At 33.2% G+C, this 72089-nt stretch overlaps 1 protein-coding gene, 2 long non-coding RNA genes and 1 pseudogene across 7 annotated transcripts; all 4 read right to left on the reverse strand.

Annotated features, from left to right (window-relative positions):
- Positions 1 to 18335: 18335 nt before the first annotated feature.
- Positions 18336 to 20473, reverse strand: LOC149987931 (uncharacterized). The gene is made up of 2 exons (XR_016506044.1): positions 20033 to 20473; positions 18336 to 19856 (listed from the first exon to the last, which is right to left on the reverse strand). It is a non-coding gene; the product is annotated as an uncharacterized LOC149987931 (long non-coding RNA).
- A 19972-nt stretch (positions 20474 to 40445) lies between these two features.
- LOC141046105 (uncharacterized) lies at positions 40446 to 40962 on the reverse strand. The gene is made up of 2 exons (XR_012218803.2): positions 40824 to 40962; positions 40446 to 40656 (listed from the first exon to the last, which is right to left on the reverse strand). It is a non-coding gene; the product is annotated as an uncharacterized LOC141046105 (long non-coding RNA).
- A 616-nt stretch (positions 40963 to 41578) lies between these two features.
- Positions 41579 to 44421, reverse strand: LOC112290500 (thylakoid lumenal 15.0 kDa protein 2, chloroplastic). 4 transcript variants are annotated; one of them, XM_024536798.3, is made up of 7 exons: positions 44390 to 44421; positions 43880 to 44224; positions 43140 to 43249; positions 42784 to 42874; positions 42320 to 42388; positions 42051 to 42160; positions 41579 to 41832 (listed from the first exon to the last, which is right to left on the reverse strand). In XM_024536798.3, the coding sequence occupies exons 2-7, from the start codon at positions 44184 to 44186 to the stop codon at positions 41740 to 41742; spliced, it is 780 nt and encodes a 259-aa protein (XP_024392566.1). In that variant the 5' UTR covers positions 44187 to 44224; positions 44390 to 44421; the 3' UTR covers positions 41579 to 41739. The 4 variants fall into 4 exon arrangements, with proteins under 4 accessions (XP_024392566.1, XP_024392565.1, XP_073394336.1 ...); XM_024536797.3 differs by having other exon boundaries at positions 43880 to 44240; XM_073538235.2 differs by having other exon boundaries at positions 43880 to 44268.
- Positions 44422 to 45274: 853 nt separating this feature from the next.
- LOC112290501 (putative serine/threonine-protein kinase PBL7) lies at positions 45275 to 47237 on the reverse strand (annotated as a pseudogene). The gene is made up of 3 exons (XR_016505917.1): positions 47078 to 47237; positions 46861 to 46955; positions 45275 to 46683 (listed from the first exon to the last, which is right to left on the reverse strand). The product of XR_016505917.1 is annotated as a putative serine/threonine-protein kinase PBL7 (transcript).
- Positions 47238 to 72089: the final 24852 nt, after the last annotated feature.

Below are 72089 nucleotides of genomic sequence, written 5' to 3' on the forward strand. Positions count from 1 at the left end.
TCTGTATTATCCTCCAATAATAATTCCAACTCTCTTTGTAAATCATTGCCAGCTGATTGAAGAAATAACTCCACCTTATCATTTTCAAGTGTAAGCTTTTCCATTCGAGACAATTGAAGAAACTGTCTTTCAATTTCTCGAAATAACTCTGTTGCAACCAACTCCTTGTTGGATTTATTGACCCATTCCATGAATGATTTTCTTGTCATCCTTTCTGTATCTTCCAAAAAATACTCTTCTTTTAATTGAAGGATAAAATCCTCCCATTTCTCTCCATGAGTTTTAATAATCATCTTTATATGCTCACAAAGCTCTGGTACAATTGCAAGCTCAAATGTGAGGATCATATCTTTCTCTGGCACTTTATTGAGCTCCATCTCTCGAGAATAATACTTAAGATACTTGGAAATATTTCTTCGATCAAATTGATCCAATAAACCAACAACAGATTGTAAGGCTTTAGTAGCCATTGCCTCCTTGCATTCCACAGCTTGCTGTTGTTGCATAAAAAGTACAAATGCTTGAAACATTTGAATTGTAGCAGGATTAGGTTGCAATGGAGATCTCCAATGCAATTCCTACTACCACTTCTTTGCCCCTCTTCCATAATAAAAGCCAAAATATTTCTTCAAAACTCTCTATCCCAGAATTTTTCATGTCGGGTTCACCAGGTCTGTCGTATGGCGTGATTTGCTATCTGGGAATACACTGGGTATCTAGCTATAGAGAGTGTACCTTAAACCCTTATATGATTCTTTTCTTAGCTTCCAAAACTCCTGAATTTTGTATAAAACTCCAAATATAACAAAATCCCTTCAAAACATATTTTTCCCGTAAAGGATTTTCTCGCCTCCAAATTTTAGAAAATCATAACTATTGATCTAACCATTCAGTTTGTTTCAAATTTACAAGATAGGTAGAATTTACCCTTAACTTTTACCACAAAAAAAACCAACCACAAATTCACTCTCGATCTTCTGGCATCTAAGAAACCCTAGTAGACTTTCCAAACCCTAATTTACAAGCATCCGAAAAACTATTTTCCTTATATCTCAAAAACCCAAATTCCAAATGTCATAAAACTTATGCACAAAGTTTACTAACATGAAATTACACATCCCTTGAAATTTTGAGCCAAAACCTTGTCAAATTGCTCAAGATATAGCTCAAGAGACAAATACTAGTAATTCGGTTTACTTACTACCCTTAGATTGCATGTGCTGACTTCAAAATCCAATAACTCCTTCATCTAAACTTAGAATCCAATAAGCAATACGTGAAAATTATAGCCGCAAAAGTGTTCTCTCCAGTCGCAGTCGCCGATCGTCAATTTCCATCTGTACGCGTGCGTTATGCCCAAAAGAGTGACAGTAGGTCCAAAACTAATACCTTAACTTTGAGCGCCTATAACTTCTTCATAAAAACCCCAAATGATACAAAACTTACACCAAAACCTTAACCAAAAACCTAAACTTTCTGATCCTAGCCTTCAAAGTTCGAATGCTTTCGAGAAACTAACCCTAATCCCTAATATGGCCTCGGGCAGCCTCCTCAAAGCCCATTGGTCATGATTTTTGACCAATAGGAATGGAGATTTTTATTTTTCATCTCCATCCATCTATATTGGTGCCCTAATTCCTCCCTTTGCTACCAAAATCCTTCTTCAATCCTTTTTCTTATAAGATTTACATAATGTATGCTCTAAACACCAAATAAAAGAACCAAAATAAGTTTTCAAATGTCACCAATGTCTAACAAAGGTGACTCTAAATGTTTAGAAGTTACTATCAACCAAAACCAATCTTAAAAGCCACTAACAAAAAGAAATTAAAGTTATAAAAATTCTATAGTAATCTTTTTAAACAACCTCTTCTCAAAGTAATACTCAAATTATATTCTACAACCAACTAAAATCTACTAACATGGCTCTCACCATGTTACTTAATAAATTATATATTAAGTACATAATTACATTATTTTCATATAGTAGCCGAACCACAACATGACAATGTGTACCATCGAACTTGTTCGGAAGGCTAACTCGAGGCTCCTTATGTTGTAGAATCAGCGGTGCTTGTCGAACTTGAGGCAAAATTGCTTCTCCAAGTGCAGAAGTTTGAGGCTGGTGTAACCTAGATTGTGCCATCCCAGATGCTCCATCATTATGAAGCCTTGCCACGACTCTTTCAATCTCTGCAGTTCTTTGTGATAACGTAGCAAGGGCATTCATGATAGCATCCAACTTGAACTCCAAACTTTCCATCATATTAATGTCTTGGCCTCCGGCCATTCTAAGAGAAGGACAGAAATGACTCTACAAGAAGACAATATTGGTTTAGAGGAGGATACTCCGCAACCTCTAAAATGCCTTAAGAGCTTCAAGAAAAGGGATAATCCACTCTGTCCAAGAAGAATAAAACTCCAATATTGTAACAAAAGAAGTATCAGTTTAGAGGAGGGTAATCCGCAACCTCTAAAATGCTAGTACACTTCTAAGCAGAGGGGTAATCCACACTCTAATGAAGAAGAAACTAGCTCTGATATGTGAATGAAGTCTCAACAAACTGTCACGGACAATGAAATACAGACTCGAGATCTAATAAGAAGTTTAAGAAGAACTCATAAGAACTAGATTAATCAGATGAATACAAGAACAATACCAGAGAGATGAGCTAGAGCTCCAAGAGATGTGTTGTCGAGACTAAAGAACTCTTCAGCCTCGATTCCAATATATACTCTTATTTAGAAAGCTTCTCCAGCAACTTCTACCAACTGAAAAGCTTCTAGAAGGTTCCAAAGACTTGCTTTTAGAAGGTTCTAAAAACTTGTCTCTAAAAGGTTCTAAGGACTACGTCCCTAACACATGCTATCTTCTTTGATCGCCATACTCCTCATTTTATTGTTGCGTCACTTTGTTTAGGCAATGTTGAGTAATGTGCTTAGATTCTCCACAATATAAGCACAATTCTTCTTGATGACGATGAGTCTTTTCTTGCTTAATAAGGAATTTAAAACATATTGCATTAATTTTCATATCTTCTACTTTCGAATGTATGTGTTGAAGAGATGTTAGTGTTGCCATTGAATTATAGTAACGTTGAGGTCTACTTCTATGGTTCTCAGATCGAAATTTGAAAAGATGATTATCGCACTTCACAACAAAGTTAATTGCTTGACTCAATGTTTAAGGATCAGGTAAGTTGAACATTAATTTTTTTACCTCATATTGTAATCTGTAGAAAAATTGGCTAATAAGTATAGCATCATCCTACTTGATATCAATTATGAGTTGCTAAAATTATAAAGCATACAATATTATTGATCAATTGTCTTATCATAAAATATGGATCTTATTGGTTGTAACACGAATTGCATCATGTTCTCCATACATGGATCAAAACTTCGCTAAAAAATCCTCTAGATTATCTAATTTTACATCTTGTCGTTCAAGAAAAGATGAAAACCATGATATTATTGAACCTGAAAGAAGCGTACTAATTAATCTAACTTGCGATCTTGGAGTTGGATAGCTCTGGAGTTGAAGTTCAATCACAAGTTGCACTTGATTGATAAATCCTCTACACTTTGATCTGGTACCATCAAACTTCTTGGGTAGGATAATTCTTGGTTCTCTAACACTAGAAGGGCGTTCCACCATAGGAGAAGGGACATGATTTGGTGCAGATATTGAAGCAACTCCAATCATTTCTATATCTTGACTTCCTGCCAATCTTGTTGCTCCTTGTAGTGGTAAATTGAGTTGATGCATTGTAAGCATTAACTTTTTCAATTGCTCTTGTATTTGTGCCATTGCACTCTTCATTTTAGTAAGTTTTGCTATGATAACACTTAGAAAAGAAAAGATGTCTAATATTGCTCAAGACAAATAGAAGAGAGGACTTGAGAACAAAGAAAATACTAAGGACAATATTAATTTAGAAGAGGATAATTTGTAACTTCTAATATGCTTATGTCTTATCAACAGAAAGAGGTAATCCACTCTTAATCAAGATTAGACAAAGCTATGATATTGTAAGTGTATTCTTTTCAATCTGTCAAAGAGAAGTTCATAATAAAAACAAATAAACAAGTGAGACCTCTCTCAAAGAAAGATGACAAAATAGAAATAACTTGATATGTATATTAAGAAAGAAACTTGAATAGCTATTGCCAAAAGCCAAGAAAACTAAAGACCCTTGAAACTAGACTGGAAGCAAGAAAGGAGTTGACAAGAGTGAAGAAGGTTTCACTCTTGTCTCTATATATACTATCTAACTAGGGGCTACGCGGTAATATTCTATAGGACCTCCAATATGTGTTGACTTTATAGGACACATGCTTTGACTTATAAGGCAAGTTTTTCTATGTATAGGCCACATAGTTAACTTGGTCTTTAAGCTAATAACATGTGTGGCACATGGCCAACTTGTTGATGACGTTTCTAATCCAAAAAGTCAATTAAAGACATGTATAAAGTCAAAGGAGCATCTATAAAGCTTCTAGAAAGCTTGTATAGCAAATATTATAGAATTAAATTATTTTTACCTACTTTTACTTACTTCTACCTATTTATACATGTAATTATTGGCTTACATGTATATATCCATGATAAAGGCCTTACATAATTTAATACCATGATATTGTCCTAGTGTCACGGACACAAAATACAGACTTGAAATCTAACAAGAAGTTCAAGAAGAAATAGCAGAACTAGATTAAACAGATGAGTACAAGAACAACACCAGAAAGGTGCGCTAGAACTCTAAGAGATGTGTTGTCGAGACTGAAGAACTCTTCAGCCTCGATCCCTATATATACTCCTACTTAGGAAGCTTCTCGAGCTACTTCTATTAACTAAGAAGCTTCTAAAAGGTTCCAGAGGCTTCCTTTTTAGAAGGTTCTAGAAACTTCTCGAGCTACTTCTATTAACTAGAAAGCTTCTAGAAAGTTCCAGGGGATTCTTTTCTAGAAGCTTCTAGAAACTTCTCTCTAAAAGGTTCCAGAGGCTTTTCTTCTAGAAGGTTCCAGAGGCTTGTTTTCTAGAAGGTTCTAGAATCTTCTCTCTAGAAAGTTCTAAGGAATATGTCGCTAACATCACCCCCTCCTTTAGCTTCGAGGTCTCTGAGAAGCAATGTTGTTGATCAGTACCAACGCAAGAAAATGAAGATCTGTCGCATAACTTCTGTTATGAACTCGAACTGTTGTTCACGAGGCAAGTGATTCATCGACCCTTGAAGCCAACGGTGGTGGCCCACGCCTTCGATTTCTGATCAAGCATGAACTTCTGTATCCTCATTGTGAAATTGTCCTGTAAACACGCCTTCTGGTTGACCATCGTAAGCAGGCTCGATCTCAAATACGATCACCAGTGATCAGTTACTCGGTATCCTCCGTCATCATCATGGTACATGTAGTTCTTCATCTCGGGGTTGCCTTCGTGAGCTACTCGGTTGCGATACTCTGACTGGTATAGTATCTATCTCTTGGCTATCCATATCAAAAGACCAAACTACGATCTATCTTGGAGAAAATAACTACATCAACTATGAAGTTTTGCTGGTGCTCTCCCCTTTTCTTATATTGTTGGGAGAACAAGCTTCAGAAAGAAGCTATCATCGAATTGATTTAGGTTTATCGGGATGTCGTTGATGAAACTCCTGTACCTTTTGTGGTACATTCGCAAGATTTTTAGCTGGCTCCCACGTTCGCTCATTAATGTCATAGCCGCACCAATGAACAAGATATTCTAACTTTTCCCACCTTCGTCGTGAATCCAATACCTTTTCAACCTCGTATTCTTCATGGTTCTCGATTTCAATACTAGGTGGAGGACATTGCACTCTTCCAGGAAAAGATGACTCTCGATAAGGTTCCAACAGAGAAACATGAAAGACTGGATGTACCTTCATAGAAGCCGGTAACTCCAGCCGGTATGCCACTGGATTAATTTACTTCTGGATGATAAATGGTCCCAATCTTCGATAGTCCAACTTATCACATGGTCGCTTAGTCTTGATATTTCATCGAAGAAGCCAGGCTTTGTCTCCAACTTTGAAAATAGGTGCTGGATTCCGAAATCTATTTGCAGACATCTTATAGGATTCTTAAGCGGATTGTAATTGAAGCTTCAACATAGTTTGAAGCTATGATAGTTGCTTCACAAATCCTTCAGCTGCTGGATTGTTATTTGTTGACGGACTCAATAAATCAAGCTTCGGATGATATCCATAGTTGGAAAAGAATGGTGTTTGTTGAGTCGACGCATGGAGGGTGTTGTTATATGCAAACTCGGCTAGCGGTAGATATGCAGTCCAATCGTCTTGCTGATAGTTGATGCTGCATCGTAAGTACTGCTCCAAGACTTGATTCACCCATTCTGTTTGGCCATCAGTTTGAGGATGAAAAGGTGAAGAAAGCTTGATATCCACCTTCAATATCCCAAAGAGAGATCTCCAAAACTTTGACACGAACTAGGTACCTCGATCTGATATGATATCATCTGGTAGTCCATGATATCGATACACATTATCAAGAAAGAGTCTTGCTATGACTTCACTGGACGATGTCTTCTTACAAGGAACAAAGTGTGCCATCTTCGTAAGCCGATCTACCATGACAAAGATGCTGTCAAATGAGTTTGATGATGGCAAGTCTGTGATGAAGTCCATAGAAATTGAAGACCATGGTCGACGTGGAATTGGCAATGGCTGTAGAAGTCCATAAGGGCGATGTCGAGGATTCTTAGATCTTGAACAGATGTCACAAGAGAGGACAAAATCTTTCACATCCTTCCACATTTGGGGCCACCAAAAATCTCGGAAAATAAGCTCCAAGGTCTTGTTGAATCCAAAATGTCCCGCAGCTGGAAAATCATGGCGAGATTGAAGAACTCGGAGTCGTGCTAGTCCTTTTGGAATGTACAATCGCTCTTCAAAGTATAAAAGATCTCCCTCCACCTTGAACTTGTCGTCATTGGTATGTTGCTTGATATCAATGGCTACTGAATCTTTAATGGTCATAGCATGTACCTGGTTTAGGAAGTCAGCATCAAATGATACAATAGTAGCACAAAGTTGAAATCTCTCTGGCTTCAATAACGTTGTACATTGTTGATCAAACGCTGCTTCTCCAGTCTTTGGTGTAAGATACGATCTCCTTGATAAAGCATCGGATAGTCCTTGCTGCCTTCCAGGTCGATAAGTGATAACAAAATCAAATCTAGATAGCGACATATTCCACCGAGCTTGACGTCAATTTAAAACTCGAGCCGTCATGAAATACTCCAAATTCTTGTGATCCGTATATACGGTTACTGGATGTGTAGCTCCTTCAAGAAAGTGACGCCATTCTTCGAAAGAATCCACTATAGCAAGAAGTTCCTTATCGTGGATCTCATAATTGATTTCAGCAGCAGAGAACTTCCGAGAATAGAATGCAACTGGATGGAGCTTCTTATCTTCACTCATTTGTGAAAGCACAGCTCCCAAAGCAAAATCTGAAGCATCAGTTTCTAAATAGAAGGCCTTTGTAAAGTCTGGATGTACCAAAATTGGAGCTGTAGTAAATGCTGTCTTCAAATCTTGAAACGCCTTCTCCGCCAAAGGTCCCCATTCCAACTTATCCTTACATGTTAATCGAGTGAGAGGAGCAGCAACTTGAGAATAATTCTTGATGAGGATCCGATAGAAGTTAGCAAAACCAAGAAAGCATTGTATGTCTCTAACCGTCTTCGGAACCTCCCAAGACGTGATTGCTTCTACTTTCTTGGGGTCCATCTTCAAACCTTCTGTAGTCGCAATGAATCCCAAAAATTCCATCTCCGTCTGGTGAAATAAACACTTTTCTAATTTGGCATATAATCCTCGCTTGTTTAGTTTCTCCAAGACCAAACGAACATGCTCCTCATGCTCTTCTTCCTTTTTAGAGAATATTAGAATATCGTCCAAGTAGATGACAACAAAATCGTCGAGGTGTTCTTGAAAGATGTCATTCATCATATGTTGGAAAATCGCTGGAGCATTGGTAAGACCAAAAGGCATGACATTATATTCGAAATGACCATACCTTGTACGGAATGCTGTCTTCCACTCATCTCTTTCCTTGATTCGTACGAGATTATAAGCTCCCCTTAGATCAATTTTTGTAAAGATCTTCGCACGTCTAAGTTGTTGTAAGAGACTAGAAATCAAGGGTAATGGGTAACGATTTTTCTTTGTTACCTTGTTGAGGCCTCGATAGTCCACACACATCCATAATGATCCATCTTTCTTCTTCACAAATAAGATGGGTGCTCCAGCTGATGATTTTGAATGACGAATGAAGTTCTTGGCTAGATTCTCGTCGATGTACTTTCGTAACTCTACCAACTCCGTTTGCGATAGATTGTAGATTGGGCCAAAAGGTGGTTGTGCTCCTTCTTGCAAGTCTATGGCACAATCATATGGTCGGTGTTCCGATAGTATGTCGGCGTTCTTCTTTTGAAACACGTCTTCAAAATCTTTATATTGCTCCGGTATACTTGCTGTTGAGATCTTCTCCTCGGTAGTTGGAGCCGCATAAATGACAAATGGAGTGCCTTCCTTAGATGATCTTATAAACGCTCTTGCTTCAATGAATAAGGATTTCTTTTTTTGAGGTTTTTTACTAGGTTTTTTCTTGGGTGGTTTTGTGAGAAAAGTCATCTTCCACAACCTCCAATCTATCGATGGATTATGTTTTTCCAACCAAGAAAGACCAAGAATAATAGGATTTGATGGGGTTCTAATAATATTAAAAATAATATGACTACTATGGTCTTTAAACGTTACTTCTATAGGTTTTGATTCATGGGTGATGCTACCAGACAATAAAGGTCGCCCATCTATGACCTCAACATGAACAGGTTTTGATTTTTGTACTAAAGGGATCTTATGACGCTTTATAAATTCTTCGTCTAAAAAATAAGCAGATGCTCCTCAGTCTAGTAGTGCTATGGTTCTCAGTTTTTGAGGGCCGATAAACAGAGGGATTGTAAAACAAAGTGCAGGTTGGGCAGAAAGAAAGGAACCTGATTGTTGTTGGGATATTTCATTGTCCAGCCGCACGGTTCCTACTGTGGCTGGGCATCCTCGTTTTCCTGAACAAATATTCCCCTAGTCTTGACTATGCCTCGATTTTGCTTTTTGAGGTAGTTTTCGACTTTGTGGCCTTCTCCACCGCAATACAAGCATAAATTTTCCTCCATACGTCGCTTTTTTTCTTCTATAGTAAGAGATTTGATACGTACCGCATCAATTTGCATGTCTTCCACCTCTGAATGCGAATTCACACCGCTTGCCGACATAGTTGGAGCATGGCGAATTGTATGTTGTCTTGAGCGTTGGTCTTGGCGACGTTGGAATAGGCGATTATCGCACTTCACAGCTTGACTAATGGCTTCATTGAGCGTTCGTGGATCAGGAAGCGTTAACAGCAAATCCTTCACATCATCTCTTAAACCCCAATAGAATTGACTCATCAACGCTTCTTCATCCCAATTGATGTCGCATATTAATTACCTGAAATTCGAAGCATAGACTGATGTAGAACGCATCCCTTGTCGTAGCGACCGGATCTTTGTTGTAGCCCATCGAACCTTATCGTGTTCACCAAATGCTTCCGCAAATGCTTCCAAAAAGGTTTCGAAGTTGTTTAATATGGATGATCGTTTCTCAAACAAAGGAGCAAACCATGATAGAGCTTGTCCCGTAAGTAAGGTTCCAACAAGCCCAACACGTGACTCCTCCATTGGATATCGTTTGGGCTGTAAAACTATTATCAACCTGATTTGATTGACGAATCTTCGAAACTTGGAACGTGTTCCATCAAACTTATCTGGAAGGCTAACTCGAGGCTCCTTATGTTGTAGAACTAGTGGTTCTTGTCGAACCTGAGGTAAAGTTGTTTCTCCAAGTGCCGAAATTTGAGGCTGGTGTAGTTTAGATTGTGCTATCCCAGATACTCCATCATTATGAAGCCTTGCCACCACTCCTTCAATCTCTGCAGTTCTTTGTGATAACGTAGCGAGGGCATTCATAATAGCATCTAACTTAGTCTCCGAACTTTCTGTCATACTAATGTCTTGACCTCCGGCCATTCTAAGGGAAGGACAAAAATGACCCTATAAGAGGCAATATTGGTTTATAGGAGGGTAATCCACAACCTATAAAATGCCTTAAGAATTTCAAGAAGAGGGGTAATCCACTCTCTCCAAGAAGAATAAGACTCCAATATTGTAACAGAAGAAGTATCAGTTTAGAGGAGAGTAATCCGCAACCTCTAAAAAATGCTAGTATACCTTTAAGTAGAGGGGTAATCCACACTCTACTAAGAAAGAACTAGCTCTAATATCTCAAGTTAGTGTAGTCTCGACAAACTGTCACGGACACAAAATACAGACTTGAAATCTAACAAGAAGTTCAAGAAGAAATGGCAGAACTAGATTAAACAGATGAGTACAAGAACAACACTAGAAAGGTGAGCTAGAACTCCAAGAGATGTGTTGTCGAGACTGAAGAACTCTTCAGCCTCAATCCCTATATATACTCCTACTTAGGAAGCTTCTCGAGCTACTTCTATTAACTAAGAAGCTTCTAAAAGGTTCCAGAGGCTTCTTTTTTAGAAGGTTCTAGAAACTTCTCGAGCTACTTCTATTAACTAGGAAGCTTCTAGAAAGTTCCAGGGAATTCCTTTCTAGAAGCTTCTAGAAACTTCTCTTCTAGAAGGTTCCAGAGACTTCCTTTCTAGAAGCTTCTAGAAACTTCTCTCTAAAAGGTTCTAGAGGCTTCTCTTCTAGAAGGTTCCAGAGGCTTGTTTTCTAGAAGGTTCTAGAAACTTCTCTCTAGAAAGTTCTAAAGAATATGTCCCTAACAACTAGAGCATGTCCATTTAGAGTTATTATTTCTAAACTATTTGGAACTTTCATATAAATATTTTCATCAAGAAAACTATATAGATATGCAGTTACCACATCCATCAGATGCATCTCAAGGGTGGCATGAACTGCCATTCCTATAATATATCAAAATGTAATTGAATCTATGATTAGAGAATAGGTGGATTCATAATAAATAGCAAATCATTGAATAAATCTTTTAGCAACAAGATAAGCTTTATAGCAGGTAGTTTGATCCTAAACATCTCACTTGTATATTAATACCATCTTTTATCCCACTGGACAAGATATAAGAGTGTCTACAATTGGACCAAAGACTTTTTTCTTACGCAAAGAGGCATACTCCTCCTCTATAGCAGTTTTCTATTTTGACCAATCAGAGCGACGTATCGCTTCCTTCATGGTTTGAGGTTCAAGATCATCTTTCTTGTAAGAAAGGGCTTCTATAATCATACATGCAAATGATTCATCTACCGTAATAGATGGTGTGTCCTAAATATCATCTGTAGTACAATACAGAATAGATAATTCTTCACTAAACTTATTCTTATTCCTTCCAATTCAAAGATTACTTTTCACAGGAATTGAAGGTATATTATGCATGGATATATCATCATGAATTGATGGTCCTATAGGATAAGTGGCAATTTCTTGAGAAATAATACCAAGATTAGTCAATATTATAGTTTTTTTCTTATGTGGTTGCTTATCAGGTCCACAAGTTCTTTTAGTGTTATGTGGTTGCTTATCAGGTCCACAAGTTGTTATAACTTGAGGTATTGTAATCAATGGCACTGCAATCTGAGCAGGTGCATTTTGAGCCTCATTAATAGGAATTCTTGTAATTTTAGGTACATCATTGAAGCCATCAAGTATTTCATCTACAATCCATTTTAAATGTAAAATCTTAGCAACTTCAATTTCTGCCAAAGATGTCCTAGGATTGAGATTTATTATAAACGTTTCGAGTGCTTCAAATACAAGTAGTTTATTTCTTTGTTGATTGGATATTCTTCCTTGAAGAGATGAAAATATATTTTCTTCAAAACGATAATTTTATAAATGTATACGTAATAATGTGCCAGTTGATCAATCAACAATACAAATAATGCTTGGTGAATAAAAACCAACATATATGCCTTCTTGTTGATGAGCTCCAATGGTATGTCATTGAGGTTTTGATATTAGAATCCAAGCATGGCAATCAAATACTTGTAACTGAGATATATTTGAAATACAACTTGAAATAAGTTCATGTGGTGAAACAATTTCAAGAGAAGAAGGATGGAGGCATATTAATGCTGTAGCATGTAAGACTGCATGACTCTACAAAGATGCAGGTAAATTTGTGTGAAGGAGGAGTGGCCAGGTAATAAGTTGTATACGCTTTATAAATGACTCTGTAAGTCCATTTTGAGCATATTCATATGGAACACAATATGTCAACTCAATTCCTATTGTAGTACAATAGTCTTCAAAAGATTTTGATGTAAATTCTTTTACATTATCCATACGTAATGTTTTTATAGGATAATCAGGAAAATGTGCCCAAAAACAAATAATCATAGATATAAGATTCGCAAACACTATCTTTTGAGTTGATAATAATGAAACATGTGATTGTTTACTTGATGCATCAACAAGGACCAAAAAATAACAAAATAGTCATGATATTGGATTAATAGGACTACAAATATTACCATGCAATCTTTCAAGGCTTGGTGGTAATTCTTGTGGGAGTTTCCAAATTGAAGGCTAAGTAATCATCTTACCTTGCATGCATGCATGACATAATTCCATAAAATCTACATCTGTAGGATTTAAATTGTGTCCAGTTATACATGGAATGATCTTTCTAAATAATGTAGATCATGAATGTTCCAATCGTCCATACCAGAGAGAAGCACAATTCTCTATGATAGATGATGAAAAATTAAATATAATAGGAGGCAGAATTACAATTCACTATAAACCATTTTTTGTAGCAAAAGCTTTTTCAATAACTTTATGATTCTTCGCAAGAACCAAAATCTCTTTTCTATTTAAAATAGTGGTCAAGAGGTGATAACCATTGATACACATATCTCGACAGCTGATTAGACTCTAAGGTGCTAAGGGTGCAAACATCACATGTTTATATTTTATGATGGAACTTGTAAGTAATTTTACCATCGTCGTGCCCTCTTGGAAATAAAATCCATTTATTCCAACTATGGCGATTATATTTTAAATTTGCTAAGTTGAAGATTTTTTAATAAAAAATTATCTATTGTGTAGGATAGTATGTGTTGTTGTAGAATCAATGAGCGCATCATTTAATTTATCATTAGAGGTTTTGTCATTCATATAAGCCTCTAAGTCATTAATACCAATTGAATCCATGGATGCATCCATGATAGGAACTTCACGAGCCTCAGCTTATAGTTTCTTATTTTTTTGGAATATTTTAATAAAATATTGTGAAGTACAACACATATATATTAAATGTCTAATCATTCCACACTTATGGCAAGAATTCATCTCTGATTTTTATTTTCTACTATAATTAATAGTAGAACTTTTATTCTTTTTAGATGGATAGAAATGGTCATGATTATGACTCCCTTAAAACTTATGAGCACTTTTTCCATATTTATATAATTTTTTCTTAGAATTTGAAATATTAAGTACATGAAATTCTGGAACTATGGTTTCGATAGGACAAGCTTCCGCATTGCGCAAGAGTAGCTCATTTTGCTTCTCCGCAAGAAGTAGATAAGACATGAGATCAGAATGACTCTGAAATTTCATATTCCTGTATTGTTGTGCAAGTACAACAAATACAGGAAGAAATGTAGAGAGAGTTTTTTCAATCATTTCTTCTTCAGAGATACTTTGTCAACATAATCGTAATTGTGAGATAATACTATATATTTTATTATTAAAAGCATTTAAATTTAGAAAATCTATGAAACGTAAATGTGTCCAATTATGACATGCTTGTGGAAGGAAAATGGTCTTTTGATGATCAAACCTAGATTTAAGATTCTTCCAAAGTTCTGCAGGATCTTCCATTTTCAAATATTGATGTTGTAATGCATATACAAGATGACAACCAAGGAGAAGAAGTGCTTTCCAATCAATAGCATGAGAAATAGAAATACTTATTGTAGGAGATTCTTCAAACATAATGACATGTGAGAGTTGTTCTACAAATAAATTTGCTTTTGTCTTGTTTGACCATAATAGATAATTGTTTCGATCCATAGTCAATGGTGGAAATAAAAGAGCTTTAAAATGTTGGGATGCACTGGTAACAGTTAAAACCATAGTAGAAATAGTTGGAGATGTTGAAGCACTCATTATAAATATATCTGTGAAAAAAATTCAAGATCAAGTAGAAAAGTTGAATAAAATATACCTTAAAATATAAAGTCAAATAAAATGGTAAACTTGAACTTAAAAATCAAAAATATTAATTAATTAATTAATTATTTTATTTTATTTTATTTTATTTTTTAACAAGGTTGTGGATTGTGGTAGCAAAGCAGCAATAGGATGTTGGCGGCAAGTAGCGACAGTTGTAGAGTGACAACGGTAGGGCGGCAGTATGGTAGCAATGACAGGGCGACAAAAAGCAATGGTAGTGGTAGGACGGTAGGGTGGTAGCGATGATAGGGCGACAAAAAGCAGTGGTAGCGGTACGACGGTAGGGTGGTAGCGATGACAGGGCGACAAAAAGCAGTGGTAGCGGTACGACGATAGGGTGGTAGCGATGACAGGGCGACAAGCAGCTGCAGAAGTAACAGCAGCAGTGACGGGATTGGTGATTGTTTGGCAACAGTCGATGGTGAGTGACAGTAATTGTTTGGTGGTAGTCAGCGGTCAATAATGATGACTATTTGGCAATAATTGGTGGTCAATTTTGTAGCAATTTGGCGACTGTTTGGCAACAGACGCATGGCATAGTAGAGAAGCTAGGCTGGAGCAAGTATTCTAAGTAAGCAAGGCAAAGAGTGGAGTAAGTGCTCTAAGTAAGCAGCTAATGTGTGAGGGGCCAGCAAGAAGTGCAGTAAGATTATGAGTCAGATAGGGAGCAAGAGTAGCAATAGGTTTGAAGAGTCAAGACTAGAGCAAAAAAAATTGTGATAGTGTAAAGAAGAGAGTCGTACTAATAACGTGTTGAGAATATTTAGAAAGACATAAGAGTAGTAGTAAGTAATACATACACACACAAGAATAATAGTAAGTAATACACACAAGAGGATTTCTAAGGAGAGAGAGCTTCACACATAAAAATCTATTGATCTAGTTGTGTCTTGTATACAAGAGGAGAAGGAGAGAGGATAAACAATTTTTCTCCAGTACATTCCAAATATTGTAGCTGTAGTATTTACTGTAGACTACAATAAATATTATGGAGAGTGTCGGCTACATTTAATGCTATCAACATAAGGCATGCCTTTTCTCTCTTGTTATTATTATTAGATCTTTAGTATTACATTGCAAACATCCACATCACACAAATAGGTGATATTAAATGAAATTCTAAAAATAGATATTTTAACATCATGGATATGAAAGGCATTAAAATAAAAGATAAAAATATATAAAAAGTCTTATTTTTTATAAAATTTATTCACTAATTTTTTTTAAATTATAAAAAACAGTACAAGTTATTTATAGTCTTTTTAATTATTAAATAATATCTTTAATTCTATGTAATTAAGTAGCTTTTATAATGGCTAAATAGAAGTCATTTTTAAATCTTGTAATAATATTATTTGATTTTGATTTAAGATTTATTTTTATCTACAAAAAATATGTTAAATATTTACATATTACAAGTATTACATTATTAAATATTCTATATTTTATATCATTAAAAATTTTGAGTTTGACAAATAATCAAAAAATAAAATAAAATAAAGTTATTTTTTAAGAAAATTAATCATTATTTTTAGGAAAATAGTTAATTAAAAATGTGAAATAAATAATCTTTAAAATTAAATTTTAATAAGATGATTTTTTAAAAAGAATTTTTATATTGAATCCTTGTAAAAAAAAAAAAAAAAAAAAAAAAAAAAAAAAATTATTACTTTTAAGAAGTTGTTATAATCTATAGGACAAACAAAGAGACATTTAGAAAATACTCCCATAATTGAAGTTGTATAAATAAAGATTGTTATATACAATAACTTGAGTGCCAAAAACCATCATTGAGTATGCAAACAAAAATCAATTAAGAAAGTATATCAAACACACTTTTAAATATTCCTTTTAATTGATTAGGAGCCTTGTTAATTAGCTAGGATGACAACAAATGTGCAATGAAAAATGAATGTCATAGTGATGACATTGCAAAAATAATATACATCTAAGTTGATGTTGTAGCAACTAGACTACCAAAATACTTGGCAAAACTAGGAGTTATCAACTCTTGTTAACAAATGAGATATAGATAGAAGACATCCTACAATAAGGACAAATCCAATATTCTAAAAAAAGAGTTGAAAGAGGTGGTATTAAGCATGCTATATGCCATCTATGTTAGTACTAGTTATATAATAATATAGTAGCAATTCCTATCTTCTCACCATATACAAAACAAAGAAGGTTGTCTAACACAAATATCATTTTATGATATATAGAAGCATTAATAAGAAGATGACAAGGAATACAATTCTTTGACTAAATTCAACAATTATGTCCATCTTTGCTTTAAAGCAATAAAATATTATTAGGCAAGGCATCATTGAGACAAAGAATTGTGCACCTTGCTTTGATATTAAGTATTATTAACACTTCACATTGAAAATATACATAATCTCTCTTGTAGAATCTCTACATTTGAGATCAATAAGATCTACTAAAAATAGATTATAAAATATCACAATATTAAGTGATGGACAAATTTTTCATGGCTATAGATATGGCCTTCTTAAAGAACTCTACTTGATCATGTAGATATTGAATCTAAATATTAAAGTTATTCAAGTTAATAATTAGAGTTAGCTTTTTATATACAAAGTTTGGTAGAATTGAATCCCTTCTATACATCAACTAGTGATAACCATAAGATGCCAAAGATATATGCATACTAAAGCAATAATCCATTGCAATCTATAATAATATTAAGTCTCAATTATAGTGGTTGCTATGAAGCAATCTATACTTTTATAAATCACTTTTAACAATTTGAATAATGTGTTCAACAAAGCTATCTACCTGAAGATGATTTTTGGAGGTGGTGTAATGATCTATCAAAATATTAGTCTCTAAGGCTTCAAAAGTTTGAAGGAATTCCTTCTTTTGATTTATTAATACTTTAATAAGTGCTCCAAAGTATACCAACACATGATCAAGAAAAGCCATAGTATTGTTAAGGACATGAATCTCAAAGAACCAAAAAGTTCAATACACTCTTGTATCACTTAAAAAGACTAGATAATCATTCAAAGATGGTATAATATTAAATTAAAATAGTTATTTCAAAGAATAAAAATAGAATTGTCAAGAATGAAAAAGACTTTATTATTGCCTCCATATATTCTATCTAATTAAGATCTATATAGCAGCATTCTATTGGACCTTTGATACATGTCTAATTTGCAAGATACTTTTTAAATTTATAAAATCATTTTTTTTATATTTATATCATATGATTAGCTTGTATCACAAGCTATTAATATATGCAACACATGGTTAATTTATTGGCCAAGTTTCTAACTTACGAATTAATTATAAATATGTATAAAGTCAACTATATATCTATGAAGCTTCTAAAAAACTCTGCCATAAGGTAATAATAAGTCTATTTATATTCAATTTTTACAAAAAACTTCTTATTTAAATAATCATGTATGTCCATGATATTATTTTTTTTTTAAAGATGAGTTCCATGAGGTGCGGCAATCATATGTTGACATAAGTCGTCTTAGCCATCGATAGTGTCCTATACTAGAGTAGAAGACCACCTTGATATTTGATTATTATTGAAGTCTTTATAATTCCCTTCAAATAAAACATTTAAAACACTGTTAGGAGTGGTTCCTACCTCCAATAATATCACCAAACATTGAGAGTCTCTTCTAAGGTTGTGATATCAAATACATTGTATTCACCATCTATTCAAGGAAGAACATGTCATTTTCAAAAGTATTCATGTCTACTACATTGTCTTAAGAGTTGTAACAACCACAACATCTCATTTGATAAGTCAACAAAAAATAGCTTTTTGTGAGATAAAATAATCCCACTTATTAAAAGGTTATTGTAATTTACAATGATTAAATTATTTATGTAATTTATAAATTATATCTAATAATTAAATATTAATTGAATTACTCTCTAATTCCAAATTAACCTATTTATTCCATAAAAAACATCACTACAAATTATATTCGTAATATAAATCATTTTAAAAATTCATGCATAAATAATATTTTTATTTTATTTTATTTTATTTATTTAACATACTTCATCCATGAACAATTTATCATTTACAAATAGATTTTTATCCATGAATGATTTTTCATCCAAGAATGAGATTTCATCCAAAAATATTATTCATCTAAATCCTAAATATTCATCCAACTTAACATAATTCATTCCAAATCCTAAATTCATTTGAGTTCTAACCTAGCTTCATCCAACTATAACTGTTCCTCCAATCTACCTTCATCCCCGCAAAAGTCTTCCAAATTGGGAATTCTCACCACTGTATGGAAGATGTTGAAAGAAATTCTGAACACAAGAAAACCACGGTCGAGCAGCAGCAGCCGAGTTACGAAGCCAACCTCCTGTAGTGTAATACGCCGATTCACTCCCGAAAACTTGTATGTAGGGTGTAATGTCGATGATCCAAGCACTGTATCAACACTTCCTAGTTACAAAACTCAGCAAGCTTGCAGTTGCCCTCTACCGAGCATGTAGCACCAACACTAACAAGGATTACACTCCTTGGCTGGAAATTCTATCCTCCTAATTGTTTAACTTGGATCAACAGCACGCCAGCCCTATAGTATAATGTTGCAGGGTGATGCGCCTCTAACGGAACATAATCGACCCACTGTGATACTACTGAAGTATACCACGTTAGTTCGTTGATATGTCGCCCAGCTCTTGGGTTTACCGCCAGCGCAATGAAAGTATGATAATAATTATGAATGTCGAGAGTGGAACCCTCCCTAGATCAGTCTGGAGCTACTCCAGCCACAATTCACAGTAGTCGAATGAGGTCGATGCCTCCAGCTGTAGGCCACAGCAGTAGGTCCTTAGCAATCCAAAGCACCCACAATGCCGCACAACCTCAGAGCGTCTAGATCGTCCAGACCTTGAGGCTAACGATGGACCATCTGACACATGAACCGCCTCACAGCAAGACCGCAAGGAACAAAATTAAAAAAATTAAAACACACGCTCGTACTTGCCACCAATGTGATATGAATAACTAATTATCGACGCTTCCACTTTTGAGTGCACTAGCTCTTCCGCCGCTCCGTGTTTGCAAGGTCAACAGTGCACCTTCGACGACAGCTTGGGCGAACGTCGACTACATGATACAATGCCTCGTTGATGTCAACCGCAACACCACATGGAGAAACAAAAACCCATCACAGTCTCGGAAGAGAATAACCGCCGACTGAGATTCTACTCCAATCAGTACCACAAAGTCCAGCAGCCGTTGGTCGACTCCACTTGAGCCACTTGATAAGAATAGCACCCCACAACTAGCGATGGCACTACAGCAAAACGGCGCACTCCACCCGAACACACCTGAACCGTCGAGGATTAGGGAATAGTTCCTTGACTGCTGCACGCAATCGAAGTAGAGCCGCAACACCAGTATCAGCAGAACCCTTACGCCAAGCACCCTGGAATCGTTGAAAACCAACCGTCACCGAACCACAAGCAGCCGCAAGAAGAACCGCATGTAGAGAACCGAACTTCCACGCCCAGGACACTAAAAACAGTGCAGCCAACAAGAAAATTGGCGTCTCCTCAAAACAAGCGATGCTGAACACCCTCCAGCCGAGAACCACTTCCGCTGTTCGCTACAAAAAACAAAAAAAAAACAAAGAGCAGCAATAAAAACGGTCAGCAGCGCTGGACGGCAATCAACAAAGGAGAGGAAGAGACCTTCTACCAAGACCGTCTAGACGCTTCGCACCGCCGTGCTCTAGCAGACCGTCGACAACAGCAACCTTCTAGATCTGCACAAAACAAGCCATCGACGATAGCTTGATGTCCACCAACGATCAAGAAATAAAAAACACCAGCCGTCTTCATTGTCCACCGCACGTAGAAAGACGTCTACGATAGGAGCTCCAGCAATCACTGCCAAGGTCCACCGTCGGAGAGGCGCCAACCAGGAGGGGGAACAATTGCACCACTACCGCTACCTTGTACAATTAGCAGCAATCTAAACAGAAAAAAACCAATGCCCACCTTCCCGATTTTCTAGAGTTCTAGGCCGCACGTTGTTACTGTTACTGCATTCCTATAATCATACAAGAAGTTGACAGCAGCCCTGCCAACGACTACTCAAGCAATATCAAGAAAAAAACACACAAAAAGACAAAAAACAGTGTTGGGTGACTTTCTGTACACAATGCAATAGCACCTTTCCTACAGTCACAACGGCTACACAATTTGGACCAACTGCAGTGCTCCTTTCCAGCATGCACAATGCTCAAATCTTAACCTAGCATTATTGTGTGGTAATATCATGTGGTAATACAACTATATGGTGAAAATATTTATATATATATATATATATATATAAATGGATGTTATTATAAAAGAGCTTAGTAGAAAGATGTGGTAGAAAAACAAAGATAAATGCTAGAAAGGTAGTGAAAAGTTTAGTCTTAATGTTGTTTTTTGTAGAAGGAACTTCTATTTACTTTGTAGAAGCATAAATGCCTTAAATCAAAGTAAATAAAATAAGCAAATAATATAAGTATCTTTAGTAGAGAATTAATAATAAGTTTAAGCAAAAATTACCTCAAATTATTAAAAATTGATATCCAAAAAGGACTAGTTGTAAACTTGGGTTGAAATTAGATTCCAAGACACAAAATTAAGCATTTATGGTAACTTCGGGGTTCTTTTGCAAGTCAAAGAGTGGATTTTTGAAAGCAAATAGATGAAGGGATTTTTGGAGAGTTGGTTCTATGTCATTAGGATTAATATTGAGGTTTTGAGGAATTTTTAAAGTGAGTGATGTGCTTAGTGGATTTAAATTTTGAAAAAAAAAAAAAAAAAAAAAAAAAAATGTAAATTTTCACAAAATCTTGAAATTTTTAAAGTAAAAATATATAAGCGAAAATTTGGCAATTTATCATTGTGCTTGTTGTAAATGTTTGTGAAAAAGTTGAGGTCAATTGAGTAGTTAGATTGAAAAATATGAGAGTTTTTATAGATTATGATCTCAAAAAATTGGGATTTAGAAGACTAGTGAGGATTTCTTAAATATTTTTCAATCTGCCAATTGAATTAATATATAATTTTATTTAATAATAGATTGTTGGACTTTCAAAAATTATTTAAAGTTTGGAATGAATTGAATGGTGAAATTAAGAGATTATGACTTTAGAATATTAACATCAAAGATTAAAAAAAGAGATTGACATGTGCAATCTTCTTCAAAATTTTCGTACTTATTATTAAATTAATTTTTATAAAATCTATAAATTTTGAATCAAAGTCAATAGTTCAATTGTTAGTTATTGAAATTTCAATTTTCTATAGGATTGTTAAAGATTTGTTTAAGATTTAGGATTCAATTAGATTTTGCTTAGGATTGGTATAAAATTTGATTAGGATTTAAATTTTTTTTAAGATTTTATTAATATTAATCTAAGATTTAAGATTTGATTAAGATTTTATTAGGATTTAAGATCTTATTAGGATTTTATTAGAATTTGACCTAGAATTTGATTAAGCTTCAATAAGATTTTAATTAGAATTTTTATTAGGATTTAATTAGTATTTGATTTAAAATTTGATTAAGATTCATTAGGATTTTAATTAAGATTAAATTAGATTTGAATTAAGGTTTATATAGGATATAATTAATATTTTTATTTTTAATATTTCTTTAAGATTATTATTATTTCTTTGAAGTTTATTTTTATATTTTTTAAAGATTTTTTTATTATTTTTCTTTGAGATTAATTTATGATTTTTTTATTAATTTTCTAATTCCTTTTAAATTTACTTTGGATTGGTTTAAATTTGATTAATATCATTAAAGATTATTTAAATTTTATTTAAGACTTTATTAGATTTTATAGGATTATTGTTGTATTTTTACTTACCTTCCATAGCTAGGTATTTGGTGCATTCTCAAGCAAGAATACATATAATATGATATCATTGTATCATAGCAAGAACTTGCTTCTTATAAGAAAGCAAAGCTTCAAATATTTTTTATTATTATTCTACTCATTGTATATATAAATTAGAAGAATCTCAAATACTTCATGTCGGCACGTATTTTGAATCATTGCCAAGCCTATTTGAGCATGTCTTTATCAAGATTTGATTTCAAGATCACTTATTGACCTCAAAAACTACAAGGTTTGTTAAATGATATTTTTAGATGTTCTTATCTTACACCAAAAGAAAGAGATGTAGCTTTTGATCAACAAAAAATAATTCTCTTGAAGTCGGAGCATTTTCATCTTTGAGCAATAAAATCAATATTGATTGTTGATTCAACCTTTGCCAAGCAAATTCAATGAAGTATGTTCTCTAATCGTTTTATTTATGATATCAAGAATAATTCTTCTAAGTCTTATGATACTTCCAAATTCAAGTTTAAGAATAATTTACTATGTTTTGAGAGACAATTATATATTCTTAAAGGTAAAGCATGATTACATGTTCTTAAAGCTTATTATGACTTTCTAACAGCTGAACATTTTGGATACAATGAGACTTTTGAGCTAATATCTAATATTTTTTGGTGGCCTTGAATGTGGAAGGCAGTCAAAGACTTTATACAATTATGTGATATTTATTCAAGATAAAAAAAACTCCTCATTATCAGAATATAGAGAAGTTGCTTTAAAAAAGCACTAGGCTTTTGATTGTCACTAATTACTCAATTAAGTCTCAAGATAAATAAATCACCAAGTTTATGTATAAAATTATCCTTATAAGGGCAATTATATCAATATATAAGTCCTAAGTACCATAAATCATCTAAAATATGATAAAAATATTATAAAATCTTATATATCTTTAAAATGGATTTTTTCCAAATTTCAACAGCTCATATTTCACAAGTAGACTGTCAAAACAAATCAAAATTTTATACAAAGTATTGATGTAATTTCAACAACTACCATAACAAATTTCAACTACAAATTTATTATGGAACTTGAGATATTGCCAAAACCCTAACAACACCTTCAAATCCTTACTTACATATACATATGTATAATTTTCTTTATATCTCACAAACTAATATTCAAATATCATAAAATTTTGATATATAGTTTTAATATAATATAATTTTAATAATATAATTTTAAAAATTTTGAGCCAAAAATTCATCCAAAAACTTAAGATGTGGCTCTAACTATTACTATCAACAGAATGACTCACTTATTGCCTTCAAATTACATGAGCTATCTTCAATGCTCTATAATTCTTTTATAAAAACTCTAAATACAAAAATTCTTTTGCAAAAGACATAGGTCTTAAATTCATCCTTACAGATGTACTTCTTGATCTCCAAAAGTTATCGTAAAACTTCTTGTATCTTCAAAAGAGTAACAATATGTCTTAAAAAGACACTTTAACTTCAAGCGGCCATAATTTCATCATCCTAATTCCAAATTTGTTAAAATTTGTAGACAAATTATAATCCAAATCTTAAATCTTATAAATTTTACTTTTGATTATCAAGTCTCTCTTATGAAGTCGCCAAAATCCTTGTTATGCTCGTGGACATCCTCTTGAGAGCCTATTGGATATGACTTTTGATCAATAGGAATGAAGATCTTTATTTCTTGCCTTCATCCATCTATACCTTGCTTTCATCTTTCCAAATAAGTTTTTTAGAGGTTTGAATCTTCATCTTTGACCTCCAATATTTTCTTTAAATTTTATGCTAAATATCTAAATCTTATATAATTTAAATATTATAATCAAAATAGGTAAATCTTAAAACATTTTTTTATATCAATTCTCTTTAAATTAACCTACTATTCACTCTAATACACATCAATACTTATTAATATATTATATATTTTATTTAATTTTTACATATTATAAATAATTATAATATGACATCATCATCAACCTTATAGACTTTTTGAGCTATTATGTATTCTAGAACAACCATGGTCTTTTGTTTCTATAGATTTCATCATAGACCTTCCTATCTTAGGTTTGTATAATTTTATATTTTTACTAATAGATCATTTAATTAAGATGGCACATTTTATATCATATACAAAATCTATCACATGTGAATAAATGGATAAGTTTTTTCTTAACAACATCTATCACTATCATGGATTGTCTAAGGATATTATATTGGATAGAAAGACTCAATTTTTATATAGATTTCGGAAAATCTTTTTTAAGATTTTAAGGTGAATATAAAGCTCTTTTTGGCTTTTCATCCTCAAACTGATAAGCAAAAAAAAAATGGATGAATCAAGTTCTAGAATAGTATTTGAGATATACCATCAACTATCATCAAGATGATTGGACAACTCTTTTGATATTGACCGAGTTTATATATAATAATTTGATACATTATTCTATTTAACAAACACCTTTCTTTGCCAATTATGATTATCATCCATAACTTTATACTTTTGACTTTTTAAAAGTTGATAATCTTATGACAAAAGATTTGGCAAATAATTTATTAGAGCTACATACAACAATGAAGGCATAGTTAAAAGAAGCTCAAGAATGCCAAAAAATCAATGCAGATGCCTATTTGAAGGAACAACCATAATTTAACATGAGTAAGAAGGTATAATTATTTTATCACAATACAAAGATTACTCATCCTTGTAACAAGTTGGACCTTTTTCTATTTGTGAATAAGTCAATCTTGTTGCTTATTGATTATACCTACTAAAGCCTATGAACATCCATTTTATATTCCATGTGTCTCTTCTTGAGTCAAACAAGACAATGAATATCTTGAGAAGAAGACAAATGCCACCTCTTCCTATAGAAGTGGATAATAATCAAGAATTTGAAGTAGAAGAAGTTTTAAATTCAAGGTGGTACCAAAATAGATTAAAATATCTTGTTCATTGACATAGATATGATATTAATAAATTCATATGAGAGCCAATAAAAAATCTTAAAAATGCATTAAAAAAATTTGAGGTTTTTTATTGATAATATCCATCAAAATTAATATAAAAAATAGTAAATCTTTACTATAAAAAAAATATCCAAGAAAGATATCATTCCAACTTCTACTCTTATTTTTAACTTTTGTATATTTATAATATTAAAGATATGAAAAACCAACAACTGGCACATTCAACTGAAGGACTTTCATTAGTTGACTTATTGGACAAGATATTATAATTGTGAAAATCTTTAAGATAATATAATCAAGATGAAGATTTTCAAGAAAAATACATCTTTTCTTGAATTGATTGAAAAACATAATGTATTTGGTATCATGATCTTAGAAGAGACTCTCAATGTTTGGTGATTTCATTAGAGATAGAAATAATTCCTAACGGTTCTTCAAATATTTTATTTGAAGGGAGTTACAAAAGCCTCAACAACAATCAAATAATAGAGTAGTCTTTATTGATATGAGATAGTATTGATGATTGAAAGGACCTATCTACCATCTTCAAAGAGAACAAAGATTAAAATATGTGGCAAACATAATTTTTTGAATCTTAAATTTCTTCAATTTATGATGACCGCTCTTCATGGAACTCATTCCTAGAAGAGGGAGTAATGTCATAGACATACATATTTATTGTAATATTTATCTATATGATCAAGTAGAAGTAAATTAAAGTAGATTTATTTTATAATATTTTTTAGAAAAGCTTCTTAAAAGCTTTGTGGACATTGCTTTGATTTTACATGTATTTATAGTTGATTCATAGGTTAGAAACTTGATCAATAAATTAACCACATGTTGGTAGTTTGTAAAAAAACTAATTATGTGGCGGACATGTAGGAAACTTACCTTATAAGTTAAGATATGTGTCTTATAAAGTCAACATGTTTTGGAGGTCTTATAAGACATCACTACATAGCTCCTAGTTAAGAGTATATATGGAGGCAAGAGTGAAGCCTTCTTCAATCTTATCAATGCTTCTTAGTCTTTAGTCTTGTTTTCAAGACTTTTTAGTGTTCTTATCTTTAGTAATAGCCATTCTAGTTTAATATTACATCATCTTTCAATGATTATCTAGTCTTTTTGAGTGGTGTAAGAGTGTCTTGATCTTTTAATTCTTCAAGATTCATGTACTTGAAATCCTAAGGTAAATAGTCTTGATATTATAATAAAATAATCATATCTTATTACTCACGTGAAATTGAGGTTATTCTTTATATAGTAACTCAAAAAATTATTTCAACATTGACATATTTTAGAAAAAATGATATATTATAGATGAATTGTAGTGAATAATGACATGCACTTTGTATAACAAATAAAATATGTTTTTATAGCTTTCAAATGAATTTAGATTGAAAAAAATCCATTGAATAATTATAGAGCTATGATTAATCTAATTTAGAATAGTATTGAAATATTTTTTCGAGTTTAGTATCAAATTATATATCAGTACTTTGTAGGACCTCTTTTGGCCTTGATAACTACTTTCAACCTCCTAAGCACACTTTCTATTAAATTTTGGCATAAAACCAATTCAATATTACTCTATTTTATAACTATTTTTTCCTATAATTTCCAAACTTCCTTTGGTTTTATCTTCTAGGTGTTGAGTTAGTATTTGAGATACTCCCAAAGATGTTCAATGGAATTAAGAATAAAAAACTGAGCAGGTCAATCCATTATTTTAATTCCATGATGATCAAATTACTTCTATGTTAGTTTTGAGTTATATTTGGAGTCATTATCTTGTTGAAAAAATACCTTTTTTTAAGAAATGTCAAATTCTTCAATGCTAAGGAGCAGGTTTTTTTCAAGAATTTCTACAAATTTCTTAGCATCTATCCTCTCCTCAACCTTTGCCATCTTTTCAATCCCATTCTATCCTATAAAATCCCATACCATTATATTTCTACCTCCATACTTAACTATTTCTTGGATCTTCTTGTTAAGCAAAGACTAATCTTTTTGTTTCACATCCACTTTTTTCTATTTAATCCAAATCTATTGATTTTTATCTCACGTCACCAAATAACCCTCTTTCAATCCTCCACAGTCTATTCTTTGTATTTTAAAGAAAAATCTATATAATACATAATTTTTATAATACTATAAAAGTACCATTCTTATTTATAGTTTTTATTTAGTTTTATAGCTGCTAGTAAGCATTAATGATATTATTAAATTAATAATAATATTTTCATAGTATTTTTGATGATGATAAAATGCTGTAATATTGAATAATTGATAGAATCCAAAAATTAGACACCACATTCAAAAAATTATTTTAATACTATTCCAAATTAAATTGATCATAGCTTTGTAATTACCTAATAAATTCTTTTTAAAGTCGTCTCATTTGGTAGTTTTAAAGGAGTACTTTATTTATTATACAAACTATGTATCATTATTCAATAAAATTTATTTATAATATATCATTTTTTTTCAAAATATGTCAATATTGAAATAATTTTTTGAGTCATTATAATTGAAATTTACGTTTATCTTTTGTCATTCTTAAGCTTCTTTTAATTATACTTTTATTGTTACATATAGCTCTAATAAATAATTTACAAAATCTTTTATTGTAGAATTATCAAATTTTGAAAAGTCAAAAGTATCAAGTTTTAGATAAAGACCATGATTGGCAAAAAAAGATGTTTGTTGAATAGAAGAATGTATCATGTTATTATAAAAAAATTCTACCAATAACAAAAGAGCTATTCAATCATCTTGACAGTAGTTAATAATATATCTCAAATTTTGCTCTGAAATTTGATTTTTTTTTTTTTTTATCCATTGGTTTAAAGATAAAAAAACTATAGATACTTTTATATCCACTTATAGAATCTTAAAAATACTTTTCTAAAACCTTGATACAATTGTATTCTTCTATTTAATATAATATTTTTTTAATAATCTATGATAGTAATAGATGTTGTTAAAAAAAATTTAGCTATTTCTTCACTTGCGATGGATTTTATATTTAGTATAAAATGTGCCATCTTAATAAAATAAACTGCAATCATGAAAATAGAATTGTATGAATTTTAAATTGAAAGATCCATGATAAAACCCATATAAACAAAAGACCATAGTTATTTACGTATTGATAATGGTTGAAAAAGTCTATAAGGTCAATGATAAGGATTTTTTGATTTTAAATTTTTTAAATATATTTAAAATATATATAATTATAAATTACCAAAATCTAATCTATAAATATATTTTAATACTCAAAAAATCCTCAAATTTATAAACTTCTTTTTATTTCTCAAAATCCAAATCCATTGAATATATCTCTCTTTTTTTAAAGCCTTCAAAACTTCAATAGATCTTCAAATTATACAAAATCAACTCTCAAATTTCTTTTTATAAGTCTATTTTTAAATCTTATTCTTTAATCAATTAAAGAACCCTAGAATTATTGTAGATGTGTGATTTTGTGCCTTAGAGTTTGCTTTCAATCTTGGTTCACAATTGGGCCTTTCTAAGTATCAATTCTTCATATTTTGAGATAATTTTTATTGAAATATATTCTTAATTTTTTCCTAAAATTGCTTATATTAATTATTTATTTTATTTTCTTTGATTTGGTTCACTTATATTTCTACAAAGTAAATATAAATCTCTTCTTCATAAAGGCAATATTAACATTTATTAATTTTTACTATCTCTTAATCTAATATCTATATTTTTAAGATGATTTTTTAAGGTACTTTTATTTAAGCTTTTATAGAATATAATATTTTTTTTTCTTCTTTTACCATATAGTCTTGTTATTACATGCCATTGATAATAATTGACAAATCTAGATATAAATTGTATATTTCTTATTATTCTTAGAATCTATCAAGGTCATAAATCTCAAAAAAAAGAAAATCCTCAATACACTCTTGAGTTACTGAAAAGAATTAGAAAGTCACTCAAAAATTATATAATAGTTGAACTAAAATGGCTATTGCCAAAAAAAAAGACTAAAAAGTCTTGAAATAAGACTAAGGACTAGAAAGGCATTGACAAGAATGAAGAAGGCTTCACTCTTGCTTCCATATATATTCTTAATTAGAAGCTATGTTGTCATGATGTAACATGACTAATAGGTGAAAAGTATGAAAAAATTAATATATTATAAAAGTTTTTATTTCAAATATTATATCAAATTAACTTTAAAAATAGACAATAATTTAAAAGAAACTAAAACTAAAGATGTAAATGCTAACTTTTTGCAAAGTAAGCTTCTACTTACTTTATAAAGCCATAAATAAAGCAAAATAAGGTAGATTAAAAAAATAAATAATATGAACATATATAAGAAGAAATTAGGAATTGATTTTACTAAAAAATAACTCAAAAGGAAAAAATTTGATATCCGAGGAGGACCAATTATCAACTTGAGTGGAAATCAGATCAAGAAGCATAAAATTAGGCATCTACAATAATTCTAAGATTCTTTTTAGAGATTGGAGAATAAGATTTGAGAGTAAATATTGATAAGATTTCTTTAAGTATTGATTTTGAGTGATTTGAGGGCGTAATTACTTTTTAAGAGCTTTGAAAAGTCATAGTTGTTTTGGATGACTCTAAAATTTATGAAATAATAAAAATATTATATTTTAGAAAATTTCATGAGTTTAGTAGTAGATCTACAATTCAAATTTTACAAACTTATGAAAATAGTTGTCTAAAGTATATATTATAAGTTTGAACTTAATTAAACGATTGAATTGTAGGTTATTGAATTTCAAGTAGGTTGAGGTTTCAAAAATTGGACTTTGAGAGATATTTAGGATTTTTAAGATCTTTAGCAATCTATTAATTAGATTGGAGTGAAATTTATATATAAAAATAACAAAGTTAATTTCTTATACATACTTGAGTTTTAAAAATAATTAAATAGTGTGAAAAAAAAATATTGGTACTAGAAGACTAATATTATGGTTGAAGAAGGAGGTGAGCTGACACCTTAGTAGATTTTGATATTTTCCTTCTGTTTGGTAAGTTTGATTTTCTTCAAATTTTTTATGCTTATTTTCAACTTAATTTTTGAAAATTTTTAATATTTTAAGTAAGCTCAACTATTTAATAAATAAATATTGAGATTCTAAATTGTGCTAGGATTAGGTTAAGTTGGATAGGTTTGGTTAGAATTTGGATTGGATTAGAATTAGATTAGGATTTAAAACTTGATTAGAATTTGATTAGAATTTAAGATAGGACTAGGATTTAGGATTTGATTTAGGATTTAGAAATTAGAATTTCCTTAGGATTTAGGATTTAGTTTAGAGTTTAGAATTGAAGGTTTGCTTAAAATTAAGGATTTAGGATTTGTTTAGGATTTAGGATTTGGCCTAGGATTTGATTGAAATCCATTAGGATTTCTATTAGAATTAAATTAAGACTTCATTGAGATTTATTTAAGATGTATTTGTAATTATTTTAATATTTCTTTAGAACTTCTTAAGGATTCTTTTAAAATTTATTATAGATTTGTTCTGAATTCTTTTAAGATTTCTTATTGTCTATTTTATAATTTCTTTAAGATTTCTTTAGAATTTGGATAAAATTTGTTTAATATTATTAAGATTTCATTAGAATTTATTTAATATTATATTAGAATTTGGATAAAATTTGTTTAATATTATTAAGATTTCATTAGAATTTATTTAATATTCTATTAGAATTAGGATTTTATTGTTGCAATTTCTATTCTACCTTCCATAGCCAGGTGTTGGATGCATTTATGAGCAAGACTTCACGTAATCCAATATATTTGGTGAATTTGATCTAAAAGGCTTGAGATAGAAGGTATTTGGTATTCTTAGATTATTTAAATTATAAAAAAAGAAGATAAGAGAGTTGAAGAAAGAGCTATGGGTGGTACTTCAATTCGAGCTATAAGTGGCGGTATTAATAGAGGACAAAATATATATTTTGTTTCCAACTCTGTAAACGTATTTTAGGCTTTTGTCTTATTTATGTGACATCAACAAGTTAAAGATTGCAAAGAAAATATGGCAAATAAAGTATTATAAGCAATTGTGGACAAGATTGATTAATTTGAAGGGAATGATATTACAAAATATTTAAGATGTTATTTAAAGAAAATAGAATTGAAGTATGTTTTAGAAAGAGAGATGGTTCAATTATTTGAATTAGCTTCTACACCAAAGATAAAAAAATCAAGTAAAGTCCCTTATAGGATATTTTAGAAGTTTATGGAAGAAATTTTCTCAAGCATTGAAAGATAAGTTTTTCTTAAAAGATAGTGACAAGATTACAAAAAAGTCATTTTTTGAATGGATTGAAAAGCCAAAGAAGGATCATTTAGTGACAAAATTATTAAGAAAGTTTAAAAAGTAATATTTCTCTTTATCAAAAAAGGATAAACAATTATTGGATTTAAATAAAATAGAGTTTTTTCTTCAAGCAATTAATAAAGAGTTATAAGAAAAGTTGGAAGTCTTTATAGAAGATAAAAAAGAGGATGAAGGATTGATAACAAATTGGAAGAAAGTAAAAGAGGCAGTAGGATTGCGTGCAAAAATAAAAAGGAGAAAGGATAAGGTAGGTATTTAAAGACCATTATAAGCATATAAGATAAAAATACCTAATATCTATTCTATATCTATGATTCAACCTTCAATAGCAACATCAAAGAAAGAAGAAATGGGCATTGATGAAATCATACAAAAATTAAAGATTTACAAATAAAATTTACAAAACTTAAAGTGAAGGGTCAATCATTAAAAGTATTAGCAAGACAAAATTTAGCAACAATAGGGGATGTACTACATAGGTGCATGTGGTATACTAACACAGATCATTGAAGAAAGAAATGTGAAGATTTTACAAAGTTGTTATATAAATGAGTTATATTTTTTAGAGATGGTATGATACACTCAAAGGAGAGTGGAAAAAAACTAGAGACGAATTTTGATAAATGAAGAATGAAGATGTTTTTGAAGATACTTTTAAAGTACATACAATTTCAAATAATGAAGCATCAATATATTGGGTGGACACAAATTCAAGCAAATATTTAAGCATAAATCTAGAATTTTAATGAAAATCTATTTTTTTGTAGTTAAATGTAATAAATTATGTTAAAAAGAAAAAATCTATTAGAGATGATTTGAAGCATGTTGGAAATAATATTTGACAAATTACTAGGTGGGATGATCTAATATATGGATTATCGATACAAGCTCATATTGTATGGAGTCAATATGAAGCATTAATAGGAAAAAAAATGAAGGAGAGATGAAAATAATGAAGGGCCATTAAAAGAACTACCAAAGGAGAAAAAACACGACAACAAAAGGATCCTATGCATGAAGAGACAACAAAAAAAATTTCTACAAAAGAAAAGAAAATTATGAAAGAAAAAGTAAAAAGTCATTTTTATAAATTACAATCAAATATTGAAGTTTCTATAGATTTGAAGAAGGTATTGAAGGAATGGATTTTAAGTAAAAAGATTGAATTCATGATTTGTAAAATTTTAAGAATTACAAAGAAATTTTTTTATAAAACTATTATTGATACAATAAAAAAAAAAAAAAAAAAAAAAACAATCTATAAGAGATACTATGAGATCAAATGCATAAGGAATAAGAGCAATGAAAAGAAATGAAGCTAAAGAAAGAAAAATGAAAAATTTTAGAGATTTTTTATTAGTAAGATTGAACATGGGTGGATGATAAGAGTGACAAAAAATTCAAAAGGAGATTTGTATGGACCTTGTTCAAATATCAAAGTGAGAATAGAAAATATTATTAATGAATATAATTTCTTTATGCAAGACATGTCTACATATTCAATTATAATAGAACAATCATATAACATTGCTACGTAAATGGAAACAAAGATAATGAATGATTATTCAGCTTAAGTAAGAATAAAAAGTTAAGATAGGATAAAAATAGTTTAATTTTTAACTGTCTATGCTAATCATGAAAAGAATTGTGATAAGTTGAAAGAGAAGCCAATATCAAATGAAAAATTTGAAGACCTTTGAGGGTATTTACTACATGCCATTGTAAGGTGGGATTGTAATAGGTTAAAAAAAGAGATGCTTTCACCAACTATAGAAGAGAAGATATTATCTATTGGATTTATTGGATTGACATAATATTTTATATTTTCTTTTAAGACTATTAACAAGATGGAAAAGATGGAAAAATATTATGTTAAAAATATTAAGTAAAAATTAAAAGAAAATAGAGAATTGATTGAGAATGAATTTATTTCAGAAGCATTTGAAGTTGAATTTATAGATACTACAAAGAAATTAAATTATGTTTTGCAAGGTGGATTACAAGGAGAGAATAGAGTTATTAATGTGCATTCTAAAGAATTTTATGATGAAATTCTTGAATTTATAGAAAATTTAAATTGCCAAGAAACATGTATTGAAACTAAGTATAAATTAGTGGCAAAAAAGGTCAAACCAATGACTTTGCCACTACCATCGAATTGTAAAGAAAGAGTGAATGGAGCATCTATACAACAAAATTTAAGGGATCCTAGAAAGATAGGATATGAATTTATAGATGCTACATTAAATGGATTAAATATTGGATGTAATGGATTTTTGACAAAATGTATAAAAAAATATTTTAAAGATATGTTTGGATGATATGGAAAGGCTTTTGTATTTGCTACATATAAAATTAGATGTATTGATCTAAGTATTGTAGTACCTATGGTTATTTTTACTATTCCTCATGAACCATGGAATTTGCAACCAATTTTAATATTAAGGGCACATTTACTTAAGCTATTAGATTTAATTAATGAAAAAATTAAAATGAGAATTTTAAAACCATATATGGCACCTTATTATAATCGATGGTTTATAGTGTCAAAAAAAAAATAGAAAAATAAGATATATACAAGACATGCAACCTATAAACAAAGTAACTATTAAAAATGTGGATTCAAGTCCAACCATGGACGAATTTGCAAAAGCATTTGTTGGAAGAGCTATCTATTCAATGGGTGATCTTTATTCAGGTTATGATCAATTTCAATTGGCAATGCAAAGAAGAGATTTGAGAACTATGAAGAAACCATTAGAATTGATCAGAGTATATACATTATTTCAAGAGGCTACAAATTTTATGGCACACATGATGAATGGAATGCATAAGGTATTAAGAAAATTCATTCTAAATACAACAATGTCTTATTTAAATGATATGCCAATTAAAAGATGTGAAGAAGTAAGAAAAAATGAGACATTGGATTCAAAAAGATGTAGGAAGTTTGTGAAAAATCATATTGATGATTGTGAAAAGATTTTGATAAGCTTAGAAAAAGTTCATTTAATCTTATTGGAGACAAAATCAATATTTGGAATAAAAGAAGTTTTGGTGGTAGGACACATGTTTGGATCATATAGATGCAAGCCAAATACAAAAAAAGTTGATATAATTAAAAAGATGAAAAAATGTGAAAGTATAATGGAAGTTCAAAGATTTTTAGGAGCATGTATTTTCTATCATATATGAATATCACATTTTGTACATGTAGCAGATCTATTGTATGAATTGTTACAAAAAATTTTAAAATTTCAATAGAAAAGAAAAGAAAGAAAAGCTATAGATAAATTGTAAGAACTTCTTTTTTCACTTCCAACTTCAAAAAAAGTAAATTATGAATTTGGAAGTTCAATGATATTAATACTTGATGTAAGTCCAATTGAAATAGGTTGGATAGTTGGAGAAGATAATGAATAAAGGAATAGATATATAGTAAGATTTGGAGCAAAAGTTTTGAATGTTGGATAGAGGGCATATGTACAAATTAAAAGAGAATTATGAGGTTGTTCTATACCAGATACAGCAATGTTAAGATGAATTGTATATATAAAGTTTATGAATCTTAAATTCAAGCATATTTTAGAAAATTTAATATGGTTGTAGATATGCTATTATGAGCACGATACGATGATGAAGATGATATGGTTGATGATGAAAAAAATAACGGCACTAACTTTTATTTGACTTTGTGTACAAGAAGGGATGGATTGTGTTTGGCTATACCTCTTGAATTATTCTCAAAAGAGTTATATGATAGTCAATGATTGTATATAGGAAAATACTTAAATACATTAATGCAAGAAGAAGATTAGACAAACAAAGAATTTAAGAAGATTCAAAAGAAAGCATATGGATATTTTCTTTGAAATGATTTTTTGGAAAGCATCTAAAGAAGAAAGAAGAAGCATTGCAATGAATAATTTAGGGTTTGTTTAGAATTTAGGATTTTCTTAAGGTTTAGGATTTAGAATTTTCTTAGGATTTAGGATTTAGGATTTTTTTAGGATTTAAGATTTGGCATAGGATTTTATTGAAGTCTATTAGGGTTTCAATTAGGATTAAATTAGGACTTCATTGAGATTTATTTAAGATATATTTGTAATTATTTTAATATTTTTTTATGACTTTTTAAGGATTCTTTTAAAATTTATTATAGATTTCTTTTGAACTCCTTTAAGATTTTTTATTGTTTCTTTTTATTAAAGCTTGTTAGTTATTGGTTTTCCATCTTTTTAGCGTCTTAAATACATAGAAGCTATAAAGAAGGATAAAAGATAGATTGTTATCTTCTTTTGATTTTATTTCTTTTATAACAAAGATTTATTATTTTTCATCTTGATTTTGTTAGATGTTGTCGATGTAAAGCTTCAACTCTCTTTAATGAATTTACAAGATTCTTTGTTGGCTCTTATGTGCATTTAATAATATCATATCCATGCCAATGAACAAGATATTGTAACCTATATTAGCATCACCTTGAATCTAAAACTTCTTCTACCTTGAACTTTTTATTATTATCTACTTCTATAGGAAGAGGTGGCATTTGTCTTCTTCTCAAGATATTCACTATCTTATATGGCTTAAGAAGAGATTTATAAAATATAAGGTGGATCTTCATATATTCCAATAAGTATAATCAATAAGCAATATGATTGATTTATTCACTAATAGAAAAAGGTCCAAGCCTACAATAGTCCAATTTGTCACAAAGATGAGTAGTCTTGATATTGCCACAAAGTAACCATACTTTATCACCTACATTGAATTATAGTTGTTCCTTGCGATAGGTATCTGCATTAATTTTTTTTCATTCTTAAGCTCCCTTTAATTGCACCTTCAATGTTATATGTAGCTCTGACAAATAATTTGCCAAATCTTCTCCAATAGGATTATCAATTTTTGAAAAGTCAAAAATATTAGGTCATAGATAATAACCATAATTGGCAAAAAAAGATATTTATTGAATAGAAAAATATACCAAATTATTATACACAAACTCTATCAATGGCAAAAAAGTTATCCAATCATCTTGATGATAATTGATGGTATACCTTAAGTACTTCTCCAAATCTTGATTCATTGGTTTCATTCACCCATTAGTTTGAGGATCAAAAGTTAAAGAAAGTTTTATATCCATCTTTAAAATCTTAAAAAGGATTTTCCAAAATCTTGATATAAATTGAATCTCCCTATCTAATATAATATCTTTAGGCAATTTGTGATAACAATAGATATTTTTTAAAAAAAGTTTGGTCATTTCTTCATATGTCATAGATTTTTGTACATAGTACAAAATATACCATCTTAATAAAATAATCTACTACTACAAATATAGAATCACACAAACTTAAGATTGAAAGATCCGTGATAAAATCCATAGAAACAAAAGACCATGATTGTTTTGAAACAAGTAATGGTTGAACAAGTCCATAAGGTCGATAGCAAGGAATTTTGGATCTTGAACAAATATCATATGATTATACAAAATCTTTTACTGCCTTTTATATTTGAAGCTACCAAAAATCTTTCAATATTAGTTCCAAAGTCTTATTGTATTCAAAATGTTTAATTGTTGGAAAGTCATGAAAAATTTGAAATCCACAATAAAGAGTTGCTTGTAATCATAGATTTATTTTAAGAATAGTATCATTATTTAGAAGGCACCTTGAGTCTTTTTGGAATAGAAAGCTACTAGATGGAATTTATCATATGCTTCGATTTGTGATAGTACTGCACCTAAAGCAAAGTCTAATGCATCTATTTTCATGAAAAATACCTTGAAGAAGTCAACATGATATAAGATTGGTGCAAAAGTAAATTCATTTTTTAAAGCATCAAAAAATGCTTTAGCTTCTTTATTCCACTCAAGTTTGTATTTACAAGTCAAATATATAAGTGGAATTGTAACTTAAGAAAAATTCTTGATGAAGATTTTATAGTAATTAGCAAAGTCCAAAAAGCATTGTATGTCTCTTATTATTCTAGAATCTTTCAATTTATGATAGTCTAGATCTTCTTTGGATCCATTATTAGTCCTTTGTTAGAAATGATGTATCCTAGGAAGTCAACTTGAGAAGTGTGGAATACACACTTTTTTAACTTACCGTATAATCTTGCATCTCTAAGTTTCTATAACACACAACTAATATGAATTTCATGCTCTTCTGTCTTTTTAGAATAAATTAAGATATCGTTCAAATAACAAATGATAAAATCATCATAAAACTTACAAAAGATATCATTTATTAGATGTTGAAAAAGAGTTGGTACATTTGTGAGTCCAAAAGGCATGATATTATATTCAAAATATCAATACCTAATTCAATATATAGTTTTCTATTCATCTCCTTCTTTAATGCATACCAAATTATATGCTCTTTGTAGATCTGTTTTTGTATAGATCTTTATTTAATTTAATTGATCAATAACTCATGAAATTTAAGATAGAGGATACTTATTTTTTTGAATCCTCAATAATCTACACATTTATAGAGATCCATCTTTTTTCTTTACAAATAAGATAGGAGCTCCAATTGAAAATTTAGAATGGCATATGAAATTTTTAGCCAAGTTTTCATCAATATATTCTTTAAATATAGCCAACTTATTTTGAGATAGATTATAGATTGGTCCAAATGGTAGGTAAGTTCTTTCATGAAGATCAATGGATCAATTATAAGGATGATGCTCTATAAGAATATTTACATTTTTCTTTTTAAAAACATCCTAAAAATCTTAATATTAACTAAAAATATTACTTGATAACTTCTCACCATCAAAAATAGACATGGTATATATAACAAAAGATAATCCTTCTTTTGCAGCATGTATGAAAGCTCTTGCAGCTATTAGTAAGATTTTAGATGCACTAGACTTATGTATTTCTACATGACTAATGAAATTTTGGATTAAATTATCAAAAAAATTAAGGTTACAAGAAATCCAATCTATTTGAGGATTATACTTTTTTAACCAAGATAATTCTAAAATAGTCAGATTAAACGGAGATCTTATCACATTAAATATCACTATGCTATTATGATCTTTAATTGCTATATCAAAAAGAACAGTCTCATGTATAACATGTGCAAAGATAGCAAACAACCATCTATGACTTCTACATATATAAGTTTAGTTTTCTTGACTAACAATATTTCTTGTTTTTTGACAAAATCTATATAAATTGACATAGCACATTTCAAACATGTTAATGAGCAAGAAAAGATTTGACGTTGTTAAGATGGTTTGTACTTATATTATGGAAAAGCTAAGCACATTCTTAAATATTATCAAAAGAAGTAATGTAATCACAGAATAAAGAATATGGTTGCAAAAGACGATAATATATTAGAAAACAAGTTCTCCCAACTATAATAGAAATTGTGCAACTTGAAACTTGTACAGTTCCTAGTAAAGGTCCTATTCTCTCATCAAATCCTTCACCTTGTTTTACAATAGAAATTTATTTAGGACCAAAAAATCACAAAGTTTTTGCCTTATTAGATTTAGGAGCCTCAACTTGTTTTATGGACAAAAATTTTGTTAAAAAATAAGAAATATCTTTAGTTAAGAAAACTAAATCCATGCATATAGAAGTTATAGATGGTTTTTCTTTGTCCTTTAGAGATGTTATTCATAAACTATTTTTTTAGATATAGTTATTGATTGGCATAATAACTTAGTAATATTTAATGTGTTTAGATCTCCTTCTAATCTAATTATTTTAGAATTATCATGCCTAAAGAAATATAACCCTAAAATAGACTAGATTTCTTATAACATTGATTTTATTTTATAGTTTTATTTAGAAATCTATTAGCTTTTTATAATAAAGTTTGTAAGGATTCTAAAAAAATTGATAATATCATAATAATTAATTATTTATAAATAATATAATTATTTATATAATTTAACTTGAGATACTTTATTTAAATATTAATATAATTATTTAATTTTTATGTATTATTCATAATAATTAAAAAAAGACCAAAGTACAATAAGTTGTATCTTATTATAATATAGTAATATATCTAAATGTGTTTTGAAATCTTTAAACATTTAAGCATTTTATGCCACTTTATTATTACTTGCATATTCAAATTAATTGCTATAAACTACACTCAAAAGTTTAGAATAAATAAGCTTAATGCTCTATATAGCATAATTACTTACTAAAAGAAAAAATATGTTATAAGCTTAAAGAGAATTTGTTAATGACAAAACCATAAAAATAATCTAAACTACCTTTTGCAAACAAATTTTACTTCTAAACTAAATTACCATTAATCTTAATAAAATTTATTTAAAGCCTGTTAAAACTTTAATTATGTAAGTTCAAATAGTTCACTTAGGAAATTTAGATCTAAAAGATTAATGAAAGCTAAAGGAGCATTATAAATTCCATATAAAATAATTATATATATGTATATATATATATATATATATATATATATATATAATTTCTTAAATCTCAATTTCTATAAAATTAACCTCTATTAAAAAGTAACACAAATCCATTCTTAAAAGTATTATTCAATAAGAATTCTTATCACTCACAAGAAAATGCTCTAATACCATGTAAAGTATTATAAAATTAATACTATTGTATGTTATGATAATAAAAAAAAATTATCACAAACCAACTTATTTATATTTTACTAAAAAGTCTTATGAACCGTTTGTAGTATTATTCCAATTCTAAGTGATACTCACTGTAACAATCCTAATTCTTAACTTTACATAACTAAATTATGGTTTTGATGCTAAGGTAACTCCTTTAATTAGCTGTTACACGTTGTTCTAACACATCCAAGGAAAAATGTGCATTTGAATTTTTTATAAATATAGCAATCCTATTTAGCAAGTTCCAAATTCGTAGTAAAAGAAAATGAGTTTATAATTATTGTAAAATAATCATTGTGTTCTTCTGTAGCAAGCCCCAATATGGTTGCAAAGAAATGTAACTTCAAGTCTTATAAAAAAAATTGCCGCATTCCTAGCAAGCTCAGAACTTCTTGCAGAGAAATGCGAGGTCAAATCTTGTTCTTAAAATATGATGTATTCCTCCAAAGTAAGCTCAAAGCTCTCTGCAAAGGGATGCGAGGTCAAGTTCATAATATAACTGGACAATCCCTGTTTCAAACCAAAAACCTCTTCTCAACCTCAAAACAATTTGCTGAAGAAAGATCTGTGAAAAACTACAAATTTGATACGCCACACTCTATCTAGGGCGGCCAAAGATTTCTATGCGCACCTGGTGTCAACTGTGATGGGAAATTCGGGCTCTCTTAGATATTTTGGGCTGCCCAATCTTAGCAGTGCAGGCTGAAGGGTGCCCTAGTTCGGTTGTTGCCCGACGTCGAAGTTCAGCGAGCTGAGTGGACGAAGTGAAAATCTACTAGTATCGGCTGAGTACCTGGCCAGTCTAAGCGGTTATGCCCTCAGTTTTGGTGCTTACGATTCCCGTGACAGAGGTAATTGCTGGTAAACACCGACTAATTGCCACGTGGAGGTTGGAAGGTGAGAACAATTGTAAAATTTCGACTATGAAGGAACAAGGCCCAGCGTCTCCACATCATCACATGCTAACGATGATGATCACACTGAAAGCTGGCCAAAATAATGTTCTCAGTTGTGCTATAAGCCAAGGCTGCATATTTTTGCCATCTCAGTGAAAAGCCACGTCAAACTCGACTAATCACTGACGTTATCCGAGGAAGAAAAGGAGCAAAAATAGCAAGAATGAAGGCTTTAATCGCGATTTTGATCATTGGGGTCAACAGTTTGAAAATGCTCTAAAGGGAATTGCGACACAGTTGGTTGCCATGGTTCACGGAATAACAAACCAAATATGCATTTCGCGTGAATCTCTCAACCATGAAATGCAGCAAAGGTTTCTATCACAATAACATAAACGCCGTGGAGCCTATACGCACATACATTTACAGAATGCTTAATGTAAGTGAAATTCTCAGCTTCTATTCCTAGAAGTCTCAGCAAGATCACAAATTCGAAAAAAGAGACAATTATCATTTCCAAACTTGAAACAGTTAATTCAGTTAAGCTGTCACAAATCTCGAGCATTACCCAACTGCAATATCAGGCACCTGATTATTTCTAAAATGCTTTACAAAGAATGAATTACTTGACCTGGAACATAAAAGTCTCCACTACTTGATTTCTGAGCAGGCTCTGGGTCCAGCAGGTTCCCTCAAGCATTCTCCAATTGCGTTAACCGCTGCCTCGATTGAAGCATCTTCACCCTGCTCATGCAATATGCTATATAAGCTACTAAAAATTATACGAGCGAAGTGGGAACAGCAACATCTCTAGTCTCGTTCAAGAAATTGAAGGATGTATTGGGGAAAACTACGCAACAACCTAAATGGAAGAGAATGTGAGCGGAGTTCGGCTCTGCATAATCTACTATCGAAAGTAGTGAAGTACCGATTCCCAACACATCATGTAATGAAGAGCTTACCATCTCCTGCCAGTAAAATTTGTTGCCATATTTCCCTGCTAATCGTGTCCAAAAGCTTCGAGGAATGCTGAGATCCACACCAGCTCCCACGTTGAAGTTTAAAATGTTACCTATATTCAGACAACAGAAAACAGATTCTTTGTCAGATAAATCGACACTAGAGAGTTGTCGTTTATGCAATTCATTGATGTTAAGTCGTGGTTAGTACATTTTCAAGAAAGTTCCCATTAAAACAGAATCTTTTAGTAATCCGTAAACATATTAGATACCTAAGCTGGGATCCGCCACAAATACAACGGTATTGTCGTCGACGCTCCAAAAATCCCGCACTGCTAGACCTGCATTAAAATCATGAAAGCGTGTAATTAATAGGAAGCGATTGGTTTCCTATGCAAACCATCGGCAAATCAATGCTGAAACTTATGACATAATTCATTGAGAGATTTGAGGAATTATAATGCTCCCCCGAGACCCTGAGGAAACTACACACCTGTAGCCGGTGCTCTTAGGAACTTACAACAACAAACTCTCAATAAAAAAAAACTGAACACGCGGCTTAGAGTCAAGAGGCGTGTGGTGTACAAACACTCTGCATGTCATTGTTCACTCAGTTGCATTTTCTTGTACGGAGAGTCTCGCAAGAACAGAGAAAGCGGCGGAGACTTAGCAATTCAATGTACGTAAGATAAATTGGGCCTAAATTCTCGCATGTGAAGCATCAAGAGCGTTGAACCTGGTGTGGTGGGATAGTTTTGGGCAAGCACCCGCAGCTTGTATCCTGTGTCTTGTTCAAGACTCTCTACAGCATTCTTGATTCTGTCCACCTAACACAGCACCAATAGTATATTTTCAACACAAGACTTAGCTTCACCGAGATTGGAGATTTCACTATAATTGAAACCATATGAATTCTAAAAATATGAAGTATCGATTCGCAACGTGTAACACACACATGAATATTAGTCTATTCCAAGTAGTAACCAAGCCGAAACATAAGTAATATTGCTCATGACTCTAAATTTCGCTTTGAAGTTGGCCCGAGAAGCTCCAATAGTGTGATCCGGCAAACGGCAAAATGCAGATGTGTACCTGTCCAGATGACAAGAATCCAGCCACATCAATAACTGTGGTGAATTCCTTCGGCAGCAACTCCGGTTTGTTCACGCCTTCGAGCCTCTTGGCCTCCGCCATGTCGACACCTGCTACAAACCACTTTCTGATATACGTAATCCCATCTTGACGTAACAGTAGATTCTTCGAATAATGAGATTGTCGATTTCCGTTGAGGTATATCTTAAAAGTGCACTTAAAGGATCATTACAAGTATTGAATACGATTAAGCTAAACCTTTTCAAGAGATTCCCAGGAATTACGACCATTCATTGTTGTTTAAGATACTTCAAACTCACGAGTATTTCTTATCAATCTGAAATCATGACGTATTAATACGACAAAGTTCAATGAGCATAAAGAATGAGATAGACATCCATGATTCCAGATTACAGCGTATATTGCAAATAGAGATGCTCCTGATCTCTGTATGTGCATAAATCCCACCCGATATGCAGATATTACAAACGAAAAATTCTGTCTCTTTCCTTCTATTCTTCTTTGTTTTTGATTTTTTTTTTTGAAGAATCAGCGTGACATTATGCCACCCTTCAGATTATGACCTCTAAACTTCGATCCAGCTGTAGAAAAGCTGTAATACTTGCATCAGAATCAATGCAGCCAGTATCTAATACTAATTTGTCCTCGCACCTCAGAATAACAGAATTACAAACCACATGTAGCTGAGATGCAGGTGATTTGAGGTAAAATTAACTGACCTCCTAACGAGAGCGAGAGACCAAGCGCCAAAGCGACGCCAGCCTTCTGTGCAAAACGAAGGATGCTGACTCCCGGGTTCCCAGCATCACATCCTTCAATTTCTTCACCATTAGTGAGCCCCATCGTCACGATTCCTCTTCCCTGAGCCCATTGACTGCCCACCTTCCCGCACATGGCGGGTCTGAAACCTCGAGGCGACCAGCTCTGTACACCGTTTCCATTGAAGCTCACAGGGCTCGGAATAGGAATCCACGCCGCACTAGTCCCTCGTGAACACGCATGCGCACATTGTACCACAGCCGCCATCTTCCGACTTCAAAACTATTGCAACCAATACTAACCCTCTGTTCGCACGATCCACTGAAAATATCACCACATCCTCCACGTCCTAAATTTGAAGCCCACAAAACATTGCAATCTCTCATTGACTCCAAAGAACTGAAACGTGCTCAACAAGCGGAACCGTGAAAATTCAAAAAAAAGAAAAAAAGGGGTTGTAAAAATCGAACCACAGTTGAACGGAGACAGCTTCAACTGAACCGAAACGCAACTCGCAATCCAAGCGAGCCAACGGTAGAAGAAGAATGGAGATTAGTTGTTCCGCGGTGGAAGGTCTGTAACTTTTAAAGCGGAGTACTTATCCAGAAACGACGTCACACGCAGCTACCCTATCACCAGGGATTTCAGGTCATCCTTCTTCACACATTTCTTTTGGCTTCTCAGTGCAGTTCAGGTCGGTGTGCTTCGGAAACTTGGACACTCCGTGCGGGCACCTTCTCCTCACCTTTCTCGCCACGTCTTTGTCAAGAAATCCAGAATTCCGGGCCTTACTGACTTCGTTTGCAACGTGTTGCTGACCGCATCGGACCTAACTTTATTTCGCTTTGTGGGCCTGTGTGTGAATTGTAAAATGTGGTGAATTCTTTCGGATTCCGCATGTTCTCAATGGCGTGAAGAACGGAACTTGCTTGCGCGTCTCCCCTTACAATGACTGCTTGTGGGGCCATGTGGAGAACGGGTATTACATTCCTTAACGGGTATAGTAGAGATGAAAAACATGTTTCAAGACAAACAAGAATATAAGGAGAAGATCGTTTTGGCCAGGACATTTTCTTCTTTAGCACACAATTTCCACGTTTTGTGCTTGAGTATTTGGGCCCATCCCTAATCCTTGGAAGAAGATTTAGAGCGGCACCCGTCTGACTCCTTTGAGTTGGATAGTTCCGAGTCCATCGTCTTGTAAACTTGTTTATCGGAAGAGGGAACACAGGAATGTGAGAAGAATGACCACAATCAACTTCAAGGCATCCGTAACACGCTGCCTAATGCGTAGAGAATGTGCATCGTGGACAAGTGGCAACATGAGAAACAAGGTGCAGGAGAATTACAAGAGCTAGGGTACGAAGATAAAAACTGAGAATAATTAAATTTATGATACACTTGGTAAGGGAAGAGTATCCCTGGTGAAAATGTGAAGTCAAGGTCTATATTTCATGAGACTCATCAACCAGTAAGTGCGGACGTCATTAAGCTCTTAGATGCCAACATGTTCTCCTCCCATTCCTTCGAGGCCGTGTATATTTGTTCAAGACTAAGGGCCACTTTACGCATTGGTGGCCTGTCATGAGGATTTGCCTCCACACATTTTCTGGCCACAAACGCAGCCCTAAATGCACAATCCAAAGGAAATGAATCTCCCAGCTGCGGGTCTATCCATGCTCTAACCCTAGCTCTAGGTTCAGAGTCCAAAAAAATGACAGCTATTACATCAGATAACACGGTTTTCTTCATTATTGACTCTCCTGGATTGTGCTGCATCTTTACAGCTTCTTCTCCAGACAACAATTCTAACAAAACAACGCCGAAAGCATAAACAGCAAGCTTTGGAGTAACCTCGCCGCTGAGGGTGTACTCAGGAGCCATGTAACCGTGTGTTCCCCTAATCTTGATGCTGCGCGAACGTCGTAGACTTCTTCCTGAAGGGCGGCCAAGTATCATTTTCTGCTGCTGTGATCTAGGAATAGAGTTTTCATCAAATCATGACCTCGTCCCCGCTAGCTGCATTAAGCAATGTCCCAAGCTCTACCGCCGCTTCTCCTCGAACCCTTGACACTCCAACACTAGAAATCCTAGGGTGAAGGTCATTGTCCAAGATAATACGGGTGCTCTTGATGTCTTTGTGCACAAAAGGCGGGGAAGCATGTTCATGGAGATACTCGAGACCCTTGGCTACGTCAAGTGCAATGCGAAGCCTGACTTTCCAGGAGTTAAGGGTGGTAAAACCTGGGGCGTTGACGCTATGCAAACACTGACGCAAATTTCCACCAGAGATGTGGTCGTATACAAGGTACAATTGATCCCCACTCATGCAACCTCCAATGAGCCTTATAAGATTAGAATGGTGTAGATTACAGATGCCCTTGACTTCGGCAACAAAATCTACATCCACGCATATCCTCTTCTCCACAACAACAGCGACGTTCTTCCCTGCAATAGTTCCCCGAAATGATCTTCCTCCAAGTTGCCTAACTGAGCTGAAATTTTCTGTGGCCTTGAGGATATCCTTGTATGTGAAAAACTGCGCACCATCGGACAGCAAACCCTTCAAGCTCGCCGAAGAAATTCCACTGCCTGAAGAAGTATCAGATGCCCTAGAATATTTGGATTCTTTGGACAGGGATTGACTAATTGTGCAGTTCGTACTTAAATCCAAACTGCTCTCGTCCGGTGCTTTCCAAGATGTGGATCTAACTCTCACCGTCCTTTCTTGTGACCTTGCCAGCGACGGTGTCCCTGACCCTGCCTGCTTGGGTCACTTACAACTAAACAAACACATAATGAGCGAGCCACAGGATTTGAAACCGAAGTGGCTCTAATACACAGCAGGACACTAATTCCAGGCTCATAATGAGAAGAGAACCAGTGAATACTTCCAATCAACAGATCGTCAAAAAGCTATGTGACAGTGGCAGAGGAATACCTCATGCGCATGTCGGATCCGCAACATCCCTGAATAGTGTTCTGAAGCAAATTCCATCTCTAACTTTTTCGTCAATATCGTCCCTCCAAAACTTTCTAGCATAAAGCCCTGGAAATTCCTATGAGTTTTCTTCTGTATTGGATTATCCAAAAAGTCCCTTCAATACGAGACCTTCGTATCCTTCACAACCAAAAATTTCTTCACGTTGTGATGTAACCTGAGAAGCGAGTACACGCTTCAGAGCCGACAAGGTTGAAGATGGTTGCAATTACGACAGATAGGTGTGAGATTTTGAAGGTCTCAGCTGTCGTGTGCTCCTCATGGGCATCTACGGTTGGAAACTTCCGTCCTCTACCATGCGGGGAAGCCTGGTGCATAATAACGGCGAAGGTAACACTGGATCAGATTTAGTTACAGACCGAAATCTTCTTCAATAACGGGAGTAGTTGAGAGGAATGGTTCCCAATCAGGATTGTCACGCACACATCTCTCGCTCTCCCGGACACACTATCTGCGACAATAGTCATCCGAAGTTGAACACGGGCTACTCCAAAACCAACAAAACCAAGGACTATTTTCTCTTTTTCTGGAATCCCGCATCCCATAGATCAACTGTAAGACAGATAACAGCAACTCTCGACTCTCAGAAGAAGCAAGGTACAGGTCATGCTCCTTTATCAAGAGCAAGCAAGACAAAGATATGGGCAGCGCGAAAGCTAAAGGTGGTGAGGCGATGGATGCACTTTGGTCGTAGCATCCTTGGCTGCAGCGAATCATCAACGAAGGATCTGGTGCGACTGGCAGAAAACACGAAGAAAGAGCTGATTAATGAGGAGCATGACCGCGTGGTGCTACAACATTGCACTAGAATCCAGGCACGCGAGCATGCGAGAGCTCGAATCGAAACAAAAGTGTCTTGCGGTGCTTGTCGCTACGCTACGCCCACTTCGGAGCCCGCCGGGTGGGAGCGGGTCATCCTCGCCCGGCTTATCGTGACCCGGCCCGTTTCTTTCCTTTATCCTTTGGGGAAACTTTTCCGACAGCACTGAAAAACGAGTTTGCACACATGTTAGGACTTCTTTTTATTTGGGATTGTTTATTGAGGGGAAAAGCTTATGCACCTAGAATCTTGCTTTTGATAGAGCATGTGGTGCATCATCGTCTTCAACATCGCTTAATAAACATTCCTATTATATAGTATTTTTTTTCTTTTTACTTTTCTTGGTCGATTTCATTTTTGGTGCAATAAATATGTCGAATACTCAAATGTGTATTGAAGTTTTTGGCGATGCAATTCGACATTCTTTCCTGGTTTAAAATGGCTATTTTGGGTTATATGCCAAAATGTATGTGGTATTCTTTGAAGTTTGCAGTTAATGGTGGGAATTTCAAGCAGGTAATTTTAATTTGTTTTCAACATTCCAGCAAATGTGAAGTATGTAGGTTTGAAAAATATATATGTTTAATATACTGATTTCCATATATTTATTTTCAATTATGCTTGAATATTCAATATATATATATATATATATATATATATATAAAAATCACTCTTATTTTTTAAATGTATTAAAATTTAATATTATGGTTATCTATCTTATATAAATGCATCAATAAATTACATTAAAATAAATACATTGTTTTTTCTTTATTTGATGTCATTTTTTATTGAAATTAAATTATAATTAATCAATATTAATTCTACATAAATTTCCTTTATGTGTCTTTATATCATGAAATATCACGTTTCATTATTATTGATTTTTTTTTATTTTTTTAAAACTGTAACTAGATATATATATATATATATATATATATATGTATATATATATATATGTATATATATATATATGTATATATATAAATGTAAAATTTATTTACCAATATAATATGATGCAAGTGTTTTTATATTTAGTAAATAAAGATAAGTTTGTTTAAATAAATTATATATATATTTGTATAGATTTTTTTAATTAGATAAATGTTTATTCAATTTTATCTTTTTCTAATTTCTAATTTATTTTTATAGTTTTTGACATGTTATGTGCAAAAAGAAAAAAGAAAATAAAAAAATAAATAAAAAAAAACACCAAGAAAATTTAAATGCATGTAAAATTTCGTATGTATGTTTATATTGTGAAAGATATCAATTTATTGAAAACAAAACCCTGTATATATAAACACATGTTGATTTTTTTGTTTTAATAGATGTGTTTTATTTTATGTCTATAAAATATGTATTTATTATATTTTCATTTATTACACTCTTAGATTCTTTAAAGAAATGGAACTATACATTTGATTTGTTTTGCACCATAATAACATTATATAAACTTGAATAATCTAATTAAAAAATTCTAATTCACATTATGTTTTTATAACCATGCATTATATTTAATCTTGTTGAATATGCTTTGAAGTTTTACTTTATATTTTTTTTATTCTACTGTGATATGATAATTTTTTTCATGAAAAATAACTTCTTCTCCATATATACAATAGCATTCTTTTTTAAAAATATGTTTCATAAAAATAACTTATTATGCATTACAAATCATGTTAAAGATTGTCAAAACATCTTCAAATAACAAAACAAGATATTTTTTTCACTCTCATAACAACACCAACAAATAAATTAATGCACTAATCAAGCTTTGTTTACTGTATCATACATTTTTACTATTATTACTTGCTTGATTATCAGTATAACATTCATCATACAAAACCAACCTCTATATATACTAAACATCCTTACCTTTATACCACATCCTCATCACAATCACAAGAGAGGATTCATTATAGGTCGTCCTTGCTCCACCAAATCCAGAATCCCAAGTCCTTATCTTTTTACTAGCCACCCTCTCCTCTTTCAATTTGTTTACAAGTTTTATTGTTTTTACATTTCCTATTCTGATGCCACCATAAAAAAAAAAAAAAAAAAAAAAAAAAAAAACAGGGATCTTCTATCTGCACTGATTGTATCAGAGCATGAAAGAAAAAAATAAAAATACCAAATTAGGGTTTAATAATATTTTTGAAGGCAGTTGATAAAATATCCTGAAACAGTTGATGAAAAGAAAAAGATGAATAATATGGGTCTAGGTAGACATTCACAGCTATAATAGTTTCTTGTATAATAATGAATAGTGTGCGGAATAGAGCCGGTGGTGGAAAATAACTGTTAAACATGCTCTTGCTTTTTTTCTTTAAAACTGTGTTAGTCTGACACACAAGTGCAATCAAATTCTCTTATTTAGATAGTTTTCTATCTTTTGAATCCGTCTCGTACAGTATTCACCGAACAATACAATTTGTTCTTTATTTGCAATTTCGTCTCTGGCAAGCAGATGAAGCTTTGGAATCTCGCTCCCTTCGGTGCGAACAATCGTCACGCTCGATCACAAGTCCACGCTGCTGAGAGTATCGCTCCCGCAGCAGTAGGGATCGCTGAATTTCCATTGCCCAGGAAGTGGCGCAAGTCAGAGTCGCGCCTGAGATGCAATGGCAGGATCACGTCGTCAGGCTGTCCCGACCGAGGTGCTGCTGCCTCACTGCACAGCCCTGCCCTCTTGCATGTTCTTGTGGCGACGGAACACCGTTGCACCGAGTCCATTGACACAAGAACGCGAGACCCAATTCCTTTCATACTCCCGTTGGCGAGCAATTGCCCTTCCAAGTCCTGCAAAATGAGATGGAAAAGAAATTTGTAATTCACTGCCGGCAGAAAACTGGAGCTCCGCGATTCACGGTAGTTGAGTATTGCATAGGGGAGGGAATGACGAAAACTTGTGGCGATGGCGACAGGACGTGATTGTAATACTTCTAGTGCGCAATTTGATTCTCATCTACACAGATATACACCTTGCGCCTTGAATTTTTTGAGGGTAGTCCTCTCTTGATGTTAGGTTACATACAATAAGGAATTAATTAGGGTTTTTTAGGGTTTCTAGGATTTTTTTAGGATTTCCCATCTAATGCTCTTTCCTATGCTAATGTTGTAGAAATAGACACTTTATCTAAATCCCGGCCAATAAAGATGAAGCCACAATAGTTGAGGCCAATCGTAGAGACCTTGTAGAATTTATAAAACAATGCAAAGGATTAACAATTAAACCAACAAAAGAGGAAAACTTGTCCAACGGCTTGGCACAAAACTATATTGGCTTCTTCATTAAGAAGGTTAAGAAACAAATACATGTCTTGAAGGACATAGTAGCTTCTAAAGACATGGTTGATTATATACACCTTTCAATTAGATGTGAATTTTGCTTAGATGTATATTACAAAGTCAGATTCTACTCTCATAAGCCAGAAGCAATTCCACATAAGACAAGCAAGGAACAATAACTTTATAGAAAACATGATGGCCTTAATAATAAGAGAGGATTCCTACACTTGATATTTGCAAATGTAGATACTTCATAAATGAAGGCATTGGTAGACAAAGAAGGATTTATTTGAATATGAAGAGGATACAAAAAGAAGGCTAGAACTCTACCATAGACTGAAGCTACTTTAGTTCTTTAATATATAAACAAGATATAATCTCAATTCAAAAGTGGGGCTCAAGTTATATAATAAACTATTATCATTATACCACTCTTTTGAAGGTTAGAAAAATGAGCACCAATTCCATCAAAGGCTTTGCTTCCACATGAAGTTTTAGTTAATTCTAATATTATTTCAATTTTAATTAGTCAAACAATAATACTACAAAAGACTTTCAATCCCTATTTACAATAAATACAAGTTGGAAATTTGTACATATATCCATGGTGATTCAAATCTAATCATCTTCAATTTAAGGTCCCTACAAAAGCTTATAGGATGATGTATTCTACTTCCTCTTATCTTCCCCTTCTTTCTTCTCCTTTCCTTCCTTCTCTTTTCAATTACAAAGAGATGATATTGGAGCAAATTAAAGAAATGCCATCTTCAAGATACAATTTTTTTTTTTTAATGTTGGAGCCTATGAGATTATATTACTATTGCTTGCCAGATTGAAGTGCTGAACAACTTAACTCTTTCATTCCATCAAATATTGTAGTAAATAAATAAAGGCCACTAATAGTATTTTTTTTTCAACCACTTAATAGAGTTGAGATAAGAAGCTTGCTTAGTACCAAAAGTAGTAGTTGGGAGCCAACTTCCACTCATAGACTTGAATTTGTAAATAGCCTTCAATGAGTAGATGAATGTAATACTAATTCAAATGTTCATCAAATTAAGCATGGCTAGTATTGATTATTTGACTTCCAAAGGCTATTAGATTTGAGTAAGAGTTGTAGTTGGAGTCCAATGAATACAATATAAAGAACACTTAAAACACTTCAATATCTACCATCACAAAAATTCACCAAATCAAGTTGATTTAAAAGCAATTCTTTGACTTAGGGTTCCATTTATTTATTATAATTATTAAATCTCTTATACTAAATACTCATGGTTTAAATGATAGATGTAAAGTAAATAGAATAAGATATTACTTTCAAAACTTTAAGTAAATATTATATATAATAATGTTGGAAGAACACAAATTAAAAGGTAATCATGCTTACAAAATTGGTAAGTCTTTTATCTCCAAAGTTGGTAATAGACAACAAAAGTTGAAAAGGACTACAATGTCAATAGATCAAAAGGATCAAATAAAAAAGGGGTATATACATTAGTAGTTAATAAGCTCATTCTTTTCATTATTAATAATAAAACAATTATGTATAATCATGTAATATAGATATGCCTTAGCAATCTTTTGAAGGACCGAATCTTAATATCTTCAACATATATACTTTCAACTGTTTTAGAAAAAAGACATCACTATAGTAAGAACTAATTTTAAACCTATTTTCTAACTATTAGTAGTAGATTAGTAGAAACTGTAATAAAATATAATGATTTCAAGATAAATCTTTCAATTCATATGGAATTAGTCTTTCATGATAAAGAAATGAGAAAGACGAGTTAAAAAATGCACACCTACTACTTCATAGATTAAAAAGTAAAAGAAGCCATTTTTAGGACTTAAGTAGAAGAAAAAAAGTCTATTTTTAATTTCTTTATCAAATTTTATAAATTTATTTAATTTAACCAATAATATTACAAACCTATTAGTAGATGAAGGTTAAAGATATGAAAGAAAATGCATGATAGATTTGACAAGAATTCAAGAACTACTTCAATGAGATCCTAATAATTATCAAAGATAAGAACTCAATAAAAATAAATAAATAAATGAGACTTTTTTTTAAAGAAGTATAACAAAATAGAAATAAGAAAGTATGTATATTAAAAAAAAAAATAGAATGGCTCTTGCCAAAAGGCAAGAAAACTAAAGACTTCTTGAAATTAGACTAGAAGCAAGAAAAAAAATTGATAAGAATGAAGAAGTCTTCACTCTTACTTTAATATATACTATCTATATAGGAGCTACATGGCAATTTTTTATAGGAACTTCAAAACGTGTTGACTTTGTACAATATGTATCTTAACTTGTATGGCAATTTTATTATATGGACACCATATAGTTAATTTTTTCCTCAAGCTACCAACATGTGTGGTATGTGGTTAACTTGTTTATCAATTTTCTAACCTATCAATTAAGTACAAATACATATAAAGCCAAAGCAACATCTATAGAGCTTCTAAGAAGTATTTCTAAAAGAAATTATGAAATTAATCTATTATTAATTATTTTTATCTTTTTATATTACCTAAATAATAATTATAGTAAATATTTACCCATGACATTACTTCCTTTTTTAGAAACAAGTTCTGCAAGAAGTGGTGATTACATATAGAAAAAGTCTAAGATATAACAAATTGTATTTGCCTCGTACTAGATCTTTGTTTCTTTTGAAGGTAGTTGATAGATTCTCTCTGAAACAAGACTAGATTATTTCTAAGATCTAAGAAAAAGAGACTGAAGCCATATCTCACTAGATATTCAAATAGCCTTGGTTAGTCATATTTATACTTTGTCCAACCATCTTAGAACTTTTTAAAATGTTTATAATAGTGGATCCTCCAAATTATTGCTTTTTCTTTTTAGAATGTTCTATACTAGATCCTATATAAACCACCAACTTAGTCCTAATTTTAGAAATTTTTCAAACATGGCTTAAACTACTTATTTCTATGCATCAATAATATAAATATCATAACTATACTCTATTATAATTAATCTCCATCTCTTACGGATATACACATATAAATCAATAATTATCTATATGATTTAGATAAAAATAGATAAAAATAGATTAATTCTATAATATCTTCTATAAAAGCTTTTTAGAAGCTTCATAGATGTTGCTTTGATTTTATAGGTGACTTTAATTGACTTTTTACATTAAAAATGTGGTCAACAAGTTGGCCATGTGCCATGCATATTGGTAGCTTGAAGAATAAGCTAATTATATGGCCTACACATAGAAAACTTGCCTTATAAGCTAAGGCATGTATCCTACAAAATCAACATATATTAGAGGTCTTATAGAACATCGCCACATAGCTCCCAATTAGATAGTATATATAAAAGCAAGAGTAAAGCCTTCTTCACTCTTTTCAATTCTTTTCTTGCTTCTAGTCTAGATTTAATAATCTTTAGTTTCTTTGTCTTTTGGCAATAGCCATTCTAATTTCTTTTTAATATATATACTATTTTATTGCTATTTTGTTACTTTTTTTTTAATACAAATCTTCTAGATTTATGCATCTTCTTCAAGTTTATGTCCTTAAGAGATTGATAAGAATATACTTATAATATTAGAGGTTTGTCTTTTCTTGATTAAGAATGGATTATTCCTATTTCTTGATAAGACATAAGCATATTAGAAGTTACAGATTACTTTCTTTTAAATTAATATTGTTCTTAGTAACTTCTTTATTCTCAAGCCCCTACTCCAAGATCACAAGTTAGATTTATTAGTATACTTCTTTTAGATTCAGCATTATCGTGTCACGGACCAAAAATACAAACAAGAAATCTAAACAAGAAGTTCAAGAAGAAATGACAAGAACTAGATTATCAGATGAGTACAAGAGCAACGCCAAGAGAATTGAGCTAGAGCTTCAAGAGATGCGTTGTCGAGACTGAAGAACTCTTCAGCCTCGACTCCTATATATACTACTGGCCTATGGTTCTAAGAAAGCGCATCAAGAAGCTTCCCAAGAACTATGAAGCTTCTCGAGAAACTACCCAAGAGCTAGGAAGCTTCTCAAGTAACTTCCTAGAATCTACTAGAATATTCTAAGAATCTTCTAGAGTATTCTAAAGGAATCTTTAGGGAATCTTTGAAGAATATTCCAAGAGAATATTCAAGGAATCTTCTGGAAGTTTCTAGAGACTTCTTTCTAGAAGGTTCTAGAAACTTGTCTCTAGAAAGGTCTAAAGACTATGTCCTTAACATCACCTCTTTCTTTAGCTTCGAGGTCTCCGAGAAGCAATGTTATCGTCAGTTAATACCAACGCAAGAAAATGAAGATCTGTCGCATAACCTCTGCTATGAACTCCAATTGTTGTTCACGAGGCAAGTGATTCAATGGTCCTTGAAGCCAACGGTAGTGGCCCACGCCTTCAACTTCTGACCAAGCATGAACCTCCGTGTCTTCATTGTGAAATTATCCTGCAAACACTCCTTCTGGCTGACCATTGTAGGCAGGCTCGACCTCAAATACAATCACCAGCGATCTGTTGCTCGAAATCCTTCGACGTCGTCGTGGTGTAGGCGGTTCTTCATCTCGCGGTCGTCTTCGTGAGCTAGTTACTTGAGATGACATGACAAGTGTAGTATCTTGGCTATCCATATTCAAAGGCTAAAATAATAAGAACAAACTTGGGCTACTAACAAAGTTCTACGCTATCTTGGAGAGAATGACTACATCAACTATGGATTTTGGTGGTGCTCTCTCCTCTTTTCTGTTTTCTGGATGAGCAAGCTTCAGTAAGAAGCTATCGTCGAACCGGCTTGGGTTTCTCAGGATATCGTCGATGAAACTCCTATACCTTTTGTGGCGCATTCGCGAGATTTTCGGCCGGCTCCCATGTTCGTTCATTAATATCGTAACCGCTCCAATGCACAAAGTATTCTAATTTACCCCGTCTTTGCCGTGAATCCAGGACCTTTTCCACCTCGTATTCTTCGTGGTTCTCTATTTCTATGCTAGGTGGTGGACATTGTACTCTTCCAGGAAAAGACGATTCTCGATAAGGCTCCAACAAAGAAACATGAAAGACAGGATGTACCTTCATAGTAGCTGGTAACTCCAGACGATACGCTACAGGATTGATCTGCTTCTGGATAACAAATGGTCCCAATCTCCGATAGTCTAATTTGTCACATGGCCGCTTGGTCTTAATATTTCTTCGAAGCAACCAAACTTTGTCTCCAATCGTGAATTTAAGTGCCTGATTCCGAAATTTGTCCGCGGATGCCTTGTAAGATTCTTGGGTAGTTTGCAATTGAAGCTTCAATTTAGTTTGAAGCTGCAAAAGCTCCTTCACCAATCCTTCAGCTGCCGGATTGTTAATCGTTGACGAACTCCATAAGTCAAGCTTCGGATGGTATCCATAATTGGAAAAGAATGGCGTTTGTTGAGATGATGCCTGAAGGGTGTTGTTATATGCGAACTCGACTAGCGGTAGATATGCGGCCCAATCATCTTGTTGATAGTTGATGGTGCAACGTAAATATTGTTCTAAAACTTGATTCACCCGTTCTGTTTGGCCGTCCGTTTGAGGATGAAATGCCGAAGAAAGCTTGATATCCACCTTCAATATTTCAAAAAGAGATTTCCAAAACTTTGACACAAACTGGGTTCCTCGATCCGATACGATATCATCTGATAGACCATGATATCGATACACATTATCAAGAAAGAGTCTTGCTGTGTCTTCGCTTGACGATGTCTTCTTGCAAGGGACAAAATGCGCCATCTTTGTAAGCCGGTCTACGACAACAAAAATGCTATCAAATGAATTCGATGGTGGTAGATCCGTAATAAAGTCCATGGAAACCGAAGACCATGGTCTGTGCAGAATAGGCAATGGCTGTAGAAGTCCATAAGGCCGATGTCGAGGGTTTTTGGATCTTGAACAAATGTCATAAGATACAACAAAATCTTTCACATCCTTCCACATTTGAGGCCACTAGAAATCGCGGGAAATAAGTTCCAAGGTCTTATTGAATCCAAAATGTCCTGCAGCTGGAAAGTCATGGCGAGATTGAAGAACTCGGAGTCGTGCTGGCCCTTTTGGGATATACAACCGCTCTTCGAAATATACTAGATCTCCTTCCATCTTGAATTTATCATCACTAGCATGTTGCTTGATATCAAGGGCTAGAGAATCTTCAATGGTTGCGGCTCGTACCTGGTCGAGGAAGTCAGCATCAATTGGTACAATAGCGGCGTTGAGCCGAAATTTCTCTGGCTTCAACAATGTCGTACACTGTTGATCAAATGCTGCATCTCCAGCCTTTGGCACGAGATATGATCTCTTTGATAATGCATCGGACAACCCTTGTTGCTTCCCAAGCCGATAAGTAATAACAAAGTCGAACCTGGATAGCGACATACTCCACCGAGCTTGACGCCGATTCAAAACCCGAGCCGACATAAAATACTCCAAATTCTTGTGATCTGTATATACGATCACTGGATGTGCAGTTCCTTCGAGAAAGTGGCGCCACTCTTGGAAAGAATCTACTATAGCAAGGAGTTCCTTATCGTGGATCTCATAGTTGATCTCAGTAGCAGAGAATTTTTGAGAATAAAACGCAACTGGATGGAGCTTCTCATCTACGCCCATCTGTGAAAGTACAGCTCTCAAAGCAAAATCCGAAGCATCTGTCTCCAAATAAAAGGCCTTTGTAAAGTCTGAATGTACCAAGATTGGAGCTGTAGTAAATACCATCTTCAAATCTTGAAATGCTTTTTCTGCGATAGGTCCCCATTCGAGCTTGTCCTTGCACGTTAACCGAGTGAGGGAGACAGCAACTTGAGAATAATTCTTGATGAAGATCCGATAGTAGTTAGCAAATCTAAGAAAACATTGTACATCCCTAACCGTCTTCGGAACTTGCCAAGACATGATTGCTTCCACCTTCTTTGGATCCATCTTCAAGCCTTCCATAGTCGCGATGAATCCTAAAAACTCCATCTCAGTTTGGTGAAATAAGTACTTCTCCAATTTGGCATAGAGTCCTCGCTCCCGTAGTTTTTTGAGTACCAGACGAACGTACTTCTCATGTTCTTCCTCGTTCTTAGAAAATATCAAAATATCATCTAGATAGATGACAACAAAATCGTCTAGATGCTCTCGAAAGATGTCATTCATCATGTGTTGAAAGACCGCTGGAGCATTAGTAAGACCAAATGGCATGACATTGTATTTGAAATGGCCATACCTTGTTCGAAAAGCTGTCTTCCATTCATCTCCTTCCTTGATTCACACAAGGTTGTAAGCTCCCCTTAGGTCAATCTTCGTAAAGATCCTTACACATCCAAGTTGTTCTAGAAGACCAGAGATCAAAGGTAGTGGGTAGCGATTCTTTTTTGTCACCTTGTTGAGACCTCGATAGTCCACGCACATCCGTAGTGAGCCATCCTTCTTCTTCACAAATAAGATTGGTGCCCCAGCTGGCGACTTCGAATGACGGATGAAGTTCTTGGCTAGATTCTCATCAATATACTTCCGCAACTCAGACAACTCCGTCTGCGACAAATTGTAGATTGGTCCAAAAGGTGGTTGTGCTCCTTCTTGCAATTCAATGGCACAGTCATAGGGTCGATGCTCTGGCAGCATATCATCATTCTTCTTTTCAAAGACATCTTTGAATTCTTCATACTGCTTTGGAATAACCAAAGTCGGAGTTGCATCTTCTCGAGTCTGAGTTGCGAAGATGACAAGAGGTGTATTTTGCTTGGCTTCCTTCATGAAAGCCCTTGCACCTATAAACAAGGATTTGCTTCTAGACATTTTCTTGGCAAATTCCACCTTCAAGGAGTTTGTTGGTAATGTCACTTTCCGCAACTTCCAATCTATCAATGGATTATATCTATCAAGCCAAGATAGTCCCAAAATGATAGGACATGAAGGGGTCTTGATAACATTAAACACAATATTGCTCTCATGGTTTTCAAGACGTACCTTCAATGGTTTAGTTTCATGGATAATATTGCCCGAAGACAATGGTCGTCCGTCTATGACTTCTACATGGACAGGCTTAAGTTTCTTTACAAGAGAAATATTGTGAAGCTTGGCAAACTCTTCATCTATAAAGCAAGCGGATGCACCCGAGTCTAATAAAGCATCGACTTGTAGTTCTTGAATACCTGTCAAGGACAAGAACTCGATGAAAGCTAAAGAGTAAGTGAGACTTTTCTCAAAAAGAAATAGGACAAAATAGAAATATGTATATTAAGAAAGAAACTGGAATGGCTATTGCCAAAATACAAGAAAACTAGAGACCCTTGAAACTAGACTAGAAGCAAGAAAGGAGTTGACAAGAGTGAAGAGGGCTTCACTCTTGCCTCTATATATACTATCTAACTAGAAGCCACGTGGCGATGTTCTATAAGACCTCCAATATATGTTGACTTTCTAGGCCACATGCCTTTGCTTGCAAGGCAAGTTTTCTATGGATGGACCACGTAGTTAGCTTGTTCTTTAAGCTTCCAACATGTGTGGCACATGGCTAACTTGTTGACCAAGTTTCTAACCTAAAAGTCAACTATAGACTCCTATAAAGTCAAAGCAGCGTCTATGAAGCTTCTAAGAAGCTTCTCTAGAAGATATTACACAATTAACCTACTTTTATCTACTTTTACATACTTTTATCTATTCATATAGGTAATTATATGTATGTCCTTGACATTACCCCCCCTTCTAGGGACGAGTTCCACGAGGAGCGGTGATTATATATTGAGAAAATCTAATATGCGGCGAATTGTATTTGCTACATACTCTGATCTTTGTTCTCTTCGAAGATAGTTGATGGGTCCTCTTAGCCATCGATAGTGTCCCATTCCAGGGCGAGAAGACCACCCTGTTATTTGATCACTGTTGAGGCCTTCATAACTTCCTTCAAATAATACATTTGAAACACCATCAGGAGTCGTTCCTATCTCCAATAATATCACCAAACATCGAGAATCTCTTCCAAGGTCGTGATACCAAACGCGTTGTATCTCACCATCTATTCGAGGAAGAACATGTCGTTCTTGAGGGTCTTCATGTCGGTTGCGTCGTCTTGAAGGTTGTGACAATCGCAATGTCTCATCCGGTAAGTCAACAAACGAAGGTTCTTGAGTTGAATCCGCTGGTTGTTGGCTCTCCATCTAATTAGCGTCACAAAATGCAAAGAAGTTACAAACAAGGATAGGAAATTGAATGTTATCTTGCCTCAATCTTGTCTCTTTTATAAGAGAGGTTTTCATCTTGGTTTTGATGGATGTCGTTGATGAAAAACTTTGACTTTAGCTGATGCATTTGCTAGATTCCTGGATGGCTCCTATGTGCGCTCACTAATATCATATCCGCACCAATGAACAAGATATTCCAGCTTATTTCGGCGCCGCCTTGAGTCTAATATCTCTTCCACCTCAAATTCTTCATTATTATCTACTTCTATAGGAGGCGGTGGCATTTGTCTTCTTCCTTGTATATCCACTGTCTTATATGGTTCAAGAAGAGACACGTGGAATACAGGATGGATCTTCATTGACTCCGGTAGATGTAACCGATATGCAACTGGGTTGATCTGTTCAGAAACAGAAAAGGGGCCAAGCCTACGATAGTCCAACTTGTCACAAGGTCGAGTGGTCTTGATATTGCGACGAAGTAGCCATACCTTATCACCCACGTTGAGTTGTGGTTGCTCTTTACAATATACATCTGCATTTATCTTTTGTCGTTCTTGAGCTTTCTTCAACTGCGCCTTCATTATTGCATGTAACTCTGACAACCGATTTGCCATATCTTCTGCTGCAGGATTATCAACTTTTGAAAAATCAAAAGTATCAAGTCGTGGATGATAGCCATAATTGGCAAAGAAAGGTGTTTGTTGCGTGGAGGAATGTACCGTATTATTATAAGCAAACTCTGCCAATGGCAGAAGGTTTGTCCAATCATCTTGTTGATAGTTGATGGTACACCTTAAATACTGTTCCAAGACTTGGTTTACGCGCTCTGTTTGTCCATCAGTTTGAGGATGGAAAGCTGAAGATAGCTTTATGTCCACTTTTAAAATCTTGAAAAGAGTCCTCCAGAATCTCGATACAAATTGAGTTCCCCTATCCGATATGATATCTTTAGGTAATCCATGATAGCGATAGATATTATCAATGAAAAGCTTAGCTGTTTCTTCACCTGTGATAGATTTTGTACATGGCACAAAATGTGCCATCTTGGTGAAACGATCTACTATCACAAATATAGAATCATAAGATCTTGAGTTTGGAAGATCTGTGATGAAATCCATAGAAACAGAAGACCATGGTTGTTCTGGTATAGGTAATGGCTGAAGAAGTCCGTAAGGTCGATGTCGAGGAATTTTTGATCTTGAACAAATATCACATGATTGTACAAAGTCTTTGACTGACTTCCACATTTGTGGCCACCAAAAATCTCTTGATATGAGTTCCAGAGTCTTATTATATCCAAAGTGCCCTGCTGCTGGAAAGTCATGACGTGCTTGAAGAACACGCAAACGTACTTTTCCTTCTGGAACATATAGGCGTCCTTCAAAATATAATAGATTATTCTTGAACTCGAACTTAGAAGAATCATGAGACTTGGAAGAATTATTCTCGATATCATGAACAAGAGGGTCTGAGGACATACTGGACTGGATTTGCTTGAGAAAAGTTGAATCAACAGTCAATGTTGATTTCATTGCTCGGAGATGAAATTGCTCCGGTTTCAAGAGGACCGTTCTTTGTTGCTCAAAAGCTGCATCTCCTTCTTTTGGTGCAAAATAAGAACGTCTAGACAGGGCATCGGACAAACCTTGTTGTTTTCCTGGCCGATAAGTGATAATGAAGTCGAATCTTGACAAAGACATACTCCAACGAGGTTGACGACGATTCAACACGCGTGCTGACATGAAATACTCGAGGTTCTTGTGATCTGTATACACAGTGACTGGACTAGAAGCACCTTCTAAATAATGACGCCATTCTTGAAAGGAATCCACGATTGCAAGAAGTTCTTTATCGTGGATCTCATAATTGATCTCGGCTGCTGAGAATTTTCTTGAATGAAAAGCTATCGGATGAAGTTTGTCATCTGTTCCCATTTGTGATAAAACTGCACCCAAGGCAAAATCCGATGCGTCTGTTTCCATAAAAAATACCTTGGAAAAGTCAACACTATATAAGACTGGTGCAGAGACAAACGATGTCTTCAAGGCTTCAAATGCTGCTTCCGCTTCTTGATTCCATTGGAATTTATCTTTACTAGTCAAGCGTGTAAGTGGAGCTGCAACTCGTGAGAAATCTTTGATGAAGATCCGATAGTAATTGGCAAATCCCAAGAAACATTGGACATCTCTTACAGTCTTTGGAATCTTCCAATCCATGATTGTTTGGACTTTCTTAGAATCCATCATAAGACCATCATTTGAAATGATGTATCCTAAAAAGTCAACTTGAGTAGTGTGAAATACACACTTTTCCATCTTGGCGTACAATCCTGCATCTCTGAGTTTTTGTAATACTTGACGAACATGTATTTCATGTTCTTCAACATTCTTAGAATAAATCAGGATATCGTTTAGGTAGCAGACGACAAAATTGTCTAAGAATTCACGAAATACATCATTCATGAGATGTTGAAAAGCAGCTGGTGCATTCGTGAGTCCAAAAGGCATGACATTATATTCAAAATGCCCGTACCTGGTTCGAAACGCAGTCTTCCATTCATCTCCTTCTTTGATCCGTACTAGATTATATGCTCCTCTTAGATCTATTTTTGTATAGATCTTAGCTTGATTTAACTGGTCAAGGAGTCCTGATATCAAAGGTAATGGATACCTGTTCTTGATTGTGATCTTGTTGAGTCCTCGATAGTCAACACACATTCGTAAAGATCCATCTTTTTTCTTTACGAATAAAATTGGAGCTCCTGCTGGAGATTTTGAATGGCGTATGAAATTCTTTGCTAAATTCTCGTCAATATATGTCTTGAGTTCAGCCAACTCATCTTGCGATAAACTGTAAATTGGTCCAAATGGTGGCAGAGTTCCTTCCTTGAGATCGATTGAACAATCGTATGGGCGATGCTCAAGAAGAATATCTGCATTTTTTTTCTCAAAAACGTCTTGATAATCCTGATATTGACTTGGAATGCCACTTGAAGTCTTTACGCTTTCAGAAATAGGTGCAGCATAAATAGCAAAAGTTGATCCTTCTTTTGCTGCGTGTATAAATGCTTTTGCACCTATAAGTGCGGGTTTTACTATACTAGACTCATGGTTTTTTACTTGATTAATAGAACTGTTACTAATGCTCTGAGGAAAATCAAGTTTACGAGAAATCCAATCTATTCGAGGATTATACTTTTCTAACCATAATAAGCCTAAAATAACTGGATTAGAGGGAGATCTAATTATATTAAAAATTACGCAACTACTATGACCATTTATTACTACATCTACAGGAAGTGTTTCGTGAGTTACATCTCCAGAAGACAACGGACGACCATCTATGACTTCTACGTGTACAGGTTTAGTTTTTTGTATTAATGATATTCTATGACATCTAGCAAATTCTTCATCTAAAAAACAAGATGAGGCTCCTGAATCTACCAAGGCAGAGGCTTTGTAATTATTAGGTCCTAAACGCACATCTATTATAAAACAAGGAGATGGTTCTGAGGAGAGGATAGGACCTTCATTAGAAGTTGTACAAGATTCCAGCCGCACGGTCCCTATTGTAGCTGGACGTACTCGTTTTCCGACATACTGTCTTCTTTGACAGCCGTACTCCTCATTTTGTAGTTGCGTCGCTTCTTTGGACAATGTTGAGCAGTGTGCTTAGGTTCTCCACAATATAAGCACAATCCTTCTTGGCGACGACGAGACTTTTCTTGCTCAGTAAGAGGTTTGAAACGTACCGCATCAATTTGCATATCCTCTACTTCTGAAGGTATGTGTTGAGGAGACGTCGGTGTTGCCATTGAATTGTAGTAACATTGAGGCCCACTTGTGCGACTCTCGGATCGAAATTCAAAAAGTCGATTGTCGCACTTCACAGCAAAGTCAATTGCTTGACTCAATGTTTGAGGATCAGGTAAATTAAGCATCAATTTCTTTACCTCATATTGTAATCCGTAGAGAAATTGACTCACAAGTGCGGCATCATCCCACTTGATATCAGTTGCAAGTTGTCGAAATTGCGAAGCATATAATGTTACTGATCGATTGCCTTGTCGCAAAATACGGATCTTGTTGGTTGCAACACGAATTGCATCATGTTCTCCAAACATGGATCGAAACTCCGCCAAAAAAGCCTCCAGATTATCCAATATTGGATCTCGTCGTTCAAGAAAAGATGAAAACCATGACAATGCTGAACCTGAAAGAAGTGTACCAATGAATCTAACTTGTGATCCTGGAGTTGGATAGCTCTGGGGTTGAAGTTCAATCACTAGTTGGACCTGATTGATGAATCCTCGAAACTTGGATCTGGTACCATCAAACTTCTCGGGCAAGGCAACTCTCGGTTCTCTAACACTCGAAGGGTGTTCCATTCTGGGAGAAGGGACATGGTTTGGTGCAGATGTTGAAGCAGCCCCAATCATCTCTATATCTTCACTTCCTACCATTCTTGTTGCTCCTTGTGGTGGTAAATTGAGTTGATGCATCGCAAGCATTAACTCCCTCAATTGTTCTTGCATCTGTGCCATTGCACTCTTCATTTCAACAAGCTCTGCCATAGTAGCACTTAGAAAAGAGAAGATGTCTAATAACGCTCAAAATAGAAGAGAGGAATTGATAACAAAGAAAATACTAAGAACAATATCAGTTTAAAAGAGGGTAATCCGTAACTTCTAATGCGCTTATGTCTTATCAAGAAAAAGGGGTAATCCACTCTTAATCAAGAAAAGACAAAGCTCTGATATTGTAAGTGTACTCTTGTCAATCTGTCAAGGACAAGAACTCGATGAAAGCTAAAGAGTAAGTGAGACTTTTCTCAAAAAGAAATAGGACAAAATAGAAATATGTATATTAAGAAAGAAACTGGAATGGCTATTGCCAAAATACAAGAAAACTAGAGACCCTTGAAACTAGACTAGAAGCAAGAAAGGAGTTGACAAGAGTGAAGAGGGCTTCACTCTTGCCTTTATATATACTATCTAACTAGAAGCCACATGGCGATGTTCTATAAGACCTCCAATATATGTTGACTTTCTAGGCCACATGCCTTTGCTTGCAAGGCAAGTTTTCTATGGATGGACCACGTAGTTAGCTTGTTCTTTAAGCTTCCAACATGTGTGGCACATGGCTAACTTGTTGACCAAGTTTCTAACCTAAAAGTCAACTATAGACTCCTATAAAGTCAAAGCAGCGTCTATGAAGCTTCTAAGAAGCTTCTCTAGAAGATATTACACAATTAACCTACTTTTATCTACTTTTACATACTTTTATCTATTCATATAGATAATTATATGTATGTCCGTGACAATACCCAGATGTAAAGGTACCATAAAACAATCTGAAGGTTGAGCTGAGAGAAAGGGACCTTGATTAATTTTGGATGTTGAGATGTCCAGCCGCACGGTCCCTATTGTAGCTCGGCGTCCTTGTTTTCCTGCATGCTTGTACTCCTGAGTCTTGTTGTTTGAGGCTTCTGTTTCTTCCAACAATCTACAGCTTTATGGCCCGCTTCTCCGCAATATAAACACAAGTTTTGTTCAAACCGTCGCTTCCTTTCCTCAGCTGTGAGGGGTTTGAAACGTACCGCATCAATTTGCATGGGTTCAGGATCTGTGAAGTGATTCTCTGGACCTTTTGAAAATGTAGCAAATGCTCCATCATTTCTCCAGCCTGATCGTCTTTCTTGTCGTAATTCAAAGAGGCGGTTGTCACAAATAATTGCCTGAGATATAAGTTCTTCTAAAGTATCCGCCTTAGGCATGGTGATCAATTAGTTCTTGACATCATCTCTCAGTCCATATCAAAATCGTGTCATGAACGCCTTATCATTCCAATCAAGTTCACATGTAAGCTGTTGAAATTCTGCAGCATAGATTGCAGCAGAACGTGATCCTTGTCATAGATTTTGTATCTTTCTTTCAGCCACTCTTTCTCGATCGCTATCTCCAAACGCAGCAGTAAGTCTCTCTATGAAAGCCTCTAGGGTGTACAATATTGGAGAATCCTTCTCCAATAGTGGAGCAAGCCAAGAGCGAGCATTTCCTTATAGAAGAGTACCTATGAAAGCAACCTGGGTAAATCCATTCGGATAACGAGAAGGATATAGGCGTAGGTAAAGCCGTACTTGTTGCACAAAACCTCGGAAGTTGGCTCTTGTTCCGTCAAACTTGTCTGGCATACTCGCTTTTGGTTCTTTCGTACTAATCCTTGAAGTATCTATAGGGGTCGTATGTGACACATGTCTTGCTTCTCTCAGTCGAATAATCTCTTGTTGTAGGCTATGAATTTTACGTCTAGCTTCTTCGGTCACTAGATCAATTTGAGGTTCTTTACTTGGATTGCGAAGAAATGCAATCTCCTTTTGTACACTATTCATAAGAGCTTGAAGATCTGCAAGAGTTGCCACTCTATTGTCTACTTGTGGAGATGCACTGTCTATGACCTGGTCTACTTCCATATTTAGAGAATAGATGGATTAAAATTTTGAGAGAAGAAGAAATTGCTAAGTCTCTTGGAGAAAATTGTAGCACTACCTGTCACTAAAACCTACTCGGAGAAAAGAAAAAAAAAAAAAAACACTAAACGATTTCAGTTTTAGAAGAGGGTAATCTACAACTTCTAAAAATGCCTCAATGCTTTCGAGAAGAGGGGTAATCCGCACTCTATCAAGAAGGCAAAGCTTTGAAATCGATGTTAACAGTCTTTTCTATTAGCTATGCTAAACAAAAAGAAGGAATTAATATCAATCCAAGAGAGGGTAATCCGCAACCCTTAGAACGCTCAAGTATCTCCAAGGAAAGGGGTAGTCCACTCTCTGCCTCAAAGAACTAAGCTCTGATATTATGATTGAGAAAATATCAGTTTAGAGGAAGGTAATCTGCAACCCCTAAAGCGCTAGAACACCTTCAAGGAGAGGAGTAATCTGCTCTCAAACAAGAAGGATTCAGCTCTGATATTAAGATAAAGGCAGTCTCGACAAATTGTCACGGACCAAAAATACAAACAAGAAATCTAAACAAGAAGTTCAAGAAGAAATGACAAGAACTAGATTATCAGATGAGTACAAGAGCGACGCCAAGAGAATTGAGCTAGAGCTTTAAGAGATGCATTGTCGAGACTGAAGAACTCTTCAGCCTCGACTCCTATATATACTACTGGCCTATGGTTCTAAAGAAGCGCATCAAGAAGCTTCCCAAGAACTATGAAGCTTCTCGAGAAACTACCCAAGAGCTAGGAAGCTTCTCAAGTAACTTCCTAGAATCTACTAGAATATTCTAAGAATCTTCTAGAGCATTCTAAAGGAATCTTTAGGGAATCTTTGAAGAATATTCCAAGAGAATATTCAAGGAATCTTCTGGAAGTTTCTAGAGACTTCTTTCTAGAAGGTTCTAGAAACTTGTCTCTAGAAAGGTCTAAGGACTATGTCCCTAACATATCGTAGTTTTGATCTTTTTTTGAACAACAAGATCTAATATTGGATAATTTGGAGGCTTTTTTTAGTAGAGTTTTAAACCATGTATGGAGAACATGATGCAACTCGTATTGCAACCAATAAGATCCATATTTTATGAGAAGGCAATCAATCTGTAACATTATATGCTTCACAATTTTAATAACTTGCAACCAATATTAAGTGGTATAATGTTGCACTTATCAGCCAATTTTTCTATAGATTATAATATGTAGTAAAGAAATTGATGTTCAACTTGTTTGATCCTCAAACATTGAGTCAAGTAATTAACTTTGCTATGAAGTGTGACAATCAACTTTTTGAATTTTGATATGAATTAGACAAGTGGGCCTCAATGTTATTATAATTCAATGGCAACATCAACGCCTCCTCTATACATACATTTAGAAGTAGGGGATATACAAATTGATATGATACATTTTAAACCTCTTATTAAGTAAGAAAAGACTCATCGCCATCAAGAAGGATTATACTTATATTGTCGAGAATCTAAGCACAGTGTTCAACATTATCCAAAGAAGTGATGCAATTACAAAATGAGGAGTACAAATATCAAAGAAGAAAATATATCAGAAAACAAGTTTATCCAGCTACAATAGAGACTGTGCAGTTGGAACCTTGTACAATACCTAATAAAGGTCCTATTGACTCTTTAAAATGCTCTTCTTATTTTATATTAAATATTATTTTAGAATCTATATATTACAAAGCCTTTGTCTTGTTAGATTCAAGAACCTTAGCATATTTTTTAGATGAAGAATTTGCTAAAAGACTTAACATATCTTTAGTAAGAAAAACTAAACATGTTCATGTAGGAGTCATAGATGATCGCCCGTTGTCTTTTAGAGATGTTACTCAAGAAACCCTTTTCATAGAAGTAATAACTAATGATTATAATAGCTTTGTAGTATTTAATATTATTAGATCTCCTTCTAATCCAATCATTTTAGATTTATCATAGTTAAAAAAATACGATCCTTGAATAGAATGGATTTCTCATATTTTTAATTTTTTTAAAAGTATAATTAAGAGTATAGTTAATCAAGTAGAAAATTACAAGTCTAATACAATTAAACCTATATTTGTAGGTGCAAGAGCTTTCTTGCATGTTGCAAAAGAAGGATCATCTTATGTTGTTTATACCACATCTATTTCTAATGGTACAAAGACTTCAAGTAGTATTCCAAGCCAATATCACGATTTCTAAGTTATATTTGAAAAAACAAATGTGAATATTCTTCCACAATATCATCTTTATGATTGTTCAATTGACCTTTAAGAAGGAGTAAAACCACTATTTGGACCAATCTACAATTTATGACAAAATGAGTTGGCAGAAATCAAAGAATATATTGAAGAGAATCTACCTAAAAACTTCAAATCCCATTTCAAATCTCCAGAGAGAGCTCTAATTCTATTTGTGAAGAAAAAAGATGAATCATTACAAATGTATATTAATTATCGAGGACTCAACAAGATCACCATCAAAAACAAATATCTCTTATTTTTAATATCTAAACTTCTTAATCAATTGTATCAAGCTAAGATCTATACAAAAATAGATCTACGAAGAGCATATAATTTGGTACACATTAAAGAAAGAGATGAATAGAAGACTGTATTTCAAACTAGGTATGGACATTTTGAATATAATGTCATGCCTTTTGGACTTATAAATCCACTTGCAGCTTTTTAACATCTTATGAATGATATTTTTTGAGAGTTTTTGGAAGATTTTATTATTTGTTATCTAGACAACGTCTTGATCTACTCTAAGAATATAGAAGAATATGGACTTCATGTTTATTATGTGTAACAAAAATTAAGAGATGTGGAACTCTATGCCAAGATAAAAAAAAGTATATATTCTATATTACTTAAGTTGATTTTTTAGGTTACATTATTTCAAAAGATGGATTTATGATGGATACTAAGACAGTTCAAACAATTATAGATTGGAAGATCTCAAAAATAATCCAAGATGTCCAATATTTTTTGAGATTTACTAATTATTATTGGATCTTCATCAAAGAATTTTCTCAAATTATAGCTCTAGTTACACGTTTGACTTATAAAGACAAACTTCAATGGAATCAAGAAGTAGAAGCAACATTTAGAGTTTTAAAGACAACCTTTATTTTTGTACGAATCTTATATCATGTTGAATTTTTTAAGGTATTTTTTTTATAGAAATAGATGCATTAGACTTTGCTTTGAGTGTCGTATTATCACAAATAGGAATAGATGATAAACTTCACCTAGTAGCTTTTTATTCCAAGAAATTTTTAGTAGCCGAGATTAACTATAAGATCTATAATAAAGAACTTCTTATAATTATGAATTCTTTCTAAGAATGGTATCATTATCTAGAAGATGCTTCTAGTCTAATCACATTATATATAGATCACAAGAATCTCGAGTATTTCATGTCAGCTTGTATTTTGAATTGTTGCTTAGCTTGTTGGAGTATGTCTTTGTCAAGATTTGAGTTTAATATCACTTATTGGCCAGAAAAATAACAAGATTTATTTAATGCTCTTTTCAGATGTTCTTATCTTGCACCTAAAGAAGCAGATGTAACTTTTAATTAATAAAAGATAATTTTATTGAAGCCAAAGTAATTTCATCTTCAAGTAGTGAAATCAACATTGATTGTTGATTCAGCTTTTTTCAAACAAATTCAATCAAGTATGCCCTCTGATTGTCTTATTCATGATATAAAGAATACTTCTTCTAAGTCTCGTGATACTTCTAAGTTTGAGTTCAAAAACAACCTATTTTATTTTGAAGGACACCTATATGTATTAGAATGAGAAGTATATTTACGTATTTTTCAAGCACATCATGACTTTGCAGTAGTAAGATATTTTGGATACAACAAGAATCTAGAACTAATATCTAGAGATTTTTGATGGCTGCAAATATGAAAAGCTGGAAAAGACTTTGTTTAATCATGTGACATTTTTTTAAGGTCAAAAACTCTTTAGTATTGACCTTATGGACTTCTTCAACTATTATTTATTCTAGAACAACTATAGTCTTCTATTTCTATGGATTTTATTATAGATCTTTTAATCTTAGGATCGTGTGATTCTATATTTGTGATAGTAGATTATTTTATTAAAATGGCATATTTTATATCATACACAAAATCTATTATAGGTGAAGAAATTACCAAGCTTTTCTTTGACAATATCTATCAATATCATAGATTGCCAAAAGATATTACATCAAATAGAAACACTCAATTTGTATCAAGATTTTGGAGAACTCTTTTTAAGATTTTAAAGGTTGACATAAAGCTTTCTTTGGCCTTTCATCTTCAAATTGATGGACAAACAAAGTACATAAATTAAGTTTTAGAGTAATACTTGAGATGTACCATCAATTATCAACAAGACAATTGGAGAACACTCTTGCTATTTGTAGAGTTTACTTATAATAATATGATGTATTCATCTACACAACAAACAACTTTCTTTGCCAATTATGGTTACTATCCACAATTTGATATTTTTAACTTTTTAAAAGTTGATAATCTTGAGGCATAAGATTTTGCAAATCGTTTGTCAAAGCTATATGCAACAATAAAGGTACAATTAAAAAAAGCTCAAGAATGACAAAAGATCAACGTGGATGCCTATCAAAAAGAACAACCACAATTCAATGTAGGTGACAAGGTATGGTTGCTTCATCGTAATATCAAGACTACTTGTCCTTGTGATAAGTTGGACTATTGCAGGCTTGGACCTTTTTCTATTTGTAGACAAATCAATCCAATTGTTTATTGATTACATCTATTGGAGGCAATGAAAATCCATCATGTCTTCTACAAATCTTTTTTTGAATTATATAAGACTATGAAGATACCAAGAAGAAGACAAGCTCCACCTCCTCCTATAGAGGTGGAAAATAATGAAGAGTTCAAAGTAGAAGAAGTTCTAGACTCAAGGAAACACCAAAATAAATTAGAATATTTTATCCATTGATGTGGATATGATATTTGTAAATGCATATGGGATCCAATAAAGAATCTTACAAATGTGGCAAAGGCGGTGGAATCTTTCATCGACGACGTCCTTCTAAATTAAGATGAAAAATAATAAGTCTTTTATTATAAAAGAAACAAGGTCTAGGAAAGATTACATTCTACCTTCTATCTTTTTTTGTAGCTTCTGTGTATTTGTGATGCTAAGGAGATGGAGAACCATTTCCATCATCCATCTCCATTCATTCATATGGATGTCCTAGCTACCTTTTTTGCTAGTCAACCCCTCTTTAATTCTTTTCTTTATAAGATTTACACAATATATGTCCTAAATACCATATAAAAGAAAAAAAATAAGACTTTAAGGGTCACCAATATCTAACAAAGGTGATTCTAA

The sequence above is a fragment of the Physcomitrium patens genome, chromosome 13 (genome assembly GCF_059467195.1).
Source record: "Physcomitrium patens ecotype Gransden chromosome 13, ASM5946719v1, whole genome shotgun sequence".
NCBI classification, from domain to species: Eukaryota; Viridiplantae; Streptophyta; class Bryopsida; order Funariales; family Funariaceae; genus Physcomitrium; species Physcomitrium patens.

Coding starts and splice junctions, on each gene's coding strand:
- LOC112290500 (XM_024536798.3), bottom strand. CDS start 44,186: ATGGCGGCTGTGGTACAATGTGCGCATGCGTGTTCACGAGGGACTAGT. Junction 42,389..42,783: donor AAACTATCCCACCACACCAG/GTTCAACGCTCT, acceptor ATTTTAATGCAG/GTCTAGCAGTGCGGGATTTT. Junction 41,833..42,050: donor AATTTTACTGGCAGGAGATG/GTAAGCTCTTCA, acceptor TTGCATGAGCAG/GGTGAAGATGCTTCAATCGA.